Here is a 72,089-nt window from a genome sequence, read left to right as displayed (position 1 = left end):
CCCAGTGTGATGGTGGTTAGAGATAGAGCCTTCGGAAGTGATTTAGTCAAGATGGCAGTGCCTGTATATAGGAACACGCAGGCAAGATCTTGCTGCTTCTCTTTCTGTTGTCTGCCCACATCAGGACACAACCAGAAGACAGCCATCTGAAAACCAGGAAGAGAGCCCTCACCAGAACCTGACTATGCTGGAATCCTGATCTCAGACTTTCCAAGTCCCAGAACTGTGAGAAGTAATCTCTGTGGTAAAGTGTTATAGCAGCCCGAGTCAACTAAGACAAGTAGCCTCAGTATCTTCTTAAATGGTCCCATTTTATACCTCTCTTTTCTGATCCATTATGTGTAGAATTTAAAAAGTAAACTTTAGTTTCTCTGTGTTGAGGGCAACAAATGCTAGCTAATTTTTTAGGTGTCTTACCTATCCTCACCCCTACCTTAAAAGCAACGGAGGCCAATAGGAAAAGGGGAACAGGTAGTAGAGAAAAGGTTAGATCAAAAAGAATTAACCTAGAAGGTAACACCCACGCACAGGAAATCATTGTGAGTCAATGCCCCGTATAGCTATCCTTATCTCAACCAGCAAAAACCCTTGTTCCTTCCTATTATTGCTTATACTCTCTCTACAACAAAATTAGAGATAAGGGCAAAATAGTTTCTGCTGGGTATTGAGGGGGGGGAGAGGGAGGGGGTGGAGTGGGTGGTAAGGGAGGGGGTGGGGGCAGGGGGGAGAAATGAACCAAGCCTTGTATGCACATATGAATAATAAAAGAAAAATAAATAAAAAGTAAACTTATTTCCAAGGTATTTGGGAACTCTATGTCCCCCAAGTCCTCAAAACATCACTAATTCAATCTTGTGCTTGTTTATTTGCATCTTGTTTGGGTCAAGCCCAAGGGAATCTGATGTGGCCACACCCTGTTTTGTGCGAGATGAGACCTGTACAACACTGATAAGACATCACGTACCAACGCCTTCCAGAGAGACTCAGGGCACAGAATGGAGCAATCCCAGGGCAAGCAGGAAGAGCAGGAAAGAAGAGCTGATGCTTTGATACTCATTGAGTCATTTCACTGCGCAAGACTTTGTGCTATGGCCCACTTCTATCACGCCCAGACTTTGGTTGTGGGCAATTTTCCCTTGATTTTGAATACTAAGAAAAGGGAAAAGAACAAGTGGTTTGTTCATAAGATCACACAATAGATATGAAACCATATGCTATGTTTGTTGAATGCCAAGATTCTTAATTATGTTCTTTATGTTCTGCATAATGATGAGGATCCATTGTGTTTTTTTAGGATCACTGGGTAGGTGTTATCTTTTATCAGGTACCAACAGCAGCTGACATTTACTGTTGCTTACTTTTTGCCAGGCACTGTGCCCAACATTTTACATACCTTCCATCACTCAGTCCTCACAACAACGCTATGAGGTGGGTACCATCATGATTTTGCATATGAGGCAACTCAGGTTCACAGAGAATAAGGCTCTTTCCCAAGATCACATAGCTGCTCAATGGCAGAGTTAGATTTGAACCCAGGTAGCCTAACATCAGAACTCACAAGCCTAAGGACTCTTTACCCCTAAATAAATGGTTTTTCTAACAAAGAAAAGCTAGAATATTTTTTAAAGAGCCACTAAATAAGGATAGCTACTTAGAGGACATGGCTTAAAGAATAGTTGGGTTTTGATAGAAGTACGCACTACTAACAGAAGAGACAGTGATCATAAGTTTTAAGTTGTGGTTAAAATCTATATAACATAAAATTATCATCTTAAGCATTCTTAAGTGCACAATTCAATCATGTTGGTAAATTCACAATGTTGTGCAACCATCACCACCATCTATCTCCAGATCTCTTTTCATATTGCAAAACTAAAACGCTATATCCATTAAAGAATGCCTCCCCATTTCCCCTCCCTTCGGCCCCTGGAAACCACCATTCTACTTTCTATTTCTATAAATTTGACTACTCTAGATAGCTTATATACATAGAAGGATAGTATGTGTTTTTGAGGGACTGGCAACGTTCATTCATGTTGTGACATGTCAGAATTTGCTTTCTTCTTAAGGATGAGTATGAACATATCACATTTTTTAAAAACCCAATTATTGTTTTATGGACACCATTCTAGCTCTATTCTCAGCCAGAATATTTTCTATTTCCTTCCTCTTTCAATTCCCTTCACTGAATTTGTTGTTGTTGTTGTTGTTTACCTTTTTGTGGGTATTTACTAAAGATACAGAACAGTGTATTTCATTATGACATTTCCATGCATGTATATAATGTACTTTGATCATATTTACCCACCATTATTCTCTTTTGTCCTCCCTCCCTTCCCACCAGTCCCTTTCCTTCTCCCAAATAGTCTTCATTTTACTTTGATGTCTTTTTATAAATTTAGATTCTGCATATGAGAGTAAACATGTGATATTTGTCTTTCTGGATCTGACTTATTTCACTTAATACAATGATATCTACTTCCATCCATTTTCCTGCAAATGACACAATTTCACTCTTCTTTATGACTGAATAATACCTCATCATGTATAGACCACATTTTCTTTATCCATTCATCTGTTGATAGGCCTCTAGGCTGATTGAGAATAGTGCCATAATAAACAAGGGTATGCCAGTGTCTCTATTGTATGCTTACTTGGATCCCCAGGAATGGTATAATTGCAATTTTAGTCTTTTGGAGAAACCTCCACACTGATCTCCACAGTGACTGCACTAATTTACATTCCCACCAAGAGTATATAAGGGTTATCTTTTCTACACATCCTCATCAGCCTTTGTTGCTGTTTTGTTTTCTTGATGATAGCCATTCTGACTAGGGTGAGATGAAATCCCAATGTTGTTTTGATTTCCATTTCCCTGATGGCTAAGGTTGTTGAACACTTTTCATGTACTTACTTGCAATTTGGACTTCTTCTTTTGAGAACTTTTGTTCAATTCTCCCTTCCTCATGTTTTAGGCTCTATTAAGATAATGTTATCCATCTTTGTACCTGTGCCATACACAAAAATTAAATACAAATTGGTTCAAGGAAACACAAGAAGTATTGGTACATAATTCACTATAAAGACAATGCTTCACAATGCTAGGAATCTCTCTGTATAGCTATCCTTATCTCAAACTAGCAAAAATGCTATGTTTTTCTTATTATTGCTTATGTCTTCTCTTCAACAAAATTGGACAAGAGGGCAGAACAGGTTCTGCCTAGAAGCAAGGGAAGGAGGAGGTGGGGGGCAGGGGGGAGAAATGGCACAAACAATATATGCACATATGAATTTAAAAAAAGACAAAGCTTCAAACTGCTAAAGCTTTTAACAGAAGGTCACTGTGAGAGGTAGCAAAGACCACTACATGGGAGGTATAAAAGCAGAAGTTACAACCAACTCTCAGGCAGTTCTGCAGTAAAAGTCAGAGGTCATACTGAGGGGTTAGCTCAGTGGTAAAGTGCTTTCTTAGCATGCATGAGGCCCTGGCTTCCATCCACAGCACCACAAAAATTAACAATAAGAATCAGATGCAAAGTTAGACTGAGCACTTGATGGCTTCTCTGGATGCTTCCCAGCACAATATTCTAGCTGATTAAGTCCCTCTCTGAATTTTGAGTCCCCTGTGTCCACCAAGAAAGGAATATAGAAGTCTACAAAGCAGAAATCCCAAAGTGGAGGGTCTCTAGCCTTGACAGCTCCATCATCATGAACATTACCTGCCATGAGCTCCTGATCCACACTCAGGACACACTCCCAGAGCCAGCTCCAGAGAAATGCCAGGTATGTAATCTCTTAATTGGATACCCAGAAGAGAATGAGGTAAGTTCATTGTCTCTAAATTCCCCCACCTACATGAAGGCAGGCAAGGGAGAAAAGAATCCCTGGCTAGAAATAAAGGATACCAATTGCCATTTGGCAAACTGTGGACATTTCAGAAAGGACTACAGAGCAACTCTAACCAACTGTCACAAAGAACAGGTGTTGTTCTAAACCTTTGTCCCTGTGTGAAGCCTCCTTTCCAGCCAGGCCAGCTAGCCCTATCCCCTGAACACACAGTCTTTACTTCTTCCTCTGCCATGTACATGTTGCTCTCTCACTTGCTCACCTATGTCCTCCATATCCTTCCAGGCCCAGCAAAAGCTTATGTGCTTTCTGAAACCACCCAGATCCACCAAACCATAGGGATCACAGCAACTGCAGGACCATCTACTGGCTGCTGTAATAATAGCAACCACAACAGCTGTTTACAAAGCTCATCCTGCGTGCCAGCAATATTATGAGCACTTTACACACATTGCGCTAATTTTCAAAAGCAACATGCAAGGCAGGGATGATCAGTGTCCCACTATTAATACAAGGAAACTGAGATTTTACACTTTTTGCTAAGATAATACATTGACAAAGCCAGGACTTCTTAGCTCTAAATCCTATGTTCTTTCAATGCAAAAAAAAAAAAAAAAAAACCCACACGTAATTTTTTTTTCTTCTGGGCTCCCCTTGCCTTTGGGGAAAATCATAAGCTCACTGAGCTCTAGGATTGTATCAGATGATTCTCATGTCCCCCAACATGCTTAACAAAAGATATGAGTCACAGAACCTCACCCTATAAATTTCCCCTTCTACCTAATTTATTAGGTAAGTGCACATTGGGTTTTTGCAACTTGCCACCAAAAGGCCCCTAGAAAATACAATATGTGGACTTCCTTGTCATTGTAAATCATGGATCCTTGAGTAAGAGTGGGCCTGAAAATGTCACCTGGAGGAGAGATCAAGGCTTTACCCTGGGCTTCCTCATATGAGGGAATAGCCGTGTCTGTGTGTGCAAATGCCCAGCTCAGGCATTGGAATGATTTGAGGAAAAAAAATAAAACTTTCCCCAGTTCTCTTGGGTAAGGCATCCAGATGTATATTTAGAATGCATGTTATGTAAGAAGTCCCAGGGCAGCTGGACCACAAGAGAGCATTATTTTAATGCTATTCCAACTGCAAGCATATCCAGTTAGCCAAAGGATGTCGTTTCTCTCTTGGCTCTCTCCTATTCTGGACCAGCCCCACTCCCGTTCTTGCTCCATACTGAGCTTTTCACTAAGAAACTTGAAATGTTGCCTCTGAGATTAATGTAATCCACAATATACCATGGTGGGGTGCACATAGAGGGACATAGTGAGATTAGTACAAAGGACTTTGGAAGGCATCCAGAGCAAAGTCCATAAACTCTAAGGCCTCCAGAGGTCAAGCTATGTAGGAGAGTAAAAAAACCACCACAGGCTCCAGGATGAAGGATAGCTGACTCTAGCCTCATGTCAGGGAGACCATGTAGAGTAACAGGATCGTCATGACAGACAGCTCAAGAGCTTTGCCCAACCAAGGATGCAACAGCTGCCCCATCTATTATGTTGTTACAGATGAAGTCAGGTCCTGAGCTGTTAGCTCTTCCTAAGCATTCAAGAGACCATAAATTTTTCACTGTATGTATGTGTGTGTGTGTGCTTGTGTGTGAAACCTACCCATGTTTAAAAATTGGCAATTTATTTAAGCTGTTTTTAAAATGTTGCCTGCATTATGGACTGGATCGTGCCTGCATGTAGCCAGTTTATGAAAATTCCATAGAAACAGAACCTGAGTCCAGAGAGGTGAGAAAACCAGCCAAGGGCACACAGCTCATGAGCAGCAGAGATAGCTCAGGGGCCGGACCTCCAGGCAGCCTAACCAGGGTATTTTCCTCTCTAGCCTTCACTCTGCAATATGCAGCTCGTACAGAGCCCTACCAGGTTGGTGAGACATGTCTGCATGGTCACTCAGGGTCCACACCTCTGCCAACATTCCTTCCCATCACTGCTATATTCATCTCTCTAACCCATGAGCCTTTGATAAGTCCCAGTTACTTCTTGGGCCCACATCTGATTTTCTAGCTGAGCATGATATTCTTTCCCTTTCATCATGCTTTTCCCAATGTCATTCTAGGAGTTTTAGAATTTGACTCACTCACTTTCTAACCTGCTGGGAGCAGCCATGCTCTGCCAGGCACTGCAGTAAGCCCTGCAGACACAGAGTAAATCAGACCCAGACTCGGCTCTGAGGAGCAGTAATGCTTAATTTTATGTGTCAACTTGGCCATACTATGGTGCCCAGATGTTTGGTCAAACACTAGCCTAAATGTCATTGTCAAGGTATTCTTTAGGTAAAATTAACATTTAAATCAGTAGACTCTGAGTAAAGCAGGTGATCTTCCATAATGTGAGTGGGCCTCATCCACTCAGTTGAACGCCTTAAGAAAAAAAGACTGAGGTCCCAGAAGAAGAGAAAAAATCCTACCTCATTCTGTCTTCATATTCAAATTGCAACATCAACTGTTCTCTGAGTCTCCAACCTGCAGGTGTATACCTGCCAGACCCCATAATCTCATAGACAAATTATTAAAATCTCTCTCTCTCTCTCTCTCTCTCTCTCACACACACACACACACACACACACACACACACGGCTCAGTTTTTCTGTAGAACTGTAATACAGGAGTTTGTAGTCCACTGGGCAAAATCTATGACTTTTCCTCATTCTAAACGTGTATGTGATAGGAAAATAACGGGAAGGGTAGTTTCCCACCCACTCACAAATTTATATGTAAGATTTTGTGTATCTGTGCTGTGTATATTTTCTGAGAAAAGCATGAAGAAATTCTGGAACTCCCAAAATACTCAAGAACCTTTAAATTTCTCAGTCTTGAGCAGCCCTTCCAGTTCTGGAATTCTATAATCGAGTGTTGAAGTGTTTCTGTGGTTTGTTTTGCTCTCATCAAGAAGGGTCCTAGAATGTCTTTGGCACTCATTCCAAATGAAACCACAGAGGAAGGGAGAAAAGTCTGAATCCAGAATCCAACATCTGTGGATCCAAACTCTGTCTGCCATTTGCCATCAGTGAGCCAGAGCATATAGCTTAACCTCCCTGGGCTTTGATTTCCTCTTCTGTAAAATACAAATCAAAACACCACCCCACAGAGTCACTGAGAACCTTCTCTGAGGAGGCAAATGTTAATCCAACCAGTAGAACGAGTGCCCAGTAAACATCCACTTGTTCATGTGTTCCTAGAGGTAGGTACATACACACAAAACCTGGGAAGCCACCATACTCAGCATGCAGGGCTTCATACAAGCCAAGCAGCTCTGTCTGTTTAGTCATGAACATCCTGGTCCCTATGTGGGTTTGGTCCCAAAACCACACAGAAGAAGGAATATCCATCTGCCCCTTTAAATCCAGAACTAATGCTTTTCTCTTGCAGAGCAACTTCGGTGTTCTTGACTGTCAACTGGAAACAATTATGCCTCCCTTGCAGAGTTGTCATAGTGCCAGAATTCAAGGTTCTCACCAATGCCTGTGTCAAGCAGAAGGCAGAGGAGAGCTGGCAGCCTCAAGTGTGGTTCATGGAGAGGCTGGCCTTGCAGATGAGTCTGACAGCACCCTGGTCCTTGGGCCGTTTTCCCTCAGCTAAAACAAGGTTGATAAACACAGACAGTTCATCATTTGCAAGGGTTTAATGAGACAAATCACCACTCAAGACCTGAGTCCTCTGTCTAATAGGAGTTGTAAGCCTGTATTACTACTATTATTATTATATTACCAGTGTTACTCTGCTTTTTCAGGGAAACGGGGTTACTAGGCTGTTGATAATAAGTTAATAAGTTCTCATTGAAATTTTCTCATTTTTTTCTGATTTCTTAAGAATCGACATTCTGGCAGGGGGGAGGTGGAAGTGGCACAAACAATGTATACACATGTAAATAAATGTAAAAATTATAAAATAAAAGGAGAAAAGGAAAAAAAAAGAATTGACATTCAACATTCTGTCACCTGCCACCAAAACAGCCCTAGGAAATGCCTTCTGGAAATATACTTTTCACTTTACATTATGGAGCTGGCAGGTAATTAAGTCTCACTTGCCACTCTAGATGGGACACTTGAAATCCTGAGGGTTAGCCACTTGCCCAGTGAGATGCAGCTAGGAAGCAGTGGGAAAGTCAACTAGTCCCAATGGTTTCTGCTTCATCTTATTGACCTCAGGAGGTCAGAAGGTTTAGACAGCATGCAAGAAACTTGGCAAGAGCTTCCTGGTTGGGGGGTCATGGGGCAGGAGAAAGCATGGGAATTGTATCCCTCTGTCCTATTTAACTTGGCCCTCCCTGTAGCTGGCAAAGCCAAGCACCCCAGAGTTCTTGCCCTTGGGTGGCCATTAGCAAGGCTGACTTCTAATTCTGGCTGATTATTTTGGACAAGTTGCCCAGTCTCTCTATTCCTAACTTCCACTTATAAGTCTGGGATAATAATAGTTTCCTGTCATTGGAGGAAATTTCAATGACTTTTTTTTTAAATAGAATTGCATCATTTGTTCCCCTTAATTTGCTTTGTTTGGGTAGGCAGGAAATAATTTGCAGCCAGCAGCCAGTAATCACTAATCACACTGACAATTTGTAAAAAAAAAAAAAAAAATGAACTGCCAAAGGCATTTCAAGACTAGCTCTGCTTCCGAAGGAAACTTTTGGCTGGGTGTGAGTTTTAGTCTATGTCCAGTCATTACATTGCTGGGTGTTGGTAGAGGATCTTCAATAGTACAAGCCCATGGACTGAGAGGTAGGGATCCCCAGGTGAATTTGGAGACCTTACTGAGAGCATTGGACCCATCTGAGTTTCTGTTTCTTCTACCAAAAGAGAAGCAAGTTGGACTAATAGACATTTGGGTAACTCTTCAGTGATATTGCTTAGTCTCATTTATGGATAATAAGGAAAGGAGTGCTAGAATTGGGACATGGCCAAAATAACCTACTAAAGAACTTATTGCTAATATGTATCTATGTATTTCACTGTGGATTATAATCAAATAAAGATAGTTAATACATTTTTCCAGATTATTTATTGTATCCTCCTCCTTCAACAGTATTTCTGCAGGCATTAAGAAGGCACTTTTTATTCATTCCTCAAACTCATCCTCCAAATATCTGTGGAAGCTAGGCAATAAGTCTTTAGTACCCAAAACAATGAGTTTTTTTTTTATTCCATTAGAGCACCATTTGAGGTCCTCGATTAAATAGCTAAATTACTTGACAATTCAAACAAAAATCATGTCCATGATTTTAGTCTACACTACTGCCTTTGAAATTATACTCTCAAAAAAGACAGATCATTTATGCAGGTTTTAGCATTTCAGAAATCCAAGATGCTACAGGGAAACAAATCCAACAATGCCACTCCTGCAAATCCCTGGGGTTTCCTGAACACAACCATAATTGCCAGACTCAGATTTCAGAAAAGTCTTCCCAGGCCAAGGTTCATATCCTAGGTAAGAGGGAGTAATATGTATAAGTATAGACTCAAGAGGAAGGCAAAAAAAATCACTGGAGGTATGATTTTCTTAAAACAAAAGGATCAACTTTAAACAGACAAAAGCTACATGGTTTCATCAGATGATGTGGCACAAGGTCACTGTCATTAGAAAAGCAATTGCACCTAAATGATCAAGGAGGAGCCATGCATTCCATTAAAGAGTACTCCACGGGCAAATATCTCAAAACAGGAAAAATACACAGCAGGACATCAAGTGGTATGTTCACGGAAACAGCATTGTGCATGAAATTGAAAGGCCTGTGCTTGAATCTCAGCTCTTATGCTTCCTTTGTGGGTGTTTTGCAAATGTCCAACTCTCGCTAAGCCTCATTATTGCCATCAAAACAAATGGGGATAACAGATCTAGCACACAAATGCTGCTCCAGAAGCTGGTGGAATAGAAAACTAAACATAGTAGGAAAAATCCTTATCCCTTCTTCCATACAAATTATAAAGCATTACAAAGATAGATAGATAGATACAAAGATAGAGATAAAGCTAAAGCTATAGATATAGATAATAGGATTCATAAGAACTTCATGCTTATCTATCATGGTAAATTTTAATGTTGAGAAAGACTTCAAGAGCTGATATGTCTGAAATTTTTCACCCTAGGGGATCATGTCCATGTTCTCTGGTCTACACTAGCAGCCATATGCCCAAAAGATGCCCAACTTCAAGGTGAGATAGATGTGTTAGTCAGCTTTCTGTAACTATAGCAAGCATCTGAGAAAATCAACTTAGAAAAGGTTTATTTGGGCTCACAATTTTCGAGGTTCCATTACACAGGAAGATTTATTGCTGTCAGGTCTCTGATGGGGATGCTGAAAGGCAATGTCAGGGAACATATGGGGGAACTGCTTACCTCATGACCAAGGAGCAAAAATGAGGAAGACAGTGGACCAGGGTCCCACTCTCCCATTCAAGGGCATGACTGCAATGACCTAAAGACCTCTCGCTAGGTCCCATCTCTTAAAGGTCCTATCATCTCTCAATAGCACCAAGCTGGGGATCATGCCTTTAAGACTTTTGGGGACATTTAATATCCAAACTATATGTATCTATAGTCTTTGCCTTCCCAGAATCCATTGGTCTATGGTAGGTAGCAATACCCTAATTTTCTTTGGGGAAACCACCCCGTTGTGCTCTCCATGTGGTTTAAGTGGGGCCTGCCTATCCATTGTTACAGTGCCAGCTGAGCACTCACTCCATTACTAATAGTGATCATGTTAAGAATGGGCCAGACTTTTACCAGAACCATGAAAAAAAGCTGTATCTTTTTACTGGGATTGCTCAGCTTGTAGAATGTCAACTTGTGCTGCTATGGGACACCTTTGCATCACTTGAGAAGACATTTCCTAAAATGAAATCAGCAGCAAAGAGATAGGGACAAGTTTCTCTAGCATTCTCTGAGCCACTGGAACCAGCAAAGCTAAAGCCACATCTATTCCAGGACTCATGAGGACCATGAACCATTCCACTGCCTTTTGGTATTTGCCAATTTGAACTGGATCTCTCACTTGTGACCCAAAGAACACCAACCAATACAAGATATTTCATGAATTCCTTGAAATGCTATGCAAGTTTTGTGTAAATATGTATATTTTCCTGGAAAAGGGATCAGTCTTTTTAATGGGTTCCTTAATTCAAAGATTAAAATGACCTGCTCAAACCAAATCTCATTATGTTATAGAAGAGAAATCCAAGACCAGGGAGAGAAAGTAACTTACCCCAGGTCACTCAGCAAGTGGAGAGCAGAGCCTGGACCAGAATCCAGATCTACAGACTCTCCCCCTCACCAACAGACCAACTGATGACCTTCCAGGGATGTGACCATGGCACACTGCTAACCATGGCAAGCTGCTGACTCTAACAAATTCAAGCTCCTCCTAGACTAGGTAAGTCAAAATGTCTATAGAGCTATGGTATTTTCAAATGTATAATTAGGGTGAGAACACCTTGCTTACAACATGAAAACAAGGATGAAGTAACCCACATAATCCTATATGATATTCATTAATAACTGCTAAATGATACATTACTAATATAACATTACATAGCTTACTCCACCCAGGCACTGCTAAAGGTGTGGGGTGCAGATTTGAAAAGGACACAGTACCTGCCCTGAGAAAAACATCACATCTCTTGTGTAGGAGGAAGAGAGAACCACCTGTCAAAGAGAGAACTGCCTTTCGGGGTAGCAGAATGGACTCCTTGGCAGCCCTCCTTCCACTCACCCCTCACTCTCTCCTTTCTGTCTCTCAAATCAAATAAACAGTTCCTTTAGAAGACGCAATTAAGTATTGCCATGTGCTTGAAAGAGTCCCTTTAGAGAACGTAAGGCATTTAAGTATATTTACAAAAAAATCTCTTTAAGGATTGTCATATATTGATAAGCTCCACCCCCCCCCTTTTATTTTTTGCTTCTTCATTTAATGGTTTATTGCATCTCCATTTCCAGATTTTTTTCAGTGCTAGAGAGAGAACCCAGGGCCTCAAGCATGCTAGGCAAGTGTTCACAACTAAACCACACCTCAACCCTCCCCCTGCAGATTGATACCTCTGTGAGGATGGGGACCTGCCAGGCCTTGTTCCAGACATTGGTTGGCCCATTCACCACCCTCCCCCCAGCAGCCAGTAGGACTCCTTGCACACAGTAAAGGGTTACTAAACACACATTCAGCAGGTTAACTGAGTGCCTACAGTTTGCTCAGCAAGGTGTTGCCTGCTTTATAAACCATGTGCAGCAAAGAGACCTGGCAGTATTGCCGTATTTTCTAACACCTGCCATTTAGTGTGTGGTAAAATATATGTAACGAACAGGCAAAGTGGTGCACACTTGTGATCCCAGTGCTCAGAGGCTGAGGCAGGAGGACTAAGAGTTCAAGGCCGGCCTGGGTTACATAATGAAACCCATTCTGCTTTCTGTATCTGTGTATCTGGTGGCTCTAGGGACCTCCTATAAGTGGAGGCACACAATATTTGTCCTTTTGTGACTGACTTATTTCATTAAGCACCATGTCCTCAAGGTCACTCCATTTTGTAGCAGGTGTGAGAATTTCCTTCCTTTTCATGGTTGAAATGAATTCCATTGTAATGCCCCTCTCCATATTCTTCTAAAGAGACACACTACCTGTCACTAGATTGTTTCCCCTTCTCCTCTGTGAATTGTCCCAGCCTACTTCCACTCCATTCTCCAATCCATGCAGGAGGTGTGACATGTATCACTTCAGCCCAATAAATATTTACTAATCACCTCCATATCCCAATCTCTATACTGAATGTTTAGAGATAGCAAGGAAAATTGAAACCAAAAGAATAAAAAACCAATGTTATGCCCTCGAAGAGCTAACAGATGAATGAGAGGTGACACATAGATTAATATCTACCTCTAATGGAAGCAAGCTCTGATAGACGTTACAATTATAGTTACATCCCCATTTATTGTCTGCCATATGCTAGGCACCCTGTGAGGCATGGCATGTGCCTGATGGCATCCGATTTTCACAGCACTTTTGTTGGGTAGATGTTACTTGTCCACATTCACAGGTAAAGAGACAGAGGCTTGGAGGCATCCAGCAAAATGCAGATCTCAGATGGTTAGCAGCAGAGCCGATCTTGGGTCTGCCTCATTCCAAACAGGTGGAGAGTAGCCTTTGGCTAAGCACAGAATGAAGCAGGGCCAGGAGCACCAGGTTTGCTCTTGGGTCCCCAAGACACCTGCCTCCACACTGGCACAGAGGTGAAAATGGGGAATGAGACTCCTGCTCTGGAAGAGCTCATGTTAGAAGGTGACTCAAATAGTAATTTTAGAGAGTGTTACTCACTTTAAATTAAAGAAACGATTTCATAGAAAGTAGAAAGTAACTAGTGCTAGGGAGAGCATAAGAAGCAGTATCTAGGACTGGGGGTATAGCTCAGTGGTAGAAAGCTTGCCTAGCACATTTGAAGCTCTGGGTTGAATCCCAAGCAACATACACACTCTCACACACACACACACACACACACACACACACACACACACACACACACAGAGCCAGGAAATTTTTATGACATAATTGGATGAAAACAACAAGGCAAGTATTCTAGAAACTAGGAGGCAGGTGTTGCAGAAAATGCTGACATCACACACCTGGAACCTTCTACAGAAGACTGTGACCTCGCTGGAGGTACACCTTAGTGCAGAGACAAAAGACCCCACACCTTCAGTCCAAATGCAGGTGTGAATCCCATCAAGGTAAGCTAACTTGTTCAAGCTCACACAAACAGTAAGTGGAGGACCCAGAATTCCAGCTCCACACTGGGCCAGCGCTCCTAGGACACCTTTGTCCCTTAGCCTGCCTTGTCACATTTGCAGTTAATAAAGCCACAATTGAAGCCACACTTACAATAGAAGGACATCCTCTAAGCCACAGTCTAATCTGTACAGTTAATCAAGATGAAATTACAAATGCAGCATTTCTTCTCCTCTTTTCTTCTTCTTACAGTACTGTGGTTTGAACTCAGGTCCTTGTGCTTGCTAGGCAAGCACTCTACCTCTTAGGCCATCCCCAACCCACAAATGTAGTATTTCTGAGCCCCACAGGAATGCCTGAATTCTGTTCCACCAATCACCCCTCTTCACTGTGCAGGTCCTGAAAGGCAGACCTGCCAGAAACAGTGACCACCAAGGAAATAAAATCCCTTTTTATTATTATCTGCCCAGCAGCTAGCACCTGAACTCAGTGTTCCCTGTTAAAGATGAATTAAAGCACACAGGTTAGACTAGAGGCTAACTGCAGCCTCTATTGCCAAAAAACAAAAAAAATAGCATCACACCCTCTCTTCCATATTTAAGAAGCAAAAATATGGGGCTGGTGCTATGTTAACACAGTTATTTAATACTGATTCTGTAAATAGAAACAATAAGAAATATATATATAATGAAGTCTTCTATCCCTTTCCATTGAGCACAGTTGTACTGTCCAATACAGTACTATTAACTGCATGAGCTTATTTATATTTGACTTTAAGTTAATTAAAATTAGATAAAATTAAAAATTCAATCCTCACGCTCACCAGCCACATGTCAGGTGCTCAGAAGCCATATAACTAGAGGCTGCTATAGTGGACAGTGAGATACAGATGGGTTCCATCATTTCAGGAAGTTTCATCACACCACACTGACCACAGAGGAAGTAAGAGGACACATGTGAGAAGAGTGTTAGGTCTCAGAGGGTCAGGAGAGCTCAATTTACCCAACCAGTTCCTGTCATAAAAGGGAAGTAGAAAGAGACACTTGAAAATTGGTCTATACCCTTCAAGGCACAATAAACATACCAGTGGCAATAATAACCCAGTCTAATCTTTACTTCATGTTTGACAATGAATACACATTCCCCTCCCCCCGCCAAGGAGGAACATAGTTGGGGCATAGGGCAAAGCATCCTCTCTGCCTTCAAGGTATGCATATGAAACACCTGTTAACTAAAACCTCAATTTTTTTTAAAAAAGGAACTAGGCAGCTTGAGTAAGTCCATTTGTCATCCAGACTATGTATGGAATCCCAGAGAAGGACTAACTGACCCAGTTAGGGTCAGGTTCTACCCTTAGATCAGCCACTCCAGGGGAGATTGAAAGAACATGGCAGCCAAGTGTGCGTCCATGTGGTTGAAGCATTGCTACATAAAATGTCCCAAAGGCAGGGGCCACTACCCTGAGGCACACTTCTCACTGTGTTGAGCCAATCTGGGCCATTTGTTCCTGGGCTTTGAGATTTTTAAGGGCAAGTATCTTTTTTCCTTCACTGTGCCCAGCACCACGCCTGCCCCACGGCTATCTATTCTTTCTCAACAAATGTTAAACTGAATGTTAGTAGAAGACATTTATTAATTCCTACCTCGGGACAGGGTAGGAATTACTCTTTATGTATTAGCTAATTTAATCATTACAGTAAATTTATGTGATAAATTTTATTCACTCTTTCAGATAAAGAAATTGAGTCTCCTTCAAGTAAAGTAACTTCCTCAAGGTTACACAATCACTAAATAGCACACCAAGAATTCAAACTCCCACCTATATGACTTCTTATCATGCTCAATATTTGAAGATGAATAAGTAAATGTTAGCATAATTGATTAGGTGAATTGTCAAAACTACTCACAAAATAATTGTGTATTTGACTAAAAATTAAATATGAGGGTACATTTGGAATAGCTTTTAAGTACTGTAATTAACGCCTATTTTCTATGAAGACAATATATTTAAGGAGCAAACACATGGCTTGGCACTATATTAAGCTCAGTTTAACTAATAATGATATTCTAGATTGAAATGATGGAGTCAAGAATGAAGTAGCCTGCACACCTTTTCTATTTGATACAGGAAGCCTCTGTTAGCCCCTTAGCTGTCTTCCTTGCGTACTTGACCTCAGATGCCAATCGCTTATAGTCTATAATTAGCACATACAATTGGCATCCGTGGTGCCTTTAGCTTACATTTAAATAGCTAGGAACCTAAAGAATAAAATCTAATTCTAGCTTGCTCAATTTCTGTTTCCTGACTCAAATCTAACTTCTTCCTGACACTCCCCACCTTGCAGTCACACCCTATAGTCTGCTCATTAGCCCTACAACAGGCCTGGCCCAGTCCTACTTCTACACCTTTGCTCTTGCTCTTCTAGCACTAGGATTGCTCTTCCACCTCATCTAGGACTTATTTGGCCTTATACATTCTTCAGAGCTCAATGAAATCCACATGAAAGTAAATGTTAATAGGTTCAAATATTCCTCTGCTACCACTGCCCTAGGGGATACTTGATATTTGACACTGGAAGTGCCAGATGCTGCTGTAAAATGGGTACACCATTCCATCTTGGACTTTGTATCAGTCAGCTTTCGCTTTGTAACAAATGTGAACAAAAATTTCAGTGTCATACACATCCAAATGACAGCTGCTCTAGGCTGAATTCCTCTAGGTTTAGCTCCAAATGCAAGCTGAGTTCATATATGTGTCATATGTTCTTTATCCTCCTGGGTCTAATAGATATATAAGGCAGTTATTCTCAGGACAAAAGACAAGGGCATAAAAGGAAGCCCTGCCATGATAGCTTACAGTAAACCTCTGCTCATATCACATCTGCTTATATCATTGGCCAAATCTCATCACATGACCAAGGCCAAAGTCAGAGACTAGAGAAAGTATAGTCCTCTCCTAGTGATGGGAGAAGACAGTGAATACTTACTGAAGAATAATCTAAACTCCACAGACACTACCGTGTGTTTTAAATGTCCCTTCTTTTGCCTCGCCAGATTAGAGAATGCAACCTAGATAAAGGGAAAAGTAATTCAGAACACCTAAATCTCAGAGAAATAGAACAGTACCAAGGAGAGAGAGATGAACACTTGGAGAGCAGGTTGGAAGGCAGCAACAGCTTCTCAGCAATAGCACATTGGGCAAAAACTCAAGGGAAGCCCATGCTGGTGGTGGTACAAACTGATGGAAATGTTTTATAGGAAAATCTGAGAACACGTATTATAATTTACAAATACATGTGCCATTTCATCCAGCAATCCCACTGTTAAGAATTTGCTCCATGGATAGGACCAAGTAAACACACGCAAATTAGACTCATCTATCTGCTATGGTGAAAAATTAAAAAGTAAAAGCAGAAAGGAAAGAAAACAAATGAGTATCCATATCTAAAAATCTGATTCAATGAACAACATCTATAGTGCACATTATAAAGCCATTAAAAATAATAAATCTGTCCATAATATCTCATTCATTCAAAAAATACTTTCTGTGTGCTCACTATATACCAAATCCTGTTCTTGGCATAGGCATTATAGTAGAAAATGAGATGTAATTTCTTCTTAAACAAATAAATATGATTAATTTTAAGAAGTTATAAATGCTTTGCAAAAATATGACAGAATGATGTGCCACCGGCCGCCCTGGGAGAGGGACCATCTTTAATGGGTGTCTGTGGAAGTTCTCTAAACAAGTAGTGTTTGCATGAGACCTGCTTAGCCAGAAAAGTCAAACCCTTCCTGTGAAGAGCACGAAGATGTGGTCGCGGTTCCAGGGAGAGGAAACAGAGAAGACAAAGGCCCTGAGGAGGGAATGAGCCTGAGTTGTTCACGTAAAGGATTGAAAGCCAGTGAGGTGGGAGAAGAGTGGTGTGGGAAAGTGGTGGTACAAGGTGGAGTTGGAGAAGAACTGAGAGAATGTTGTTTTGGGAATTTCTCCTGCATTTTTGTCTTCAGTTTCTCCATCTGCAAAATGGAGTTACTAATAACTGATAGCCTTTACATCCTGGGATCTGTATAAAAGGCTAGAGTCACAGGCAAGGCAGGCATTATTGTTCCCACTTTGTAGATGAAGAAACTGAGACTACAAATGTTTAACAACTTTGCTCCAATCATTCCTGTGTGTTGTCATCAGAATCAGGATTCAGATTCTGATCTCCTAATGGTTGTCATGATGCTCTTTCCATGACAGCACAGCCATCTCTACCTCACTTGGGGACTTCATCACACAGTTACTCTAAATTCTGTGCTGAACCTCTGATCTCCAGTTCTTTTTCAGCAGTATTTAACCTAGTGTTGTGGATAAACTGATTGCTCAGTTTACAACTTAGAGCTGCCCATGGGTTTCATTTTCAATATAATTTGCTGCTTATGTATTTATCTCTCTTACCAAAACCATCCATTCTGGGATGGTGTGTGCTGTTGAACTTGGACGGAGAGAGAAGATGTGGGGTAGAGTAGAGAGAGAAGGACATGAACAGTGTCCATCCAACACATCCAATGTCACACAGCTTCTCAACTGTGAGACCAGAATTTGAACCAATATCGACCCAGGTGGAAAGTGTGTGCTCTTCCCAGTTATAGGAGGAGACAATGGAGCATCTGAGACGTGGCACAGCTTAATTGATGCCAGCTGCTTTAATCTACTACATACTTTGTTGGTAGAAAGGTTTCTCCCTGATCAGCATTCATCTGATCTAATGGCACAGAATCCACCAAAGGATCTACAAGATTAAAAAGATCAGTTTGTGAGGATTCCAGATGACTTCCATGCCCTGAATTCTCCCTCTCTAATTCACACAAAAGCCTGGCTGTCTCACTCCATTTCTCAGAACAGAATCTGCTGGGGACTGGAGATTAATCAGACTTCATTAATTCTGCAAAATAAACCATGGCATGTTTACCCGCACACTCAGAGGCATTATCATAAATCACCAAAATTAGAGCTCACCTGTTTAAGCAGAGGAGCAGCTGGCATTCAGCCCCTGTGAGCAGAAGGTCATAGCACCAGTGGATTCTCAGTGGCTCCATTTCTTTCCAGGACCTTCCTGTGACCAACTGGACCAGCTGCACTATGCTCTAGTTTGATCATCAACAGAACCGTGAACATTAGGCTAATGGTTTTCAAGGGGGTGTAGTGTACATGTGTGTGTTCAGAATGCATAAAGACCATGCTGTAGTCAGAGAAGATCAGAAGTTTGAGAGGCACTGGCTTGTTTTTTAAGCCACAGCTTTTTGAGGTAAAGCATGCTCAAACCTTAGAGATCACTAGAACAGACGTGAGGGCTAGAAAGAACTAGTAATTTTTGCAGAGTCTCACAAGTCATTGATGGCAGAACTGAGACCAGAACTCAACATCCTAATTCTTGGCTACATAGGTGCTCTTTCTGCTCCAAAGCAACTGCCTGAGGACTTGAATTAGACTACAATACATTCAAGGTATTTGCACCCTCCTCTGACAAGTGCACTGCCTAACTTTGGTCTTGGCCTTCTTTCAGCCTGGGAATGGATCCATGGCAAACAGAGGTGAAATGTGGGGCTCCTAACTTGGGCTCAAGAAGGCTGCAGTCTGATGAGCCCGAAGGTCCAGATCTGGGCCAGCAGTCTCCTGCAGCTCATAGACAGGGAGTAAAATAAATGCCTCAGTCTCTAAGTAAGACTTTCACAATCACATATTGCACAACAGCAGTTGATGAACTCGAGGCTCATCCTGCAGACACACATGGAGAATGCAGTATGAGGAGGCTGAGCTTTGCTAGAATGAAGTCTGAATCTTGGTTGGAGCATCTCAACAAAGATGTCTCAAGATATTATAGGAACTCAGGAAAGTAAATCGCTGAGGCTACATCTCTGAAAATGTGAAATAAGAGAAATGGTACTTACCATACAGGGAAAATAGGCATTTTAAATTCAAAGTTTTATATATTAATTTCTTAGCACATAGTAGGGTTTAGATTGCAACTCCCAGCTGGAGAGTTGGGGGATATGTCGGTGTTAATAACACTGAAAATCAGTAAGCATTTGAAATAAACTACTAATTTGCTTGAGCCACTACTCCTTAGAGCGGATGTCCACAGCAGCTCTTAGTGCTTGTTAGAAATACAAATGCATGCCACCCTCAGGCTGCAGACCTCCTGAATGGGAATGTCAGGTGAGTAGCCCAAGATTCTGTGTTTTAGCAAGCTCTCCAGGTGATACTCATGCTCACTGAAGTGTGAGAGGCACGGATTTAGAGCTTTCCAGCGCTTACACTAACCTGATAACTGATAAAGTAGTCCTAAATTACAGGCTTTGTCAAAGACTTGGTGAAGGCTTAAAAGACAGATGAAATAAATCCAGGAAGAAAGGCACAGCCAATAACTGACAGTGTCAAGATTTAAAATGATTGTGACAGGGTGGGACACTGGACAAAAGCCAAGCAGATGAATTTAATGGGAACATATAAAAAGCAAATCAAAAAGTTCTTTCTTTATTAAAGGAAATATAAAATGTTCTACCCTTTGGCTTCTTAAATTAAAAAAGAGGAAATCTAAAATTATGTATTTTAAATTATAGCAAATAAAGCTATAATTCAACCTCATTATGGCTAGTTAAAGGGTTGAAAAAACAAAGTGGCTCTGGAAAGAGTGAAAAACTTAAAAGTAATAAAGCAACATAGAATCAAGGACAGAAAGGAAGAATTGGTAATCCAATTCAGTATCAGTCTGTGGATTCTGAGGTAATTTTTCACATCCATAAGCAGTTGTAATTATGAATCAGATATTATGAATCAGACTTACTATGTACCAGGCACTACATTGTATCCATTATGCAAATGTGTCTTCTCAGGAGCTACATCATTGCCATTGTTTTTCAGATGCACAAACAGAAGTAGTGTCAAGTTGAGTAAGTTTCCCAAAGCTACACAGCTAGCATGAGGTAGGATCAGGATTTGAACCCAGATGGCTAGATTCAGGGATGTGAATCAGTTGCCCTGGTATACTCTACCCTCTGGTTCTGTCCCACTCTTGTTACAGAATCGTTTCCAGGAAATCCATCACTTCACATAACTAAGTCCAGAGGCAGAGAGAGACCCAAGTGCAAGGTGATGATCAATTCAAAGTGTTACCACATATCTATACACAATGGAATTTTATGCAGCCATGAAGAAGAACAAAATGTTACCATTCGCTGGTAAATGGATGGAACTGGAGAACATCATTCTGAGTGAGGTTAGCCTGACCCAAAAAACCAAAAATCATATGTTCTCTCTCATATGTGGACATTAGATCAAGGGCAAACACAACAAGGGGATTGGACTTTGAGCACATGATAAAAGCAAGAGCACAAAAGGGAGGGGTGAGGATAGGTAAGACACCTAAAAAATTAGCTAGCATTTGTTGCCCTCAACGCAGAGAAACTAAATCAGATACCTTAAAAGCAACTGAGGCCAATAGGAAAAGGGGACCAGGAACTAGAGAAAAGGTTAGATCAAAAAGAATTAATCTAGAAGGTAACACCCACGCACAGGAAATTAATGTGAGTCAATGCCCTGTATAGCTATCCTTACCTCAACTAGTAAAAACCCTTGTTCCTTCCTATTATTGCTTATACTCACTCTTCAACAAAATTAGAGATAAGGACAAAATAGTTTCTGCCGGGTATTGAGAGGGTGGGAGGAAGAGGGAGGGGGCGGAGTGGGTGATAAGGGAGGGGGTGGGGGCACAGGGGAGAAATGACCCAAGCCTTGTATGCACATATGAATAATAAAACAATAAAAAAAAAGTGTTACCACAGACACAAGCACTGTCCTTGTCTTATTGTCTTGAGCACCTGGCTTCTTCCTAAGGTGGGTCCCTCTGAGTTCCAAGATGCAGTCAATGATTTGAAGCCAGTAATTTCTTGTTCACACACTACACTGGAATATGCAACTTTCATTCAGTCTTACTGTATCAATTCAAGCAAATGACCACACTTTGGCAGTAGGGTTATCCATGGGAATGCTACAAGTTAATAGGGGACACATGACTCAGGATCTAGTACTGGAATCAGGAGTGGAATCACCAACCAGGAGTCTCTCATACCTAGAACTGAGGGGCTCCACTCTCTGTGGTTGTAATTCTCTCTTTTTTTTTTCTTCCAAAGCAAATCAAGTTTCTGCAATTGTTTGAATTCTGTAGAAATGGTAAACAGTGAGAAAATCACACAATATTCATTAGAAAGCACCATGGGTTTGAAACAATGAATACCCCCTTACAATTCTTCGATGGCATCACTACACCTTGAGGGGCGTCCTAGGGATACTCTGGGACACTGCCCTCCATGCTTTTCTTTACAGATAAAAGCATATCCTGTAAAGAGACGTCAGCACATAATGGTGGTGGTGGTGGTTATAGCAATTATTTAGGAGGAGAGAGGTAGCTGTCATTTACAGAATGTCTAGGTACCAAGAAGGAAGCTACATGCCTAATTACTCATTTATTCTAATCACTAGGAGATATTATTCCCTATTTTATAAACAAGTGAATGGACAACCAGAATTGTTGGGCAATTAGCCCAATGTCATTCAAGAGCTGGATTTTCAAATTCTCAACTATCTGATTCCACAACCTAAGCTCTCCCAACCACACTGCCTTGGCTCAATCCAGGATCATTTCTATTTGCTGAAATCATGAGCATTGAACATTTGGGATGAGATTTCTGGCTGCTTCCCATCTGCTCCCTGGCCTGAGTTAGTTATGAGAACTATTGTCAAATTATAACAGATTTTATAGAAATTTATATAACAAGTTTCTATTAAATTTATATAAAATTTTCTTTTCATTGAACACCTACTATGTACTAATAAATGTTTTATTATACAATATCAATTTATCTGCCAATAGCCCTAAAAGGCAATCTAGGACAGAGAATGTTTTTACTTATAGGTGACTTTAATCCTAAATCAAACAAGCTAAATCAAAACAAGAAAGGAAGAGGAAATGTATTTTATAGACAACTGGGGAAATGGAGAAACCAAGGTGCAATAGCTTCCAGCGTGGCTGGTTACAGGAGTAGCCATGGAATCATCAGGGCTGTCTCCTTCCAGTCTCTCAGCTCCACTTGTCTTAACTTGGCTCCATTTACATTGGATCTGGGAACTCCCAGACATCCAGCAGGACTATGTCTTTCCTGGTTTCCTTTGGCTTCATTCTCAATGTGGTAGACAAGATAGTTGCCAGAAATCTCAGCCCAGCAACCCCCAATGAGAGCCAACACCACTTTGCAATATTCTGTGTAGTTTGAAAATACTGAAATCCTTGGAGATTTTTTGTTTATTGTTACTGTTGGAATAAGGTAATATGTCTGTTTTCAAGATAATTTATAATTGAAACCAACTGCTAAATTTATAGAAAAATGTGCAGGCTACAAATTTGGACAGCTCAGCATGTCATCAGATACAAATCCATCCTGTATTGGCAAACTTCCATTGCAAGAATAAGACTCTAGCTCAAGGACTTTCCAAACCAGGAGCCCATAGTGGTGACAGCTTTGAGATCAAGACAGGTCTCTGTACAACCAATAGTTATTTTGGATGAAAAACAATTGAGACATGCTCTTTACCAACCAAATCTAGAGCTGGAAATTAACTTTTAAGAATTGATCTACTTTCCCTTTAAAAAAAACCCAAGTTGTTCTGAAAGACATTCCCTAATGTTTTCAAACTAGGAATAGAATTTGAAGTTGGAGGAGTCAGAATAAATTATTCCTTGTTAGCTAATGCCTCTCATTGAGAGGTGGAAACAGCTGTCTCCACCTTATCAATCTTTTGCCCCAAAAGTAGCCTCATGATTCAGTTATTTGAAACCCACACTGGCTTGTACAATTCACCTGAAATGTTTTAACTAATGCATCTCCTATCTTCATTTGCATAGGTTTCACTCTTCAACATCTCTTAAGAGTCTAGAGAGCATTTGCTGAGTACCTACACTTTGTGCTATGCCAGGTGCTGGAAATACAGATGAAAAACAATCCTGTCCTTCAGAGTGTTCACCACCCCATGAGGGAGACAGCTGCAGATACAGCTGCAACCAGCTGCAACAGAAGAACAATAAGATATCCGGGGTGGGGGCGGTGGCAAAGAGGGTAGCTCCCAGAGTCTTTTCCCAATGTCACCACTCCCTCCAGTCAGTGAGTGCACTGCCCCTGAAGTGCTGTCACTCATGGGACACCATCTCCAATTGTAGATGGTTGTACCTGCTCGCCACAGGATGCCAGGTCCCAAGTGGATCCTGTCATCTCTCCCATGAAGAACTTGCTCATATTCACCTCCCCTTCCCCCTCTCCTTTCACCCTCCCCACTCCTACTTGTTCCCATCCCCAATTAGTTCCCCCACCCCAATTTAATACTCTTGCCATTCATTTTTTATGTCTACAGTCACACATGAGAGAGAACGTGCACTATGTATCTTTATCAGTTTGGCTTATTTCACTTAACATGATGATTTCTACTTCCATTCACTTTCTTACAAGTGACATGATTTCATTCTTCATTATGGCTGAATAATACTCCATGTGTATATGTGCCATATTTTCTTAATCTATCCATCAGCTGATGGGAATGTAGACTGATTCCATAGCTTGGCAATTTGTGAATAGTTCTGTTATAAATATAGATATGCAGATATCTCTATTTCATGAAGACTTATATTCCTTCAGGTATATGGCCAGGAATAGTATGGATGGTCTGTTTTTAGTTTTTGAGGACCCTCCATACTGATTTCCATAGTGGCTGCACTAATTTACATTCCCCTCAACAGTATGAAGGTTCCTTTTTCCCTGCATCCTCACCAACATTTATTGTTGTTTATTTTCTTGATAATAGCCATTCTGAGTTGGATGAGATGAAATCTCAGCATCATTTTAATTTACATTTCCTTTATGGTTAAGGATTTTGAATGTTTCTTCATGTATTTATTTGCTATTTGTACTTCTTTTGAGAATTATCTGTTCAATTCATTTACCCATTTATTTATTGACTTATTTGTTCCTTTGGTATTTAATTTTTGGAGTTCTACATATATTCTGGATATTTGTCCTTTATTCAATGAATAGCTGGCACAGATTTTTCTCCCACTCTGTAGGTTGTCTCTTGATTCTAGTAATTGTTTCCTTGCTGCTCAGAAACTTTTTAATTTGATCTATTCTCATTTTTCAATTCTTGCTCTTATTTCCTGAGCAATTGGAATCTTATTCAGAAAGGTTTTACCTGTACCTATGTCTTAAACGGTCTTCTCTAATTTTTTTATAGTGGTTTCTGAGTTTCAGGTTTTGCATTAAGATTTTTGATCCATTTTTAATGAAATTTTGCAAAGGGTCAGAGATAGGGGTCTAGCTTCAGTCTTCTCCATGTGGATATCAGTTTTCACAACACCATCTTTTAAAGAGGCTGTTCTTCTCCAATATACAACAGGTTTTTTGGCACCTTTGTTGAAAATCATATGGCTATGGCTGTGTGGGGTTGTTTTTGGATATTCTATTTTAATCTGTTGGTCTGCTTACCTGGTTTGTGGCAGTACCATGCTGTTTTTGTTACTGTGCTTCTATAGTATAATTTGAAGTCCATTAATGGGATTCCCCCAGCATTGCTGTTGTTGCTTAGGATTGCTTTTGCCTATTGGGGGATTTTTATGCCTCCAGATGGATTTTAGGATTGATTTTTTAGGATTGATTTCTGTGAAAAAATGACATTGGAATTTTTCTAGAGATTGCATTGGATCTGTACATTGCTTTTGGTAGTATAGCCATTTTCACAATATTAATTCTGCCAATCCATGACACTGGAGGCCATTCCATCTTCTAGTATCTTCTTTAATTCCTTCCTTTAAGGTTTTATAGTTTGCATTGTATAGGTCTTTCACTACCTTTCTTAGGTTTATTATTGGTTATTTACTTTTTTGACGCTATTGTGAATAGGTTTGTTTTCATGATTTCTTTCTCAGCCTGTTCATTTTGGTATGAAGAAAACTACTTATTTTTGTATGTTGATTTTGTATTCTGGTACTTTGTTGAAAGTGTTTGTCAAATTTAAGAGTTTTTTGGTGAACTCTTTAGGGACTTTTAAGTATGGGATAATTTTATCTTCCTTTACTATTTGTATCCCTTTTATTTCTTTCTTCTGAATGTATCAAGAGCAGGGGGATCAAACAGAGCACTGAGTTCTCAGTTCCTGAGAGGAACTGAGAAACCTGGTCACTCTGCCTCATGGCCTTCAATGGTTATAGACCCTGTTCAACAGTACTCCTCGCTGTGGGGAGAAGGAAGCTGTGGAAGTTTTGTGATTTATAGGGTCTGGACTTGGGGCCCTCAGTTCCGCCTGGCAACAAACACATCCAAAATGCAGTTCCCAAGTCTTAGTGCTTTCAGGCCTTACCCTGCAGTTCATCTCCCTGTGTGGGAGAGGAGGGTATGGAAAACATGTGTATCAAAAGGTCTGGGTTTGGGGACCTCAGGCTGAACTGGGAGCTAATACACACTGTGATACAGTTTCTGATGTGGGCCTCAGTTCATTCAGACCCTTCCCAAAAGTTCACCTCCATGCTGGGAAGAGAAGGCTACGGAAATCACGTGATTTGGAAGGCCTGAGAACAAACACATGTTAGGATGCAGTTCTTGGGGTTGGGTGTCAGTACTTTCATGCCCTGCCTGACAGTTTACCTCTCTGTAGGGGCAGGGAGGAGGCTGTGGATGGTTCTAGGCTCAGGGCTCTGACCCACCTGTAGCCAACACATGCAACCAGGAGGCAGAATACTATGCCAGCCACAGGCACAGTACTTTGGTTCCGTCACAATCCTCAGGTTATGGGATTGGGTCCTCATCAAGGAGGAGGGGCCTCTGACCACCATGCTTTTACAGCTGGGACTCCCCATTGCTTGGCTTTCCCTGGGGGCCATTTTCTGACCCTCTCCCTCTCAAAATCACCGTTCATGGCTGCCTCCTACTCAGACACTGTGGTTTGGTGTCCAAAGACTGCCTAAACTGTAACTGTCTTTGTTTCAAGCCCCAGAGTATCTCATTCTCAAACAATTTGCAGGAGAGTGACAGAAGGTCTTCCTTCACCAAGGCTGGCCTTTCACATCAAAGCAGTCACTTTGTCACTAAGTCTCTGTACTGAGTTTAAGACTTATGGGAGGTATGGGCTTATCTTGCAGCTAGAATTGCCAGTCTGTCACCAGGGAAGTCTTGTTTAGTTTATGATTGTGTCTTCAGCTTTCTCTCCCATTCCCATGGGCCAGGAATGGGGCTTGGTACTGTTTGTTACTTTTCTCTGTTGCCCCAGTTTCCCTTCGCTTTTCTGCTGCCCTGCCACCTCTTTCATGATTCCCGATGCTCTTCCTCTCTGTCTTCAGAGTAGAGTCTCTCTTGTGTTACCTGATTCTTCTCATTTAGAGTCAAAACAATGAATACTTCTAATTCACCATCTTACTCCTAATCTCTCTGGTACTCCACATTTGAAGCTCAAAGAACTGACAGCAGAGATGGCCACCACTTCTCTGCCTTTGTCCCCCATGCTCCCACTTCTACCAGCTGAACAGAATAATTTCAGCAAGACCAGCATCTCACCCTTGCAGACAAAGTAAGAAGATGCCTGGGAGGGAGTAAATGGCTACTTCTAGTGGGAGCTCTGTGAAGAATGGTATGTAGTTCTCAATGAACCTATTCTCCAAACTCAAGGAAATGACTTGTTAAAGTTGGGGGATGCTAGATAGGAAAATGTCATGGAGAAGTGGGGAGGAGAACAATGTCCCTCAAGGTGCAATTCCCAAATCTTCCAGAAGGGGAGTGCCACAGGTTACTTTCAGCCTTGGAGTTGAAGAATTGAGGGAGTATTTGGGAAACAATGGAATCACTAGGCACCACTGCAGGCAGAGGACACATCAGGGGATATGCACTGTGCCTGCGGGGGGAGGGCCTGCTGGGGTGCCATTGCCCTCATCAAGCCCAGTGAACAGAGTAGGAGTTATGGTCCTAAAGCACAGACTGGCAACTATGCCTTGGACTGCCTTCTTTCCACAGAAAGTCGGGAATCCCAAGGTCACTTCATGTCTCAAATAGTTATAATCTGTTTTGGTATGGGTTGATGGCTCGTTTAGCAATATAACTTTTTCGCATTCTTATCTATTTGATTTGAAACAGCCTCATGGGCCAATGGCAACATCCACAATTCTTTTCTAGTTGTGACTTTTTCTATATAATTATTTCAGAACTTTTTGGCTTCAATGGCAGAAACACATTTCTAATCTGTTTTCCCTGAGCCATTTTGTCCAACTGAAAAGATTTCATGGTGTCACCTTAATTCAGAGAGACCATATCTTCTGTTGGTACTTGACACAAGGTCAAATTTTAATCAGACTTGGTCACTTAAAGATGTTCCTGGTTTTCTCTCTTATTGTTTGCAAATGAGAATCAACTATATTCTATGATCCTCAAATTCCTGGATCCTTTCTACCCCATTTCATCTCTCCAAAATGGACAATTCTGTCCTTGCTCACCTCTCTCTTATAGTACTCATTACATGCAGCCAACAGCAACGTAGGCATCCTATTCATCTTTAACATCCTATTTCATGACCTCTTTACCGAGAGCTACAAGTTCATTTAGAACATTACCTGTCTTCCCAGTGACCAGAGGTGACAGTTTAAAGCAATGTATTGCCTCTAAATAACATGAGCTGCCATTTCTTCATCTTTCAATAGCATTTTTTTTTTGCTTCCCAACTAAAGCTCCAGAATGCCACATAATTTAGATTTTGTTCATCTCAATCATAAGTATCACTCAACTCAGCTTAACCTTTATGTCCTCTACAGGTTAGCTGTTCTTTTTCAACATGTCTCCTTTATTCTAGGACTCCAATAGAAACAGAAGACACTATCTAGGACACTCTCTGCCACTAACTGTGACAGAAGAAAAAGAAAAAATGGGCACTGTTCCTTTGTGCTATAAATTGTATGCTGAATGTATCCTAAAGGTGCATGCATTAAGATGTCGTCCCCATGATGGTGCTATTGGGAGGTGCTGTGGACCTGTAGAATGTGGGGTCTAATGGGATGTCTTTAGGTTATAGGAGGCATGCTCTTATTGGACCTTGGTCTCCTCTTCCTCTTTTACTATTGGCTCATGAAGTGAGTGGGTTTGTTCCATGAAATGCTCTGACCACAATGAGTTGCCCTTGCCAGAGACCCAAAGCAATGGAATTTCCAGAAATTTGAACTAAAATAAATCTATTATTTTTATAAGTTAGTTATCTCTGATATTTTGCTATGGTAATGTGAAGTTGACTAATACACTCCACTTGGAAATGACACAGGTACAAAAGTTATTCATATCACTAGGACTCACTTAAATAGATACTATAGTTCTCTCAAAGTGGGGAACAGTGGGAAATACACCCACTATGAAGGAGAGCAAATGTTCTTCAGCAAATAATGCAATCTACCCAGCAATGTACTGGTAAGGACTTAACATCTGCCTCTCTGGGGAAAAGTTCTGATTTGTAGCATTCACCAAAGTCTATGGTGTAAATACTTCCACCATGGCAAATTTCAAGCTGTCCATGTGATATCATCAAATGAAAAATTAGGAAGAAAGCTGTGCAATAAGCTCTTGTGACCTCATGTGAGCAGGCTACAGCACACTACTGACTCAGGCTCATTCTAAGTCAATCATTTACCAAACCAAATTGACCTGTACCTGTCCCACACTGTAAAGCACACCTGCAATCTTGTTGCAGATAATAGCAAGGGAGGAGAGTGTTCTGTGATTCAGTATAAACTCACCCCAAGCCTAAACTGAGCATCTGCAACAGGAATAAGGAAGACTAGACAACTCCAAATTAAGTCTCTCATTCTTTGCTATTCCTGCATTAATTGGCAAATTCAAATAGAGAGTAAGAATGTGAGACTGAAACAAAAATAATCTTTGCCTCTATAAATAAAATTCAGCCTCAGGTTCCTCTTTTGCAGAGCATCTTATTAAGGACTTGATTCTCCTTCCCCCAAAATAAGGTAGGAATCTTCTGAACCCTTAATTCTAAATTATTACTGATAGGATCTGCTTTATAACTATATTTCTTTAGTTTTGAATGTTTACAATTTTCCAATTAACAGCTTTGTTTAAAATGTCCCTGAGTTTGGGATTACCTCTTCCATTCACAAGGTTTTTATTTAAAGATTACTTTTTAAAGCATATTGACATCATGCCTGTGGTGACACTGGGCAAATTGCTTACCTGCTCTGAATTTCTCTATCCCCATCTATAGGATGGGATAACAATACTACCTTGCAAAATCATTATGAAGCTTAAATATCTGCCATACATAAAGGACCCAGAAAACTACCTTACCCATGGTGGTCACCCAATAAATAACCATTACCATCTACTATTAAGGACACTGGTTACAATTATGACCATTACTAGGGCATAGACCAAAGGTTCTGGGGGAACTACTTAAAATTGTGCAAGGCCTTCTTCAATAGCCTCAGAGCATTTGGCAGGAGTAATTTGGCTGTTGATTTTGAGTACATCTGACAGGAATGACTTTTGTAGCTCGCCTGGAAGAATGGGTGTTACTGTAATTTAACAAAACTCACCCTCTAGTCATTAGCGCATTACGTCTATTGGTCTCTAGCTTGGCTTAAATAGCCAGGCCAGTAGAAAGGTTGAATGTTTTGCCTCCGGGGAAAATTGTGGCCTGCAGAACCCTATATCCCATCCCAAGGGAGAAAGGAGAGCTCACTCTCTGACATAAAACATCAGAAATAAAACATTCTGACATAAAACACCAGGAAATGCCACCTATGACTCTGTGCTACTCATAGAAGGCTCAGAGAGCCATTTGAGCAGAAATGTTTGCTATAACACTGACCATTTCCTGCCATCCTAGGACAGACATCAGACAGAGATGTGATGATCACATAGAGGATAGTCCGCTATCTCATCTCCCTGGGGAAAATGTATTCATTCTTTCTGAGTTGCTACACATAGTCAAGACTACAATTTCAGCATCTTTTTGTGTGTGTGTGCATGTGGTACTGGGGTTTGAACTCAGGGCCTTGTGCTTGCTAGGCATTCTACCACTTGTGCCACAGTCCAAGTCCTTTTTTTTTTTTTACCACCTATGCCTCCCGAGCCTGAGTAGCTGGGATTAATAAAGGTGAAGAAGATGGTGGTGATAATGAGAACAGTTCTGGGACTCTGCATCCCACTCTTTGGTTGAGTGTGACTCTATGTATGCATGGTGTATTGGTTCTTTTAAACTAAGTATCAAACAACAACAAAAAAAACAAAACTTAAAAAAAAATAAAATAAACTAAGTATCAGCTTCTGAAACTGCACATAAAGTTTTCCAACAGGGACACTCACACACGGCAAAGCCATTAAATACTTGGAAGCATTATAATAAAGAGGCAAGGGGTCACTTAATTTGGTGTTCCAAAATTAAGAATTTATCATTACTTTATTAAAATGTTGTAATAGGAAAAGAGATCCACTAATATAGTTTATGGTTATTAGATTTGAGCTACTTTTAATCATGGAATAATCATGTATTAGAGTAAGATGTGATGATGACTTTCAGCTGTATGAAGATGTAATAGTCATACTGAAAACATTTTGCATCCTTTTTGTGACCTAATTTACAGACATTTAAAATTGCATCACAATTCTGCATTGCTATCTCATAAAAAGTTGTTTTAGGAAAAAAATCGTTACTATTAATATAAGAAGCTCCTCAGATTTGGGGTGAAAGTATGGTTTCTTATTTACTTGCTCCATTAACTCACTAATGAAAGCTTGCTGCTATAATAAGAAGCACAACAAAAAACTTCACAAATTTTCAGTTATTGCTTGTGTGTTTAACAATCCAAATCCAATGCTTCTGGTAGGAGAGCAATTGTCCTGCAGAGGTCCACATCTAATGGTGCTGTCTATCCTAGATGATGGGTTGCTGGACTTACTCTTAGAGTAGTTTGTCCATTGTGCTCCCAGTGACCCTGAGCCAACAAAACTTCCTGCAGCTGTTCCTCGGTATAGGTAGGAAGAAAAGAAGAATAACATTAATTAAAACTTTATATTCACTGGGGCACCCTATTATATTGGATTATTTGGAATGGGTGAACCATGTCATCTCCAGTTTTTAGTAGAAGTCCATGAAATAAAGAGAATCAGGAGAACATCTTGATAGTATAAAGTGTCATAAATAAACTGCAAAAAGCATAAACTTTTACTTTTGAAGGAAAGAGGTGATAGTTTTTTCTAAGAGCAGTAGTTGATGGCTAATGCATTTGTTTTTCCAGACTTTTGAATCATATCTAAAATTTAGCAGATGCTCAATTGTATTTTAGAATTAAAAAATGACTGATAGTGATATTAGTCTAATAAGCACTTAAAATATCCACAAACCTTTATACATAACTTTATACAATGAAATAAATTTGCATTTTTAAGGTTACAATTGGTAGGTATTCCATGAACACTTATTTATTTGTATCATCAGAGGTATAATTAGGATCATTTAAATTGCCAAAGTAGACAGACACATGCCTTATACATCTTGCTCCAGACTACTACATATGTTTATGACTACTACATATGTTTATGGTGGGTGAGCACTGTACAGCCCAGAAAATGCTATTTACATAGACTCATAACCCCTAGGGTTGTGCAGGGCACAGTGTACACCACTGCCTTATTTTAGCCCATCAGTGTTAAGAGGCTGTGAGAGCAGAAGTGCTCATTCACCTTGATTGCCACCAGGACTGACTGAGCTGGTCTGGCCAACTGGACAGATGTGGGTCCTCACTTCTCCATTTCTTCCTTACTCACCATCTCCTCCTACAAGTTCCTGTTTTAATAAAGATATTGACCTTCCCATTGGAGAGAGTGCCTGCCAATCAAGAGTGCTTATAACTGTGCTTAAACAACACAAATTCTGGAGCCTTCTCAGTAATCTGGAGCAGGAGAGTACCTTAAGACAGGAACCCAGTGTTCTTTCCTCCAGTGGGGTCCCTAAATACACTTAAACACACACACACACACACATTGGCTGTAAGACCCAATTTTTTGAGGATTGCCACTTAAGTACCATAAGATACTGTAGCTCTCCATTAAGTAACAGTGTTGCTAATTCAAAAATGTTTTCCTATTTCTTTTCAAAAAAAAAAAAAGAAAAGAAAAAGACTTTAGCTGGGTCCTTGAGATCCCAACGGCCAGTTTTAAGCATCTTATTCTTATGTACGTAACATCTATATTCTAAAACTTTGTGATTTTCTTTCAATCATGAGTAAATGATTGTGCAAAAAGAGAGAAGAATATGACCGGTATTTATTCTGACTCGTGCATATTCATTGCATGCAATGCAATCATTTCTTCATGATGGCACAAGTGGAGCACTGATTTCTCTGATAAAATGGAGAGGCCTTTGGTTACGATAAAACAGGCAAGGAGAAGAGGAAATATAAAAGTGGTCATCATCCTCTCCACCACCACATCACTTCAGCAGCAGCAAAGTATCTTACATAACATTCAGTTTCCAAATCAGTTGAACTCAGAATCAAATCTTGTCTTTGCCAGCAACTAACAGTGTGACCACAGTCATTTATCCTCCTTAAGTCTTGTTTTTCTTATCTGCAGAATGTGGATAGCAACTCTTATGGTAGAATGTTGTTGGGGATTGTGTTCATCCAAGGAAAGTATTAAGCTTAGTCCTTGATACATGGCAGATTTGCAATACCTCATTACTACCTTTTTGTTCATTTAAGTGCCTACATACATAATACTATTATGTATTATATAATACATATACAATGTATATATGTACATTACTTGTATATATGTATATTACAATGTATATATGTATATTACTTACATAATACTAGTCATGACTTTGTAAAAAACCAAAGAAATATAATATCTTTTTTTCCTTTGTGGAGCTTTCAATACAAGAATTCATTCAATAAACAGTTATGGAGTGGCAGTTACATACCAAGTAGTCTGGTAGCGTCAGAGTTATGTACGTGAATGAGATAAGACAAGCCCCTGATCTCCAGCTTACATTCTAGTGGAGAAGAAAAGACATGTAAATTTATCATAAGATATTTACAAGTAAGAACAGCTACACCAGAGGGACACCATGAGGGCTGATCTTACAGACACAGAAGGCAGAAATGAAACTATCCCAGTAGAGGGGCCAGAGCACAAAATTTTAGGTCTGTAGGTTCATATGCACAAAAAAACATGATATATATGAGAAGCTGCACACTTTCAGCATCCACAGAACAAAGCAGCCCTCACAGAAGTAGTGGGAGACATGACTGAGGAGGGTGATTGAGGAGGAAGCATAAAAAGCAACTGAAGCAGTTTGATCTCTTTCAAGGGAGTGAGGAGGATTTTTTAAGCCTGTTAAGGACATGCTTCGTTTTCTGCCTTCCAGAATGGTCCCCTGGAGTCTGGGGTATGGAGAATTTTGGCTAGAAAGGCCCAAGATGAGGCAGAAAGACCAGTTAGGAGGTTTGGGAAAACTCTAGAGAAGAGTGGAGGGCTCACACCAAGGAAGTGACCAAGGAGAGTGGTAGTGGCTGACTGCCACTGTAGAAGAGGAAAACTCTACCAGACTCAGAGAGAAAGGAAATACAAAAAAACAGAATGACTCCAGCATCATGCTACCGGGTGTTTGGCAGTGCTGTTAGCATGGTAAGGACGTAAGGGGGCTCAGTTTGGGAAGTAAATCCTTTACTCACACATAGTTAAACAATATGTCAAGATGAAAGCAATACAAGACACCATACCACTAGGCTTTCAATGTGCTAAGTTAGACAAGAGACCCATGATACCAGTTCAGTAGAAGTAAACACCATTTGATGTCAGTATTCCTTTGCATAATTTCTTGCTTTACTGGGAGCAATAGCATTGACACACCTTGGGCAATTTTGCCATCTCACCCTTAATAACATCTGAAATTTCTGATCTCAGGTCCATAGTGGTAGCTGTTCCTCACTGCCCTTCCTACTTCTTGCTTTGCTCCACATCTTGTACTGTCAAAGCCTTCTTTCAATGTTACCAGTGTGACCATGTCATTTCTAGTCCATTTCAGAGTAGTCCAGAATTTATTAAGAACTCCTAACCTCTGATACCTCTTTAATTCTGAAATATAAATGAGGTGAAGTCTGCCCCTAAAAACCTTATAAACTAGGCAGGGAGCCCATGCAGCCACTCATTAGTTAGTGGTGGCTTCTATGGGACTGAGGAAGAGGCCAGATATGCCAAGTGAAGCAAGTTTTACAGTCTGATGAGGAAGGCAAATAAATCAAGATTTAAAGGAATGAGTAAAAAGTGATACACTGGACCACACAAATAGCATCCCATATATGGATGTGCAGAGCAGCCTTCTGTCAGCGGTATGTGCACATACAGCAGAACACAACGTTTGAGAGCAACCATGTCTGTTTACAGGTATATAGCAACTGCTTTGGAAAAGGGACTAACTCATTCCAACTGAATAGCTCCATCAAGACTTTTGGGGACAGACTACATTTAAACTTGAACTTGGAAGGGTTGTAAGAGACACTCAAATTGCTTTTGCTGAAAAGCACTGACTCCTTACTTGGGCACATAAATTAAGTAAAAACAGGAGAAATTTGGCATCTCTTCCTCCATTTTCTATCTGTCTCTGCTCTAAGCTAGTCTCTTTGCAGTCACTTTGCAAAAACCTTGGATTCTAGAAAGGACAGAACTGATAACATCTTTATAACAAGGGACTGAAACTTCCCATAAGGAACAGTGGAGACTTGCAGGACAGACCACCCCTCCAAATAAGGACAATTACCTACAATAATGAGACTGTACCCTGGAGCAGGAACAATCATGTCATGGGAACCAGATCACTCCCCTCAAGTGACAACAGTGATAACATCTTCTCCTGAACCTCTCTAGGAACCCTTGGACTGAGATAATAGTCACACTTGTGTCTGGGACTGTTTAACTATGCATACCTTTGTCCCCTCCCCGCAGTTCTTTTGTCTACTGTTGACAGTTCATGGCTGTACTCTGAAAGATGACTGAAGATGAGCTGAGTGCATTCTGCGCCTCTTCCCACAGCATGTCCCGAGCCATGTAATAAACCTTTCTCTATCTGCACCATGTCTTTATTTGGTATTTAGGGATGGGTGGCTAGACCTGGCATGTGGAATCTCAGGAGTTCAGGCCTTGGGTTCCAAACTCTGGTTTCAGGATCACATTAATACTACATGGGAAGAAAGTGGGAAACTCCAGGGCATAATTAAGGATCTGGGTGATATTCTTTACCAAGATCAGGGGTTATAAGACAGAGAGACAGGCACACGCTTTTTTTTTTAAAGTTTTTTTTTTAAAGTTTACATACCTTTTTTTAAAGTTACAGCAGGGGCTGGTGGAGTGGCTAAAATGGCAGAGTACCTGTAGGCAAGCGTGAGGCCCTGCGTTCGAGCCCCAGTACCAGGGGGGAAAAAATATTTATAGCGTATCTATAGTACTACAACATTCAAGAAATACCACAAGGCAGTAGATGATTAAGAGTTTAATTAGGGGAAAGGGTTGGGACCCCAGGTCTGATGACTCCCAAGGTGCCACTTGCCAAATCCTGAGGTCACATGTTCCTTGCTGGCTGGGAAGGTCTCTTGCCACTCAGTGGATACTAGGAAAATGTTTGGTTAATTGAATTTTTTTTCCTCATTGAGGAGACAGTTACAGGACCTGGAGTTTCTTGCTAATATTAAGTGTACACTTTCACCAAAACCTTAGAAGAAATTTAGGTGCCTCAAGGAAATTGAGGAAAAGTGCCACTCTGTTGTAGGTGCAAATTCTAAAGCTATATAACTACTACTCAAAGCCATACCATGTTCAGTCCTATGAACACAGTTCTAAATCCAATCTTTGCCTGGATTGAGGGGCTGGGGACTAGAATTGACTCCAGAAATCACGGAGCTCTTTAAGGGGAATTCTCCTGGAATGTTTTAATTTTTCCCTGCCTAAAGAAAGGTTACAAGACACAAAAGAGCACTGAACTTGAATCCTGGGTCTCTGCCACTTCCTGACCTTGAGTCATTTAATGTTTTAATCTGAGCCCTGTGTCCTCATTTGCAAAATTCTGAGATTGTGTGGTCCATAATAACAGGTATTTACGTTCTACCAGGTGAGACGTTTTCCAGGTTATCTTTTGTAATCCTCACAACCCACCATGGTAGACTTTTACTAACGCATTTCACCAGAGACATTCACTTCGGACTGTTTCAGTAACATGTCCAAGGTCACAAAGAGAGGGGGACGGGGGGGGGGGGGACACGGTCCATTCCAAGCTGCTTGACTAACACTATGCGGTCCCAATTTGAAAATGGACAACCTCCGGTAACATGGGACGCCAGCTCCCTTTCCGCAACGACAAGCACCTCCCTCTCCTCCTCCCTGGAATCCAGTCCACCACGCCCCTTAAGCCACGAGGCATGCTCATTCCCTCAGGAAGACTTTTTGCTCTGCCTCGGGAAATTTTTCACGCTGTCCTGGCCGGCGCACCCCGCCCCCGACTCCTCCTTACTGGATTGGTCGTGTTCAGGGAGGCGGCGAAGGGGAGGAGCCGGGAGGAGGGAGGAGGAGGTCCAGATTACCTTCCAACCCCCGCGCTCCAAGCGCGCGCGCTGCGAGCGTGCGTGAGTGCGTGCGCGCGTGTGAGGGAGCACGTGAGACCCCGGAACGTGCAGAGTGGGCGGAGACAGGAAATGAGAAGCTAGGGGCGGAGGCTGCCGTTGCCATGACAGTGACGTCAGGCGTCGGGGAACGAACCCGGCCCTTTCCCCACGCGCGCGCGCGCGCATACACACACAGAGACATGCACACGCGCGCGCACGGCCGCTCTCCCTCAGACACACTGGAGGGAAAGGTCAAACTAAAGGCGAGGGAGCGGAGAGACCAGAGGGAGCCGCCGCTACGCCGCGCGCCATGACGGACGCGGCCGAGGCTGCTTCCTCTTCTCCGCCGCTGCAGTGGTCGCCGCCGAGCTCCCGCTCTCGCCGCGCCCCCTGCCCCCGCCCCCCCGCGCGCCCCTCGCCCTGGCTCTTGCGCGTCCCCGCGACCCCCTTCCCTGGCCGCTCCGAGCGCGCGACGGGCCCAGCCAGGACGCGCGCCGACGGGCGCGGGGTGCGGGAGGTGGGCGCTGCGGTGGGGCGGGTGGGCGGCGGCCTCTTAGCGCGACCTCGACCCCCCGCCCGGCTCCTCGGCGAGTCCGGCCAGGTGAGTGCGGCGAGAGCGGAGCGCTCGCCCCCCCCCTTCAACCCCACCCCCCCTCCCGCGACCCTTCCGGGCCGCTGACAGGCGCTCGGGACGCGGCCGCTGGGGGCGTCGCGGGACAGCTGTGTGGGGCGCTGGTGGGCCCGCGCCCTCGGGTGCCGCCCGTGTCGGGGGCTCCGGCCAGGGTGGGCTCTGCCCCCGCCGCGCCGCCGGAGTTGGTGGGGCGGCCCGCGGGGACGGAGGCAGGTGGGGCCCCTGCGCCGGCCAAGTACGGGGACCGGCCAGGGCCCCGGGAAGGGCTCTGGGCGCGCTGCTGGTCAGTTGAGAAACTCTGCCCCCGGGACGAGGCAGAGTGGATTTTACTGCAAAACTCGGGTGAAGCCTGGCTGGACTGGACGGAAGGCACCGGGGCCGGAGGACGGGTCAGGACGGAGACCGGAGATGAACCAACCCGCCCGTGGGTAGCACAGGGGCATGGTGTGTGCGCGTTGCCATGCCAGTGTTTAATGTTTGTTGCTTATGGTTATTTTAGGACTAAGTGATTTAAGAAACAAAGTTAGTTGGGGGAGAGGGAACTGCTTGAATTGTCGTGAGTTCTGTCCCTGTGCATGCAGGAAAATAAGGTTAATCTTTCACACAGACTGCTGAATTGGTGCCCGGTGCACTTTTAAAATAAATGGAAAACTGAATCCCCGAAACAAGGTAACGTTTGTGTGAAGAGTTTCAGGTGTCAGGCTCCGTGTTCACGGAGAGAAATAGGAAGAGGGACCCCGAAGTACTTGATGAGCTCAAGCCACCATCGTTCTGTTAGCTTTGGAGCCCCTCAAGCTGGAGATTAGTTATTACTGCCAGGGCTAAATAATCACACCGACCCAGTGCCATCTACCAGTTTAGAGCTGCCCTGAAAGTAACTCTGAAGACTCCTACCACCCCAGTGTTCTGCTGTCAATAACCCGTGCTTTTGCTCATTTTTTTCCCATTTTAACTTCCCACAATCATAATGTGTGCATGTATTGCTACCTATTTGCCAAACGTTAGAATGGTATGTCCATGGTTAAACTGCTCTCCACCAAACTACTTTGAGATTTTTCACACACTCACTCCTACCTTTATATGCCTTTATATTTGGAAGTTGTTTGGAAATTTCCAAAGTACTAGTTTCAGATTGATAGTGATAGCATTAGTCTAGCAAAGCAGGTGCCAAGTGGGCAATGTGTTTTAAAATGTAGGTCTCATCCAAGAAAACTTCCTGATTTGTGAAACGTGCAGATTGTGGTAGTGGAGGAAATGCCTGCAGGACACCTGTGAGTTGGTGTCACCTGGTAAGCTCATCACACAATCTTGCTCCTCATCCCTAAGCATTTCTGATATGTGAGTGCTTTTTCTGTTGATGGTGAATCTTTGGTTATCTGTCTCTTTGAAAAAAGTCTCTGAGCAGAGAACCATTACTTCAAAATCGAGTCCCTGTGATGGGGAGTCAGGGTACTGAAGGTTTTCAGTACAAAATGTAAGGAGATAAGCTGGGGATCTTGTCAGTTCTTTCTGTGCAGCCACTTTCTACCTGTTCTGTTAGGTCTGTTTCATCTTGCTTCCATTGCTCATTACTGACACGTGTCTATACCATCTCATAGTGGGGTTCTTAGTTGCTGCAACCTAAAAACCTTATTTCCAGTAATACAAAAATGTGTTTGTTTTTCTTCCCTTCTGCCTTTTCTTAAAAGGGAGCTGTAGAAATGGGCAAATTGAACTTACTCAGCATATCCCCCTCCTGTAGGTCTTGTTGACCTTGGTGGCATCACAGAGGTCATGTGCTCATTAGTGATACTCAGTTCTTCAACAGTTTTCTCCAAGTGATAAAGACACATGGGATTGTGACCTGAATTATGCATGCCTCAAGTTCTTAAAATCATTTTTACTAAGCATTTATTGTGAACTTTTCCAAAAATAGTTCATTGACCTTTTCATGAAAAACATACATTTCTATTTAATATTTTAAAACTACTTAGTTAATTTTCCAACTTTTCTAGTATTCCTTGAATATTTTATCACAGATGACCAGTTGGGTTTTTTTTTTTTTTGGATGACATTTTTAGAGCTTGCTTGAGGGGAAATATATGGAGGACAATAACGCTGGGTGAATTGTTTGGCTTAGGGAAGCAGCTGTACTCCACTTTAAGAAATTTGATATTTAAAAGTTGAGGGTTACAAAACAAATTAACTATTGGTTAGTTATATGATAGTTTTATAAAGGATTCAGAAAGGTACCTTCAGATAATCTTTCATGTGGTACTTATTAAATATGGCTTGATTTATGAAAATCATTTGGCGTACAACTTAGGGGTTGTCATTGTCTTGAACTTTCCTTTTTCCCAAATCATCTAGGAACAAAGTTAAATTCCCCATCATCCCACATTTATATGCTGCTTTATTAACGTTTTAACTAAATGGAAAATTTCTCTGGTTTATGCTGTACCGTTTAAGGAGTATATCCATCGAGTAAAATTTTATAGTCAGGTTTGTCGGGAATTCCATCCAAGGTAGTTTAGTTACTGAGGCATCAAAAGCACCTTGTTGTCAGACACCCTCACTAAGACGGTGGTCCTGCAGCAGAGGCCAACAAGTGGTTATACGCAGACTTCAGCAAAGTTAAAGTAAACAGATTTGGTCTAAAGTCCACAAGCGGTAAAAAAAGTTACCTTGACATTTTCTCTAGGTGCAAATTCTTCAGAATTAAAGGCTTGGTTTTCCTAAGCGGTAATTCTATTTGGGTCACTTAAGAAAAGTACTATTTTGCTAAAAGAACAATGACTGCATGCTTTTTAAACTTCCATAGGGGCTCTTTAAAAATTTTTTTTTCCTTTGTGTTAGTGCCTTGCATTTATTTGGAATAGGAGAAAACACTGACCTAGTTGGGGAGTTTAATTCTAATACATTGTTTTGATTATGTATAAATGAGAAATGTGAACTGATAGGAGAGCTTATTGGTTAGCTTAAATTTTATGGCAGGATAAGGAGAAAAGAGAAACGGGAGACAAACTCTACTAAAAATAACTAACCATGTTTAATTTACTTTGTACTGTTCATGGCTGGCTTGGGTAAGAGTGACATCCTTACCACCCCTCAGTATTGGAGAAAGGATTTGAAGAGTAAGAGCTAAGCATGCAGGCATATAAATGTTAAAAATATCCTTAGAGCATTCAATAGTATTTTGAGAAATTATTTTAATGCTGAATATGTATTAAGAGGCAGTGTGTTGCCCCTCTTAGCATAATTGAAGATTACAAAGACTGAACCATGCCATTAATTTTTTTTTGGTACAGGCTCTTAGTTCCTCAATTGAAAAAATGAGTTAAAAAAAAAGATTGAATAAGATATATTAAAAAAAGTGTTTTTTTTTTTTATCTTGGGACTGTCTCAAAGGATTGCTAGTTTCAGAGCAAAACGAGGTTAAAAGCTACGTTATGTTGGATTTATAATTTATGAGAACATGAATTTTTTTAAATTTTAAACACTTGCAAATAAAATAAGCACATTGACTACATTTTAAAACTATTTGTGCCATGCTATGTGAGAATAGAGGTAGTGGTTAGAAATATTTATTGAAAAGTAATGCTGATTTATGTTCTCAATTTCATTATTTAATCCAGTGTCACTTTTAAAATGTCAAGTAATTTTTCTGTTCCCAGTGTTCTTTTCTGTAAAATACAATCAGAGGTTCAGCATACCTTATGTAAACTCAGGTATTGAATTAATATTTGCCAGACTTCTTATGCACGAAATATTATCAAGTACTAGTATGTGTTTATAGGTGTTTAGAATTTTCTAAAAGTGTAGACCTTATAATCTACAGAAGCATAAGAGCTTTTAAAAATCAGAAAAGCCAAGTTCAGAAATTTAGTCATGGGTGATCCTGTAAATTACATTTTCCTCTTTCTCTCTACAGAGTTTTCTTTCACTATTATGTGTTTATATTTGCCAGACTCCATACATCTGCATTTGAAAAAACTGCCCTCCTTACTTTCTTGTAACTGTTCTCTCTGGGAGATTGCTTAGATTTTAGTTATTGAATATAGTTTAATCAGTAGTTACTCTAAATAGAAAAGTTATTACTATTTGCACAAATTAGGAAAAATATAAACTTGTCCAGGTAATTTGTGAACTTTTTTGTGTTGCTATGGGGATAACTAAGCACAGTGTGTAATTTAGTATTTGTAATTATCATTAGCATTTGTTCTGTGTTTATTAGATGGGTTGTTAAAATCAACATAGTAGATATACAGTCTCTTCACAAAAAAATCTGTTTTGTCCATGGAATAATTTTCAAAAGGACTGAAGAAACTTGGTTTAAATGAACAAGACATGAAAATTTTACTCCAAAGTCTTCTAATTGAATAGATAAGTATATGATACTGGTATTAATTGTTTTTACTTTACATGTGAGAATTTTTTTGTACTCTTGTTTTCCTGTGAAACTATTTTCAAGTGTTTTTTTTTTATCTGTTTATAAACAGAAACTTCTCTAAAAGACAAAATCACTTTTGTTTGTAATGAGTATATGGTGGTTTTCAGACTTTTATATTTGAAAGAAGGGAAAATGAGTTATTTATTAAGCCGTTTGCATAAAATTATTAATGTAGTTGAAACATGATGTAATTTATTTTCACTATAATATAGTTATGTTTATCCCAAATTTACAATGAAGTCATTGCTATTTTTGCAAATTTTGGGAGTCTGGAGTGTGCCCAAAAAACTATTACTGTTAAGTTTTAGATTGAGTAAATATCATATACAAAGAGTATTTTCTGACCATAACATTTAATGATGTTTCTGACTAAAAGTCATTTCGTAAGTGTGTCTGTAAATAAGTACATGTATTATACATGTTGGTCAGATGATATATTGAAATTTAATTTATATCCTTTTTCTTTTTCCCCTTTTTCTTCTTTTAATAATAGTCCATAGTAGCCATTAACAACACATTACAAGAGCACTTTTAATATGTAGTCCAGGGTGGTCATTGTTTTCTAATCTTTTATGCTGGCAGAAAAAAGAAATAGTAACTATGTCAGCAATAACAACCATTGTTCTGTAATTCTCAATGTGTATTACATGTTATTTTGAATATTTGTTTCCAATCTACTACTTATAAAGTAGATGACACTTTAAAAATTCTTGAGACTGAGTATATTACCTACAAATGTTAGTAGTAGGAGGGGGGGAGGGTAAAAGTGGAGAGAAAGTTTATAAGGATTAGATTAGATTGAATCAGTGTGTATTTGGTTTGATATAAAACAAATTAAGTCAGTGTATACTTTTTTTTGCTGGGATTATAACCTATAGCCCTTGTTACTGTAAAGAGTCATTAGTGAATTGTAAGAGAGGCATATATGTTTTTTAAATTAGTTTTACATGTTACTGCTGGGAATGTATTAGGTGGCAATAAGGAAGATAAGCAGTTTTCACACCAATTGTTCTTTTTAATGATTACACTTAAGAGTTACAAATTTTATAAGGTGGGCAACAGATACTCAAGCTGTAGATGGGGAAAGATTTCTAAACACAAAGATACTGTTAAAAACTTCAAGTTTACTAATCTTGAAAAAAGCTTATGCTAGTTACAATCATATTCTTCTTTATCTTTCAGCACTGGACCAGTATGAATGTTTTGTGGCCATAAATACACTAGTATTTGTCCAACCATAAATCCTCATTTGGGGGTTAGAAAAGGTAGACACTTACAATTTTAACTCAAGTAGGAAAAAACCTAATAAAACATAAAACTAATTTTTCTCTCCTTCTTTCTATATTATAAGTTCTTATCATAAATTTTAAAGATGTAGTATCCCGTGTATTCTATATATGCACCTCTGTAATGGATGAAAAATTACTAGAATGAATGTTTGCACTTGAGAAGTTAGACTCACATCATGAGAGGCATGAAGTAAGCAAAACATTTATGTTGCTGTGTTAGTTTTTCTTTCTAAAACAGTAATTTTGAAACTGCTGCAGGTCAAGCAGGTCATCTGAATCTCAGCCATTGCTGTTTTACTTCATTTAAAGTATGTATGGGATTTCATTAGAGAGCAGGATTCTGTTGTTTAAAAAATGTGGTTACTCCTTTTGTTACCATGTTTGATCTTACAACTCTTCTGCTTAAATCCTTACCATGGCTATTTTTATTATTATTATTAATGATAAGACTTTTCTTTATCTAGCTCCAGCTTCATTCTTCATCTCCTAATCATTTTTCCTTCCTTTCCTTGTAAACCCTGCAACTAATCCTACTTAAATACTTTTATGTTCCCTGAGAGGAAAAAAGGCATCTCTGCCTTTGCACATCAAACTGCCATCATTCTCAGTTGAGGTAGGTGGGTCTCTCTGTTCCCTTGGAACCTTAGTATCTCTATAAAAGCATTTACTACATTGTTTTATAACTATGGCCTCCCCTGAGAACAGAGGCCATCCAAATTTTCCTGTCTCCAAACTATTTGGTATCCATTCAGTATTCAAATGTCTATTGAATGATTGAATTTAGAGTTTGAGAAGTAGTAGAATGACTTTAATGCACACTCATGTGAATAAAATATCCTACATCTAGTCTGTGCAAAGGAATTTTAACGACAGTCAGGCATTATGCTAAACATAAAAGGTACCCAGTTGCACTTATGAAGTATAATAAAGCCAAGAGATGTATTATTTGGAAAAATTAGATTCGATTAGATACAAGTAGCTTAAGAGAGTCATCTAAAAGTTGATTGTGGAACTATTTTAATAATAATTCTATAAAGCCTTGGCTGCCTGTGAACATATTTCTTCATATGTGATTAAAGCAACAGACTCAAAAGAGCATTCAAGTGTCGATGTATATAATATAGCTACCCATAAAGGTTAAAGCACCCTGGAGCTATGCTGCTGAATTCATATCACCATCCTGCCTATCATTAGCTGTGTGATAGTGGGGAAGTTACTTAATCATCCTGTACTTTTTTCTCATGTGTAAAATTAAAAGATAATGGTAATACTACTTTATACAGTTGTGATGAAGAATATGCATGAGTTGATGCATGTTACGTACTTAGAAGAGCGCCTGACAACCAGGCATGGTTGCACACGTCTGTAATCCCAGCGACTTGGGAAGCAGAGGCAGGAGGATTCAGTTGAGGCCAGCCTAGGAAAAATTAAGGGAGACCCTGTCTCAAAAACAAACAAAGGACTGGTGTAGCTGAAGTAGTCGAGTGCTTGCCTTAAGCACAAGGCCCTGGATTCAATCCTCAGTACTGCAAAAAAAAAAAAAAAAAGTGATAATGTGAAATAGTTTCTTATTTAAATAAGTATTTACTGTGCATGATTTTCATCTTTTAAAGAAAATTGCTTGATTGCCTGGCTATCTCAATTTTAATTTAGAAATTTAAATTAATAATTTTAACTTTAAAAGAGAGTTAACATTTTTAGCTATTGTAGTTCCCCTTAACCAAGGTTTCACTTTCCTTGGTTTCAGTTACCCATAGCGAACTGCAGTCTGAAAATGATAAATGGAAAGTACCAGCAATAAACAATACATAAAATTTAAGTTAGGTGCCATTCTGAGTACCCTGATGAAATGTGCCGTCCTATTCAGGGCATGAATCATCGTTTTGTCCAGCACATTGATGCTGTACATGCTACCTGCCTGTTAGTCACATAGTACAGTCAGGGTTACCAGATCACCTGTTGCAGTATTGCAGTACTTAAGTTCAACTACCCTTACATAGTAGCCAGGCACTGTGTCAATCACTTCATCTTACTGTAGTCATTGCATCGTCTTACCACAAGACCAAGAAGGATGAGTACAATACAAAAAGATACTTTTAAGAGACCACATTCATATAATTTCTACTACAGTATATTGCTATAATTGTTCTATTTTCTTATTGTAGTTCTTGTTGTTAATCTTTTACTGTGCCTAATCTAGAAATTAGTATCATAGGTGTGTGTGTGTATATATGTAGGGAAAAATACAGTGTATGTAAGATTCAATATGATCTACAGTTTTAGGCATCCATTCGGGGTCTTGGACCACGTCCTCGGACAACAAGGGGTGGGAGTACTGCTATTATTACTGTGTCTTTAAACTGGAAGCTATTTAAACATATCCAGAGTATACCTCTTTATTGAGCCATTATTCCTTCTCAGTAGAATATAGACTCTCCTGTTGGGTGGATTGGGATGGGAGAGCTGAAGCTATGTTCGCCTGATTTCCACAGCCTAACCTGTGTAGTTCTTGGTAGTGCCTACAAAAGGATGCAGAGAAATAACAAGTGTAGGAATCCAGTGACAAGTTCTTAAACAAGCCTTAATCTATACCAAGTAAGTCCTAAAATTTCATATTATTTAATATAGAATAGATAGTTAAGTGTTTAGCCTTTTCTGTAATCCTCCCTCCTTTATTTTGACTTACAAATTTAATCCCAGAAAGACATGGGCAAATTCATTTTTATAAGTGAACAAGCCTGGTTTTTGGTCTTTTAAAATGTGTATGCAGTGTGATTTGTTTCAGGAAATTGTGTCGGGGTCCACATGCTTGGAAATCCTGTTAAATATGCTCATTTCGGATGCAAAGAATTAAAGGGAAGAAGAAATTTGTCTTCTAAAGTGTTTTATAAAAAGTGATTATTAGCCAGGCATGGCAGTACCTGCCTGTAATCCCAGCACTCAGAGATCACAAATTTGAGGCCATCATCAGCCATCTAGCCAAGACCCTGTCCCTAAAAAATAATTTGTAAACTGATTATTCATTTTTTGTAACAAGTAAGAGCCCTATAGCTACCTTTACTTTCTCACTCTTATGTAACAATTAAAATACATGAAAAGTTAATTGGATAACTTTAGCATGTTTTGTGTTTGACATACTGTACTTATTTATGCAGTGCTGTGTAATAATTCAGTACATATATACAGGGTGTGATGATCAAATTAGGTAACTTAAAAACATTCAGTAAAAGAATTTAACAAATAATGTTTAACACTTAACTATGCTGAGAGCGAGTTGATAATGAGGGGCTAGGATATAAGGCTACATTTAGTATTTATCTTTTGTACTGCTTCTAACCTGCTGGAGAATCCAGAGTATGTAGAAAATATGTGGGAACTTAGAAGCTAGGAGAGAGTAGAATGGTGCTGGAATTTGAATAGTGTAAGAAGACAAAGTCATTACTGAGTGATCATTTTGTAATGCCAGTGGCACACTGCTTGGTGTTCTACTGCAGGGAACTCTGATGCTTATACAAGTTGATCACTATGCTAGTATTGTCTTGTGATTAGAATAGTAGTAGTTTCTAATGTTAGCACATTTCTTCAACTGCCATTTTGTATGTCTTCTGACAATGATAATAGTTAGGTCACAGTATCAAAACAACTTCTAGAATAAATACAGTTTCAAACAAACCTATTTCCTCTGTAAAATCCAAGATACTCTGTTTGTGTCTAATGTTATCTACCCTTAAATTTTCATTTCCTTTCAATAGCCTACCTTTCCGTGTTTGTAAGACCAAAGAAGTTCTTGGTTTACTTCTTGCTGCAGTTCTCATTTGTTGATCTTTATTTAATCAGAAAAGAACAATGCATTTCGAAATGCCTCAGAATTGTTTGGTTTCAGAGAGGAGTGATGTGGATTTATAGCACTCAACTACAGTTTAGTCTTAGTAACATTTCAAATCATGCTTTCACCCATCCTTCCTTGCTTTACAAGGTTTCTGATTGTTAGAAATAACTTCTCGTTGAGCTAAATCTGCTTCCCGTCTGACTTGTACTTACTGGTCCTTAGCAGTCTGGAGCTATATGTTTGAAACTTATTCTTCACACAATAAATCTTAAGAGTAGTTGAAAATGATTATTATATTTTACTTGAGTCTTTTTTTTTTTTGCCAAGCTAAGGGGGAAAAACTGGAATTTTCAGACCACAAACCATGGCGGGGTTTACAGATCTTCCCCCATCCATGCCTCTGAACTTCTGACAACGTCTGTTTGTCAGTACCTCTTAAAATACAGTGGCCAGAACTGAACAGACGACTTTAGATGTGGTCTGACCATTGTCTAATACAATGAAGCTATTATCTGGATCCTGTACTTCTATTAATGCAGCCCAAAATTTTGCATTACAATTTTTTTGGCAGCAGCATTATGGTCAGCTAAAACCTTGTCTCTTTTTTTATGTGAGCTGCTTTAATCAAATCTTTCACATTCTTTTCTTGCTTGTTGATGCTTTGAAAGTAAGTGTAGAATACTACATATTGCATTACTACAAAAGCTTAAATGAATTTATCTTTAAATTTCATCCCATTTGACTGTCTGGAGATACCAACTAACATTTGTATAAAACAACATAGTTCAAAAGTATTGGCTGCCTCTCTCTACTAGGATCTTCTCCATAGTAAGATTGTATGCCCTACAACGTTGGCAAAAAGTGTGGTCGCTTGGCTTTCCTTGACCGATAAAATATTAGAGGAAGTGACATGTCCCATGTTTTCTCTCTGTGGTTAAGGTTCTGCCATTTATACATGCTCTTATATACTCTGTCATGGAACCAGCATGTCTTAGCTAAGGCTGGGTTGCAGAGCTGAAGCTGATCAATGGCAATGTCAGAAATAAACACTTTTGTTGTAAGGCATCAGATTTTTGAGTCATTTGTTACCATAGCATAATACAGTCCAAACAGTATTATACTGACATCATTCAAGGTGTTATCCTCAAGGTGCTCACAATCTTGGCGGATGCCTTAAATTTTCATGGGTTAATGAGACTTGAGAAAGAGGAGCACATACTACGAAAGGGACTTTGAAGTGGAGCACCTTTGTTGACCTTCATTTCACCCCAAGGTTGAATCAGTCAGTATGTTTTAAAGCCTGGGTCTGGCCGAACATGGTGACATATGCTTGTAATCCTAGCATTTGGGCGATTGAGGCAGGAAGATACTGAATTTGAGGTCAGCCTGAGCTACATAGTGAGTTCCAGACCAGCCTGGGGTACATAGTGAGATAAACAAATGTTTAAAGGGATGAACTAAATACAGTTCTTCCCTTTCTTCTAATAAGAAGCTTAGAAGGTTCCTTCATAAACCTAATTACCAGCATTTATGAGGTAAGCTCGGAATGTGTCCGGTTGAATTATTTCTCCAGCATGTCAAAAAAATACAAAAAAGGTTCAAATTTATGTGAATTAAAAGTTCTAATTTTCTATTGCCACTTTGCCTGGGATTTTTGAGAGACAATACCTAGGCTGGGATTCTGTAAGGAGTCTTTATTTCTTTATCCTGAGATGGTAAAGCACACATTAAGGAATATGTGCTTGAAGTTAAGAAGTTTTAAAGCCCTTGAAATAATTGCATGTATTTTTTGTATAAGTATCCATTGTTCAGGCCTCTAACTTTTATCAGATTATCAAAGGGAATTACAACACCCCAATTCCCCTACTTCCACCCCCGAGAGCACCAGTGTTTAAAAGACAGGTGGATCAGGAGTCTGGAAGGAATCAGATTTGAAGACCAGGGGGTAGTGTAATGGCAGAGAAGGTAATTCCTTATTCCTCAGGTTTGATTTGGTTTGTTTCATTTGTAAATCTGGAAAATCTCAGCATTTCTTTTATGAAATAACACAGTTGAAGATATATTTAGTATCTTGGAATATTTTTCTTGATCTATAAGTATGAATTTAAAATAATTCTTTTTATCATCTTCCTATTTGGACCTAAATTTTTTCTTTTTTCTTTTTTCTTTTTCCTTCTTATTTATCCTTCCCAGATAAAAGATTATTTCTCTAGTTTAAAAAGACTGGGTTGGAGGTGAGGCAGAAGTCGTAGAGCTCTTGCCTAGCATCTCTGAGGCCCTAGGTTCAATCCCTAATACACTGGAGAGATGATAAATAGATAGATAGACAGACAGACAGACAGTCTAGACAGAAAGAAAATGTGACTCAAGCTAAAGTGAAATAGGTTTTCTTTTAGTAATCCTGTCAATGGAAAGTAACGTGGCCATTGTTTTCCTTCTTGTTGAGAATATACTTTAAGTTATTTTTATTTTCCTTCACACTTCTGACAGGTCTATACAGTACACTACACACATTGGAAAGTGTACAATTTGATAAGTTTTGACATACATGTTTACCCATGAAACTATCTCCATAGTCCAGATACTAAACAAATTTTCTAGATGCTGTTGTAATCATCCTGTTATTTCCAGGCAACCAATGTTGTTTTCTTTTACTGTACAATTGTTTACATGTCATAGAATACAGTATACACTCTTGTTCTGTTCTGATTGCTTTTACCCATCGTGCTTACTTTGAGATTCATTTATGTTGTACTGTATAGTTACTTTTTTGAATTGCTAAGTAGTATTCTGTTATATGGATATACCAAAATTTGTATATCCATTCACCTGTTGACAGACATTTGAGTTGCTTCAGTTGTTGACTTCTAAAGTAAAGCTGTGAACATCTGTGTACATGTCTTTGTGTAAATGCATACTTTTTATTTGAGTGGAATGGCTTGCTCGTGTGGTAGGTGTGTTTATACCTGTGATAGTTAGCATCTTTTCTTGTTTATTTGCCATCCCTTTGTCTTGTGTGAAGTAGCTATTCAAATCTTTGATCCATTTTTTAAAAATTTGGCTGATTCCTTATTGAATTTTGAGGGTTTGATAGATATTCTAGATAAAAATCTTTAATCAAATTTATGATTTGCAAGTATTTTCAGATCACAAATAGTTTGTCTTTTCATTCTTTCAGCAGAAGCTATCTTTTGAAGAACAGAGGTTTTTATCTGGATGATAGCTAATTTATCAATTTGTTTTTTATGGATTATGCTTTTGGTATTGTGTATAAACTTTGTTTCCCCCGAATCCAGAGTCACAAATGTTCCCTCCCATAACTTTTAGGTTTTATATGCAGGTCAGTAATACATTTTTGAGTTAAATTTTGAATATTGTTAAATTTTGTATATGGAAATTTTTGTTATAAGGTTATGTTACAGTGTTATTTGTTGAAACATTATCAGTTTTCCATTGAATTGCCTGTGCACCTTTGTCAAAAGTAAGTTGTCTGTATAGAGTTCTGCTTTGTCCCATTCATCTCGATCTTAGTACTGCACCATGTTGATGACGGAAGCTTTATAATTAGTGTTGAGATCACATAGTGTTAGTGTTCCAGTTTTGTTTGTTCTCAAAATGATTTTGGCTAGTCTAGATCCTTGGCATTTCCTTGTGAATTTTAGAATGGGTTTGTCAATTTTTTTTTAAAGTCTACTAAGATTTTGATTGGAATTGCATTGTATATATAGGTCAATTCACAAAGAATTGACATCTAAAAATACTGAATATTCTATCTCATGAACATGGTGTAGCACCTAATTTAGGGCTTTTTTCATTGCTTTTAGCAGTGTTTGATAGGTTTTAGAATACAAGCTTTTTAATTTGGTCACATATATCCCTGTGTCAAATCAGGTTCTCTAGAGAGAGAGGCAGAGGGGTGTGTATGTGTGTGTGGTTTGAGGGAGATTTGCTTTTAAGAAACTGGCTTATGTAATTGTTGTGGCTAACAAGTCTACAACTCATAGAATAGGCAAGCAAGCTGGAACCCCAGACAGGGTTTTTGGTTATTTTGTTTGGGTTTTTGTTTTTTTGTTTGTAGTACTAGGGCTTGAACTCAGGGCCTCACACTTGCAAGACAGGCACTCTATCACTTGAACCACTCCTCTAGCCCCAGACAAAATTTCTGTTATAGTCTTGAAGTAGAATCCATTCTTTCTTGAGAAATCTCATGGGGTTTTTTTGCCCTTATAAGTTCTTCAGGTTATTGGATGAAGCCTGTCCTGGTTATAGAGGGTTATTTCATGAAACTGAGTAGAAACGTTCACATCTACGTAATACTTTTAACGTCTAGACTGATGTTTAAACAACCTAGTGTTTGAACTAGCCTAGTTGATTTGATACATTAAATGAGCCATCACAATCCTATTTCATTTTTTTTTTGCCTTTATAAATGATATGTACTTTAAACTTCAGTTTCTGTTTGTTGTCAGTTCATTGTATTTTTTTCACTATAACACTATTATTCTTCTTATCCTAGATTAGGATTACCCTCTTTTTACACATACCATTTGTGGAAGGATCCTAATGTTATTTAATGTCACTTTTCTATGCATTTGAATCATCTAACAGAAGAGGCATTTTAAGAATATATTCTTTTCTTGCGTGGGCCATCTTTTCTGTTATTTTTTCATCGTGAGATTATAATAATCCTTAAATATTTTAGAGATTTAAAATATAGGTGATTTGGTTAATTGGCAGAATTAACCATGGTTATGTTGTTACCCAGAAAGGAAATATACAAAGTTTGGAAGAAAATATGTAATTTTACATTTTAGGTATCATTGTTATGTTTTTCTCTTTCTTTGGTCCAATCATAACTTTTTTGAGCCTTGGTTCCTTATCTATAAACTAAAGTAATATCTCATAGAGCCATAATGAAGTCAATTGAGGTATCTTTTGTAAAGAGCCTGGAATAACATTGTTAAATAGATGTACCTCCCATTATAATTACTGTTTTATTCAACAATGACTGAACACTGTGCCAGACACTTCCAAATTCTGAAATTACAGGAGTAAAGTCAGGCAGGGTTCCTGCTCCCATAGAATATTTATCCTACACCTATGACAAGAGAGCCAGACAGTAAACAAGGAAAGGAATAAACAAGCTAGGTAGCTTTGGTGGTAATAAGAAGGATGCAGAATATGAGAAGGAGCTGTGGTAAAGAATTACTGAGGTAGAAGCCCACTGAGAATGGATAATCAGGGCAGAGAGCAAGTAGCATGTAAGTAAAGAAATCTCAGAAGATTTGAAGGAACCAGTTATGTGAAGATCTATTGAAAAAATAATGTGGCAGAGAAAAGAGATAGTACAGAGCCTCTAGATGGGAAAAATGAGGCAAAGAATCGAGATGCTGGCTCATCAGAGAGGTCAGCTGGTGGTTGGGTCTTAGAAGTCACAATAAGGAGAGCGGATGTCATTCTTTGTGCAAAGGGAAATCATCAGAGGGCTTGAAGAAAGGAAGTGATGTGATCATTCCATGGAAGTGTTGCCAGGGGCTTTTGGAAAGATGAACCTAGCATTGAGACATCAGCAAGCTTATGTAATTTAGCCACTTGGATTTCTAGTTGCCCAGTAACATTAGAGCAAAAGACTTATTTTTTCCTGATATAAAAGTCCCAACCAGACTCTAGAAAAGCCAAGTCTGGGGTATCTAGGAAAAGGAAGTTTGTATCTTTTAAATTTTACTAAGACTTGTTATGCATTTATACAGGTTTTCCTTTTATAAGTTCCCATGGCATAGTCTGGCATAGTAATAAGCAATACAGCTTTGGTTTCAAATACGGCATAATTATTGACCATGCACAGGCATTCAGTAAGTATTAACAAATGTTTATTATTAGTATATGATGCCATTATAGAGTCATGGATTAATGAGCTGAATGGACCTTAAGAATTAGTCTTCCTTCCTTTTATAAAAGAGAAAATTTAGATCTAAAGAAAATAAGGGGTTCATATTATATAAATATTAGTACAATAGAATAAACTCGGTTTTTATTATCCTCATTGTAAGAGCAGAGATTCTTGAGGCAAAATTGGAACCAGTAGCATCAGTTTGTTTTGCATTTGCTGCATTCTTCTCTGTTGCTCTTTTATTTTATACCTATGCTGTTTTGTACTTATCCTTGGACTAAGGATATTAAGTTGAATCACAGTCCCTCTCTTACTGAAGAAGCAGACGATAAACAAACAGTTGCCATATAAGCTAAATGTCATAATAAACGCAAGTTTAGTGTGTTGTGGGAGTACATGATGAGCATGTCTGCTCAGTAGCTCTAAGTTTAGAGTGTTTACCTATAGAGTTGGATGTGATGGGCCCCTCGTTTCACTGTAGTACCTATTTATATTGCCTTGGCTGTTTGGACTTTCCTGTTACTACTTGCCCCTTTCCTACCCCTTTCAAACCATAAGCAGGTTTGAAACCTATATGTCAGGCCCAGTGGATTAACCTGAATCTGACAAATAATACCTGTCTGGAAGCCACCATTAATGGTAGCATGTCTTATTTTAAGTAGAAACCCAGTCAGAGGTTGGAAAATGTAGCTCATGGATCACTAGGCTAGCATGCATAAGACCCTGGGTGTGATCCCCAACACCACACACACAAAAAAAGGCGGGGGGAAGGAACTAATTTAAGATAGTTGACCTTAAATAGAACTGTTCTTAAGTAATACAGATTTTATTATGTCTTAGGTTTTTTTTTTTTAATTTTGAAAGGTAACTTGAGAAATGGTGATATTTTTGTTTATTAACTTTTGCTTGGCTTCTTCTGTTTTTTCTTTTGTGGTGTGCCCATTCCTGAAAGAACTAGACATGAAGTTCATTGCTAATATTACAACATATTTATCATCCTAAGGAACCAAAAATTCACTTAGAGAACAGGTAGATAAAGTAGAACTGTAGTAATTAGGGAGAAACAATAGTTTGCTTTTAAGTCTTTCTCTTTAAAGAGCTTAAAATTTTCTATAAAATCAAAACATTTCTTGGGCAGGTGTGTTTTATTTTTGACTTTGCTTCTGTGCTATAAAGTTTGATTAAAAACTTTTTGTCTCCCACACAAAGAATGTTCATATTTGTGTTTTTGTAGGACTCATTTCCATACTCCTGAGCCTGCCTTTGTTTAAAGAATATCTTTTATTTACAAAAAACTATGTTTGAATGTGTATATCTATAAGATCAAAATTTGTAAGTATGTCATACATTGTTGAGAATATTAGTTGATTTGGGGCAATTGTATTGTATCTGTACAAAATATTAGATGACAGCCAGTTTTGCCTGTCTGATATGGTAGGTGATCTGGCTTTGTCCTTCTCTTAGGATAAAATTGTTCATTTCCTTATCCATCTTCTGGGCCTTGCAAAGAAGGGAGCTATAATCTTAGAAGTTTGAACTGAGAAAATTGGACTCAAGTAACTAGTGTAAAATACGACAAAACCAAATTCTGAATAACTGCCCCCCCCATTTTATGCAGATTGTGGAATTGAACAATGGAAGTATCCTCTGAGAGGGTGATTTTAGTTTACATAGAAGACATCTCCAGCTGTACTAAACTTGAAACTGTCAGCCCTCTAAACATCTTTTTGCAATAATTAATCATCCTCAGTTAACATCACAGATAGCAGAGCACAGGTCTGAGAGCAGGCTCTGGGGCCAAGCGGTTGGGTTCACAGTCCAGTGTACCAGGAGCTGAGTACAGGCTCCAGACAGTTCATTTTCACCTACAAAAAGAGCATAATACTAATACCTACCTCCTGGTGCTGTTCAGGAAGATAAGTGGGCTGATGTATGCAAAGCACTTAGAGCGCTGCCTCACACATAGTGAGTGTTAGCTCTTGTTACATACGTAGATCTACATATAGTACCTTTTAAGCTGCTGGTTTTAGTAGTGATGTTTTCGGAGAATTTGACATTTGAACTGAGCCTTGAAGAATAAACACAATTTATAAAAGCGAGATGTAAAGAACTGACAGTGGAATAGCCATGTGAACAAAGTCAGGAAGAACTAAAGGATCTTTCCTTTTGTCTTTCTATTTGTGGCTGTAAACCTGCCATTGAGCTTGGTATTTGATGAAAAGTACACAATCTGATTCAATCTTGGCAATAACAATACAAGATAAGTGTTTTAAATAGGCATTTTATAGAAAAGTAGCCACAGAAAAATAGTCATTTTTCAAAAGCCACACAGTTCATTGTTTGACCTAATTCTGTCTTACTGTAAAGGCGAGCTTCTTAATTATTATCTAATACAGCCTCGCTAGGAGTAGACTATCAGATCATTCCAAAATACGTTAAAATGGCTGGGCACACTGGCTCAAACCTGTAATCCTAGTTAGTCAGGAGTTGGAAATGGGGAGGATCACAGTTCAAGGCCAGCTCAGGCAAAAAGTTTAGAGAACTATCTCAACCCATAAAAGCTGAACATGGTGGTGTGTGCCTGTCTTCCCAGTTATGCAGGAAGCATAAGTAGGCTCACAGTCCAGGCCAGCTTGGACATAAAAATGAGACCCCTATCTCAAAAATAACCCAAAGCAAAAGGGCTGAAGTGTGAAGCCCTGAGTTCAAACTCTAGCAATGCCACAAAAAAAAAAAAAAAAGGCCTGAAGGCATAGCTCAAGTAGTAGAGCTCCTACCTACCAAGTACAGTGCCCTGAGTTCAAACCCCAGTACTGCCAAAAACCCAAAAAGTATATATGGTATCTAAATGTATAAATATGTATAAATACGCAATTATATAAATAAATTATATATTTTTAAAGGACAAATGCTTCGGGGTTAAAGTTCAAACCATTAAATTTTATAATTACAATATTAAGGATGCATGTCTTCACTTTGTCACTTTGAGAGACTTGGGGTACTGGGTTGACTGGTCCTTTCGAAAGACTGAAGAGAAGTGCGCAGGCCTGTCCCTAATGAACATGTCATTTCCCTGTGATTCTATCAGAACAAAAGTACTCTTCTGAACTAGGACTGATGATACTTTGATTGTTAAAGTTTTCATTTCCCCAGTGGTATTCTGACTGACACCTTGGGTTTCAAAGTTCCCACATCCTTCTGCTACTTAGAATTGACTGCTGCTGAGTCCCCTTTGCAGTTCCCTGCATCAGAGAATTGTCTACACTTCTGTTTCCCAGTCTTCTGCATTTTCATGTTTGTGAGACTTGTTTGGAATATAATTAGGGTAATCTTTATTACAGTACTGTTTATCTTTTCTAACTTCTAGCTGTTTGTCATACTGTCTCTCTTTTGAAACTTTTACAGAGTCCTAAATTCAGACTTTTCTTCCTTTCAAGTATCTCACTGGCCTTATTCAGGCTAATTTAAATTTTTTCCTGTACCCTTATTCTACTTCCCTCCATTAATTAGCTGATAGTGATTTTCCCCTGTGTTTTATCACCTTTTCTTTACTATTTAAAGCTCACATTTTCAGCCAATAATTCAATTGCTAGCCTTGCTTCAGACTTTATAATGAGAATTGGATTTTAATGAACCACAGTCTTAGTAACAAGGATCTTTCTCCAAAATTTATACAATTCCTTTTGTTTTTAAGAAGCAAGAACATTATATGGAAACAAATGGCAGATTTAGCTAAAAGAAAAAAAGCAAGGCGGCCTGTAATCTCAGCTACTGGGGGAGTGGTGAAGATAGGAGGTCTATAGTTTGAGACCAGCCCAAGCAAAATTAGCTTGAGACTGTCTGGAAAACAAACTAAAAGCAAAAGGACTGGGGACATGGCTTGAGTGGTAGGGAGGCACTGAGTTCAATCCATAAGTAGCACAAAAATAAAAAAGTAAAACCAATCAGGATTTATCAACAAATACTTGGCACTGTCAACATTTTTACCTTGGAGTAAATTTCATCTGTGTAATTTTTCTTAATCATCCACTGTGTCTGGCAGAGTACCTCAAGAGATAAGTGTGCTTGCCTAGCAAGTGGAGGCCCTGAGTTCAAACCCCAGTGCCACGAAGAAAATAAAGAAATTTAAATCATCTACTGTGTTAGCCAGTTTTCTGCCACTGTGTCAGATACCTGAGATAATGAACTTACAAGGAGAAAAGGTTTATTTTGGCTCATAGTGGTAGGGGTTTAGTCCATGGTCAGTGGGTGCTGTTGAGGGGCTGTGATGAAACGGCATCATGGTAGAAGCATGTGGTGGGGCAAAACTGTTCATCTCATGGGCAGAAAGTGAAAAAGAGGAAAAGGCTGGTCTCCCACTGTCCCTTCAGGCACATCCCCAGTGACCTGAGATCTCATACTGCACAGCCTCCCAGTAGCACACACTGGGGATCAAGCCTTAATATGTGACCTTTGGGATATTCCAGACCCAAATTACAGCGTCTGCCATCTTCATGAACAGGTCTTCGTGATCTGGACTATGCAACAGCCAGTTACCTGCCCTCCACACTTAACAGCCTTTTGGGCCATCATCTGTGTTACCAACAGTCATCTTTCCTAAACATGGCTGAAATCTTGTTCTTTGTCTTTAACATCTTCATTGGTAGGGCTGGGGATGTAGCTCAGTAGTTGAACTCTTGACCATCATGCACAAGGTCCCAGAGTCAATCCCTAGCATCCCTTGATTCTTCATAGTGTTCATAATACTCTAAATCTCTGACATTCTTCACCTAACATTGCATGCCTCCTTTAATTTGTGAGTTTCATGTACCTACTTTATTCAGCACTCTTATCACTGTACCTAGATCAGTGCCTGGCTTAACTACTTATTCCATTGATAGTGCAAGCCAAGGCTTCCCAAAAGGTGTGCCTCTAGTGGGTTACAGGTGTGTTGAGAGGTTTTGTTTGGTGCTTTCTATTTTTGGAATGGCCAGATGGGGCTTCTGGTCCAGGGCTCCACTAAGTGTCATTGGAATCAAGGTCTGTGCATGATGATGGTGCTATTCGGGGAACAGGCAAGATGCTTTACAACCTGGACCCCTAGTTTGGCAGCCCATTCAGAGTGTATATCTGTTTACTGTGATGAGGGGCCATGCTGCTGCTGGACCATCTGAGGAACCAGCACAGCTGAAGGTGCTTCTAGCCTGAAGTTAGGGGAGGAAACAGCAGAGGCCAGGCAGGGGTTCTCCACTATAGGCAGAAGTCTCAACTGTTTTCAGAGTTTAATACATCTGGTACATTTGTGGTTAATATCCCCACTTAGTGACATACAAGTTATTTATAGGCTTACAATCTAACCTTGTATTTTCATCTGCAAATTATTTTTAAATAACTTGATACTGGTATGAACTTGATGTGAAAATGTTCAAATGGTTTTGAAATCTATTTGTGTTATCCCAAGAATTTTTTTTACATATTTGCCAATTGAAAAAGGAGTTTGGGGATATTTAGTTACAGCATATGATTTTAACTAATGTAACTATTTGAATATCCAAAAGGAACAAATTTTTTCACTTGGGTAAAGTGTACATTTGCTTATAAGTTCATTTATATAGTAAGTTTATTTCTAAAATACTATTTAAATTAATTTTTAAATACCATAATATTTAAAAATTTGTTGGAGGAACTTTATAGGATGTCTGTATTATGTTATAAAATTGAAGCCGTGATTGAAACCAACTTCATTTTTTAAAACTTTAGATTTTTAAGACTTTCTTAACTAAAAAATAAAGGGGAAAAAAAGGTGGTGTTTCTAATATGATTGTCATAACATCATCAGTTATGCTGATGGGTCCATTTAGCCTGTTTGATTTGAATAAGGCCAGGGTTACTGATTTTTTTGAAATTTTTTTATTCCTAAATATTTTTTTGCTCAGTTTAGTTAATGCCATGCCAAATACAGCTCTGTAGAGCTTTGTCTTTTCCACACAGACCATGTTCCTCATGGCTGTCAGGTCATGAACAGGAAGAATCTTGGTTTCAGGGGAAGAAAGTTTGGGTACAAACCTATAAATGCTATAAACATCTATGTAGTGCTTTACTGTTTCAAATGTTTTCATAGTCACATAATCTTATTTGATCTTTGGAACCATCCTTTGAGAGCTTTTTTCTTCCATGTTATAGAGTTCCTTATTTTACAGCTAGGGAACTGGTTTAGAATAGTAAAGTGATTTACTCAAGGTCACACAGCTGGAATATAAATCGAAGTGGAAGGATTAAAACTCTTCAAGAGACTATAAACAGTCTGACTTTAAGAAAAAAACAAATTAATAGAAGAGTTATATGTCTCTCTTGTCTGTAGAAGAGGATTCTTTTTCTTAAGAATAACCCTACTAGAAAAGCTTGAAAACAGAATATCAAAAACTTAATGGATGTAAGTGGACTATTTCTGAAAAGTAAAAACTGCTTTGAAGCTAGGTAAATAAAATGAATGATTCAGAGTATGGCAGCCATGTTCTTTGAATTACCAAGGTGTACAGTTACGGTTTTCTGAATCCTTATTTGCTGAAATCTTTTTTGCCTATATATTGAGGCTGAAGTTGGCAATTTTCCCCCAGATGTAGATTTTAAAAGTTAGGTGTACTTGTTGAAATGTGGCATTGTAGTGATGGATTATCTAGTGCTGCCTTCCAGGATTCTGGGAAACTACAGAGAGCACTCTAGAACCTACACTCATTAGCGGTTTTGTCTTGGGTGCAGCTCATAAGGTTTAAAACTTTTATGTCTCTAAAGCAGAGTCCAGAACCTCTGCAGAGAGAGATTCTGTCTTAGTTAACCCAGTACTGTGGGGCCACATTCCCTCTCAGCATTTCCTTACTTAGGTGGTCTTAACACTTCAGCTGTGTTGCTGGCAACTAGTTTCACTGTATTCATCATCCAGCACTTGTGGTGGTCTGTATTTCAAGAGTCTGAAAAGATGCTAGCTTCCATTCAACTCATCAGCTTTGCTCAGAAATTGCTTTGGGAGGGGGATTCTGATTGTTCTGTAATTTACCACTAAAAAGTGTGATGGTTTTGCCCAAAGCACTGTTACCTGCCTTCCCCCTAGGTTTTTAGTTTCTGTTATTTAGGGATTTTTTTTTTTGGTGGGGATGGGGGTTGTGGTTTGGTTGGTTTGGTGCTGGGAATTAAATCCATGGCTAGGCATGTGCTTTAACATCGAGTTCGTTGTAGCGACCTGGCCAGGTTTGACACATTCCTGTGCAGATGCTTCTAGTAAGTCCATAACAAATCAGTGCTTGTGTAAATATGTGGTAACCATAATTTTAGGAAGCTAAGCTGTACTTTTTGTTCAGAATAGTAATAGAGAAAAATATATAGCTTCACTGAAATGATAAAGCAAATTATTCATTACTATTTTCTCAGATTCTAATGTTACCTTTACCATCTTACCCAAAATGCAACACACTTTCAGCCTGTAAGATAATTGCTCCATTTTAGGAGGATAGTGGTTTCTTTTTTCATCTTTGATCTATAACTTTTAAGGAAAGTAAGTTTATTTCTCACAGTTCTGGGACTTGGGAAGTTCAAAGTCAAAGGGCCAGCATCTAGTGAGGGGGTTTGTGGGGCATGATCTCATGGTGGAAAGTGGAAGAGCGAGAGAGCATGCCCAAATGGGGTGGAGGACGAGGAAGAAAGCGCTGAATTTGTTGTTCATCATAGTCCGTTTCCAGGGCTGGGGCATGGCTCAAGCAGCGGGGCATGGCTCAAGCAGCAAAGCACCTGTCTAGCAAATGCAAAACCCTGAGTTCAAACCCTGGTACCACCAAAATAATAATAAAAATGAATCTATTTCCATAGTAAATAACCTACTCCCTCTATATTGACCATCCAAATTTCACCTCTCAACACTTGCATTGGGAATTTTAAGTTTCTAACGTGAACTTTGGGGAGGGGGAGCATATTGAAACCACAGCAGTCCTTACAATAATACTGTCAGGTGATGTCTTCATTGTGGAATGTTGTATTTTAGAAAGAGATGTATCGAGGTATCTAACTTGTTTTCAGTGTCATATAGGGGGATCTGTGGTAGGACAGGACCAGTGACACAGTGGCGTGGTCACATTATATTTGGGTAGTCACGAACTGGCTCGCTTTGATAGGCTACTCTGAGCAACACTTGTAGTCATGGCACAGTAAGAAGTACTCGTCCTTTGGGTAGTTCAATGATAGTTCTTGTGCAGACACAGATTCTGTGCATGCCTATATGTTTTGCCTGCTTTTATAAAAACTGCATAAATAGAAAAATAAAGTGCTAATGCTAACAGTGAGAAGTGTAACTCTAAGGTATACACTATCTTTGTGACAAAGATGGAAATCATAAAGCATGCCAAAATGGGACTTTTTCACCTCTGCTACCCCTCATTTGGCCTTCCTACCATACATTTGATTGTGAACAAAATTAAAGAACACTATGAGGTATAGATTATATCGCATAATGAAAGATTATGTCTAGAAGATACTATGTAATTGTAAAAGATACTTTATAATAGGCTTTCGTGCAATATGTACCTAATTATTCAACTTCATTTAATTTTCATGTCTGCAAGAATACGTTATACAAAGATAGAGCATTTGACAGAATTCTCTCATAACCCTAAAGAAAAGCTCCTCTGATAAAAATTTCTTCTGATCAATCTTTTAAAAAATTGAACCAAAAACAAAGAGGGAAATTGTAAGGAGAGAGTTACAATAACTGGTTCATTGCAGCTTAAAATGCAGCATCCTCATTAGTCAAGTATCATGTGCCTATCTAGCCATGAAATAACTTTTTTTTCCTGATTTAAATGTGGAAAGTTTCAATTGTAGAACAACTTGAATAGTCTGTTGTAAATAGCCACTGAATTTTTTTTCAAGTATTTGTCTTCAAAAACAATGATGGTCATCTTGTATCCATAGAGACCACATGTACTTTCCTCATTATTTCCATAATGGATGGAGTTACTTACACCTCTTAAATGAATAAGAATTTCAGAGAGCAACCTTTAAATATTATCTTAGGGCACATTTCAGTGACTAGAAATCCTTTAGTCTATAGTTGCCCCCCAGCCTTCAAATTTGTGTATATTAGGTTTTTTTCATTAGTTATTCTGTAGAGTGTGGAGATATATATATATATATATATATGTATATCTTCATATATATATGCTTATATATGTGCATATGTTCATTTCTTGGAAATTACTGTGACTTGATTGTAGACTTAATTATTTTAATGGGTTTTAATTTAAAGAAAGCATTACCTTACATGTTTCAGATTAAAGTGAATCGATGAAGTACAGATTTCCTGTATTTTAGTTAATCTTCTTTCATTCAGGAAAGTAATATGGGAAACAGAATGTTTCAGTGAATTGCTTTATAAACAAAGCCAAGGTCTTTGTTTGCATTTGTTCCTCTTATTATCAAACTCATTTCCATGGACTGTATATCCCTTAACATGCATCAGCTGGGATAAGGAGGAAAATGTTAAGACTTTCACTCTGTATGGATCCACTGCCAGTAAAACTGCTGTATTCATTATCTAAATTGGGGCACTTTGTTAATAAAAGAAGTTGTAATAATAATAATGGGGCAGTAGGCATTAATTAGGACTATTTAGGGGCAAACTGAGATGTACAGTCACTCTAATCATTAGGGTTATTATTAATTTTGAAACTCTAGGTTCAAGGAGAAAAAAACCCATTTTTACATGCTATAAAAGTGTATTCTCACATAGGATTTAGAATATTATCTTTGATATTGCTTCCTAATTAGATAAGTTAGGAGAAATTACAAGTAGTGAGCCACTTTCTTGTTAATTAGTATTGTCAATTAGTATTGTCAACTTTATCTGGGTTTTTGTTCCAAGATATCACAGCTATCAGTAAGCGCTAGAATTCTGTAAATCATTAGCTGAAGGTGGTGGCAGCATTGTGTCTGTTCCTTGTGTTAGCTGGCTGTTCAGAGAGTCTGTTGCTGTAAACATCCCCGACTGGAAGCTGTGCGACAGAGCTGAGCTTTCAGTCAGATGTTTGCTGCTACCGGCTCCTCATAGACATCCTTGTGTTTGGAACTCTGTGACTTCTCTCTCTGATAGGAGCTTGTGGTAGGGTTTACTCCAGGTGTTAACTTAGCATGCTGCTGCTCGGCCTTAAAAAACATAGGTTAAAACTTTTTTTTTTTTCCACTATAGGTTCTTATTTCTGTTTCTGCCCTGTCACTGAAAATGTATTCTTTAAAACCTTTCGAGATGGGCTGGAGTTTTAACTTTCCAGCAGTTCAGGAGACTGGTTTTCTTTATAAATTCTTTAGATGTAATTTGCTGCTATCACCCAGTTTAAACCTAGAAATTTCAGTTTTCTCTGTAGTAGATGTGTCTATAGATACTTGCTTCCTCTTCTCACTACCTCCTTCCTGTTCTCCTCCCCCCAATGATGTAGCTCTTAATCAGAACTCTCCTCTCAAAAACTGCAAGACTTCAAACCACCAAACCTACTCCCAGCATTTACTAATGGTTATATATGGATTCAGTATATTTTCCTAAGTATTTTCAGTATTGCTTGGCTCTTAGCTGCCTTATGCACATGTACACTATTTGTGCAACTCAATTGGAAAGGTTTTTCAAAATAATGAGCCAAATCTAAGCTCAAAGAGGATGGGTATTCTGCATAAAGCTATTATACTCTGCCTGTGTTGTCCAGTTTTCTGTGGATGCTTCAGGGGTAATAGCATAGTTGATATTGTATAACATTTGTTCTGGTTTTTGCTGTTCTTTTTGTCCACAAAGCTAAAGAATCTGGGACTTGTATAAATGACATTCAGTATGGACTAATTAATGTGTAATTTTAAGTAGGTATTTTTTAAAATATGTGTTCTCATTTCTATTTTTTTAATTGCTGGAAATGTTCTATTTTATTGACAAATACTCTCTTCAACATAAAGTATTGATATTTTTTATCATTTATTAAACCACCAAACATCATACTGTATTAGGTTCAGTACATGATTAAACCAGAAGATAAAATTCTTGCTAATTAATTTTTTACATGCTTATCTTACTGGATTTAATTCCAAGCTTTTTGAGGATAGAGACATGGCTTCATAATTCTGTTTCCTGCCTTGATATATAGCACTCTAATAATTAGGTTATTTCATTGCAGCCTCCCATAGCTTATGCAGCTGAGCAAATGGCAGTCCAAGTCATGTCACTTCAGACACATCTGTGCTGTAGCATTTATTTGTAAATACTCATTTGTTAGAAAGGTAGTATACAACATTTATTTGCAAGGAAGAGATTCATTGCTTCTTTTCAATTTGTATTTTAGGCTTGATAATTAGCATGCATCAACCATCCCTTCTTATGAACTCTTACTAAATCAGACTTCCTTTTGTATGCTCTGTGATCCTCTGCTTTAGCACATTGGAGGCCTTAGATTCCAAACTGTAAATGGATAGAGCCATTGCTAGGAACCCAAGAAATGATCCTGCCAAAGGTAGAATGTAATGTGTCCTTTGTAATAGAATTATTTTCTTTGCCCAGGTAACCTGTTTATTTCCTATAAAACTTTGATATACAGCTTCAAAATTCAGTGGGATAGAAGCTGTGTGATTTATTTATTTGTGCAACTCAATTGGAAAGGTTTTTCAAAATAATGAGCCAAATCTAAGCTCAAAGAGGATGGGTATTCTGCATAAAGCTATCATACTCTGCTTGTGTTGTCCAGTTTTCTGTGGATGCTTCAGGGGTAATAGCATAGTTGGTATTGTATAACATTTGTTCTGTATTGTTCTGCCTTAATGGAAGGACTGAAAGACCATGTCAGCTTTAATTCTTAATGTCCTTGCTTCAATGTAGTTTAAGTACATGTTACTCATTTTCAGATGACTTCTTTATGTTTTAATTTTGAACAACCACAGCCTTCCCACTGACCTGCAAGGTTAGCAATTGATTATTTAGAGAAAATGCCTTAAAATGTTAGACCATTAATATTTTCCACAAAACTTTTAACAGTTGTTTCCCTAGCTTTTAATTTAGGTATTCAGGGGAAAGTAGTGGTATTAATTGACAGGGTTTAGAAAACTCAGAAATTCTTTACTAAGTTTTTTTTGGTTCAGTTAATATTAAAAGTGAAAATAATTCTCACCCATATTCTACAAATGATATTTTTTCCTTAGTATATACATGACTTAGGAGTTGCTTTTTTGAGCCACTTGCAAAATTGTGTCTTCAAGTTCATTTCAAATTAGATGTTTTACACAAATATTCTTGGTTAGAAAACGGTAATAGAAATGCCTTGTTGGTCAAGTCCTCAACACCTTAGTCCTTTCTGTATAGAATCAAAGGCTTGGGTAGCAAAGAGGTGGACTGTGAACTTTTAAACACCAGCCTGCCTTCCCTTTGCTGTTGCATATAGCAGTGACTGATCCTTTTCACCCCTCTTGTTACAGCTTCATTCACTAGATGAATGTGCTGTTATTTGCTGGGTGTGCTCAGGAATTTTTTTTTCTTTTTTTAGTTTGACTATTACTCTTTAATATTTTGGTGTTTTAGTTAGTCTCTGCTAGTTTCCCCTGGTTGATTATGGGTTGGACACATACATATTTTGACCTTGCCTTTTTCTTACCTGTAGCATATTGCACACTTCCTAATAATTTCACATTCACCACTGTGTTTGCTTTGATTTTCGAGCGTAAAAACAGTCCACTGGTTTTCAAATACTAACATGCATCAGAATTACTTAGAGGACTTCTTAACCGATTGCTGGGCCCTGCAAGAAGAGCTGTTCATTTAGTAGGTCTGGGATGGAGGTTGAAAATATGTTTGTTTTCCTGCTCCTCTGGGCCCGGGCTTTCATATCATGGAGCTCGTTCTGTGCTCCTTTCCTTGTTAGGCACTATGCTCAATTAGAGACTGAAGTAAAACCCAGAAAATGTCCCTAGCTTAAAAACATAGAGTTATCCAAAAGTTTTTTGTTTTGTTTTAAATTTTGTTTTTTTTTTAAGACAGAGTCTATGTAGTACAGGCTGGCCTCAAACTCATGATCCTCCTGCCTCAGCCTCCAGAGTGCTGGGATTATAGGCATGGACTACCATGGCCAGTCCAAAAGTTTAGTTATAAAAAGGATTATAAAAAGGGTTATTGGAAACTTGAGATGATTTTTTCTCAGAAAAAAAGTATATTATAGCCCACAAAGACCTAATTAAATATCGTGCAAAGGAAAGCAAAAGAAAAAATAATTACTGCAATATTAGTAACTAAGACCGAAAAACAACAGGCTTGTAGAGAAAAGAAAGGGGTGTGTGTGCATTTAGTCTTGAGAACCCATGCTTCAGGAAAACAGCCCAAAAAGGACAAGAGGCCAGGTAGATACATAAGAGGTTCCTGAAGGTCCTGGGGTGCCTATGAAATTCCAGAAATTTATTTCCAAATTTGAAATTTTTTTCTTCCTTGATGTGAGTGTATTGGTAGGACCACTTTTAATGATTGGTAGAGGTTTTCATGGTGATATTTTCGTGATCAAAGGAATGCAGAAAGAGAGAAAGAGATGTCTTAGAAGCACGTTAACCATTAGAACAGTAGACAGTAGGAAGAGGTCTGAGTATGGAACAGATGTACTTGCAATGGAAAACACTGAGTTATGAGGGAAGGAGTTGAGAGGTAGGAGCAGAGTTGGAGAGAAGATAAGTGACTGAGCTACTCAAAGGTGTTTCACTGACTTTTTCTTTTACCCTAAGCAGGATCTTTTTAATGAAGAATGGGTAGTTGTTTCATCATATTTCCTATAATTGGAAATTCAGTTTGGAAAGGACATGTATTGGAAGATGAAAGGCGGTCAGAATAGTTGCCTTTAGATATGGAGCACTATAAGGTGTCTGCATTCATTGCCATGAATTTCTTCAGTGAAAACAATGTACTTCTTGGATTGTGCACTCAGTCTCAAGAGACTGTTCCAGTTGATTTTTCCCTCTTTATTTGTATTATGGTGCTTATTCAACAGATTCTACAAAGTTGTCTTATTAGGAAAAAAATCCGTCATATGTGTACCTTAATATAAATTGTAGTTTTGAGTAAAGAAGCAATGTAAACATAGTAAAGAGTTTCTTAAATCCTGCTTTAAACCAAGTTTCAGTTCATGTAAACATCCTACACTCAGCTGTAATATATGATTGGCTGGGAGGTGGATGTTTACTTCAGCTGTCTTGGAATATCCACCAATGAACATATCGATAAAGAATTTGACAAGAACAGTATACAGAATTTGATTTTTTTAAATATAATTACCCTAAAGTTAAATTACCACTGTATCTTTTCTGTTTTTTGATTAAATCTCTAACATGACATAAGCCTCTGGTATTGGGACAAAAGAGTGTACCAAATGTATTTGGTAACTGAGGACACATTAGCAAGAATGGCAGTGTGCTTTAACTTTGACAGAGACTGGTGTTGCCATTTGGATTTTACCAGTGAATTTGCTGCAGAATTTGGAGTAGGGAAAGCCACTGTTTCACATGTCAGTGGTTTTCTCATCTGCAAAACAGGTATGGTGCTATGTAGATTGATGAATAAAGTGGTTTGTTAGAGCAGTACCTGTCACATAGGTACTCAATAAATCCTAGTTTTTACTAATGCTGGTCACATTTAGATATTCAGTAATCATAATGATTAAAGTATATATAACTTGTTTTTATCTTTAAAAAATAATACCATTTTGTTTTAGTTGAATAGAAATAGTTTGAATCTTTGCATCACTATGATTTAGTGATGAAGAGTCTTGAAGCCCAGTTTGTGGAACACTGATTCTGGATGTCCTGATTCTGCCTCTTCCTAGCTGTGATACTTTAGAGAAGTTAGTAATTTCCCTATGCCTCAGTTTCTTCAGTCTGCTAAAGGTAATAGTACCTGATAGAATTGTTGAGACTAAATGAGTTAATATATTATAAATGATTTTATACCAATAAAGGGTTCAGAATGATTTCTGGTACACACTAAGCTCTTGACAAATCACAGCTATCATTTTCATCATTACTATTGTTCCTTTAAAAACACTAGTCATCGTTAACTTTTTCCAAAGTATAATTGTGCCATATATTGCTTATCAATTTAAAGGTGTAAGAGAACTAGTATCTGATAGTACTAGATTAATATTTTGTGATCTAAATAATACTTCTACATTTGTATCTTCATTAAAAATATTTCAGCTTAATTTCATTTAGTTTTATTTTTAGCTTCATGAAGTCAGCCTTTTCAGTTTTTGGTGACACATCCACTTTCTGTCAAGGTAAAAAGCAAAACAAGTACAAAATGAAAGTTTCACAGAAGTATTCCAGCAGCATGGCAATGCATGTGTCTGCCCCCAGCCTGAAGTTTTTAGGGCCTCCAGCTACCAGTCATCTCATTGACAAAGGACACTCATCACTACACAGATTCCAAAGGATTTGAAGCTCACTGTCAGGGAACAGGGATGAACAAATATTTCAGTGTCACAAACACATACCTGGAAATTAGACATCTGATCTAATCTGGCTTCCATCACTTTGACATCTGTGTGACTTTGAACAAGTTGCTCAACTTCTCTGGGTAGTTCTCAGTAAAAACAAACAAGAAACCAAACAAAAATGAAGAAACTACATCAGATTGTTAGGGGACTGAAGATTTAATTACGTGAAGAGAACCCAGCACAGTACTGGCAATATAGGTGTTTTCTAAATATTATTTCTGTTTCTTCTGCTCTCAAGCTCATTTGAGGCCCTCACTGTCTATCCCCAAATCTTATATTATGTATCCTAGTCAGTCTCAGAAGCAACCTTGAATCTTTAAAGTTAAGTGTGTTTTAAGAACTGCATTCTAAAAATAATGGTTTGTACCACAGCCCTAAGGAAGTCAGATTTTTTTCATACAAATAAAATTTCAAGTTGAACAAATAAGGTCAATAGTATGTACTGTTACATAATGTATTTTTTAAAATGGTTAAGTATGTCACTGCCAGCTCAGACAAGCCAGGTAAGACTCCCAAGGACTGACATCTGAAAACACTTACCAAAAGTACCTATAAACCTCAGTGTGGGCCAGCTGTACTGAGATGTCTTTAGAAAGTATGAAGGGCTAGAGAGGGTGTTCAGGATAAACCAGAGCAGATTATGTCAGAGAAGTCTTTTTCTAAATTGTATTGGGTATCCTAGGATTTGAAATCCATGCCTTGTGTTTATTTCCAAATCAAATAGATTAGATTATGTAAGAAACATAAAAGTTGGCAAACTTGTTTTACTTGTTTCTCAATCTTTCCAGATCACCGCCTATAAACCACGGATATTTATAGTACATATCTTGTTTTAAGAATTAGCTAACCCTTTTAAGTTGCATGTTCCTGTGCTGCAGTCACTTAATGACTTCATCCTCATTGGTGTGTGATTTGAAATAGCCTTTAGTGCTAATGGATTGTTTGAAAGAGTTAAAGGCAAAAGGAGAAAGAGAATAACATTTTCAAGATGAAGCGATCATACAACAGACAGGCCCTTGATAGAATAAATGAGATGTCTGTCTTTACTGTGTGACCTTTGACTAGTTTTTAAAGCATTTTGTCACTGGATCTGTATCACCAAGTCCATAAGCCAGAAAGTTCTCAGTCTCATCAGACCAAAAATTCAAGGACAGAGGAGACGTAAACAGGAGTAGGTTTATTAATGCAAAGCAAAACAAAAGCAAGGCAAAAGGTCACCCTCCAGACAGGATGGGGGCAGGCTCAAGAGGACACACTGAATTGGAGGTCCCAAGACCTCAAGCTTTTATTAGGGTGGTCAGTCCTGGAAAACAGGGTTAATGTGTCATTAACTTCCAGAGACTGGGCTTTGTGTCATCAGCTGCTCTCACATGTTAATGCAGACTAAAGCTGTCGTTTTCCACAGGGTGTAGGGGCTGCAGGTCAGCAAGACCCTGCTGTATGTCACAAGTTGTTCTGTTAGCATTAGAGTGTAACTCCTCACCAACATCCAAGGCATTGTTCTCAGCCATCATCAAGAGTTAGGCTTTCTAACTCTCTTAACACCTATATCAGTCTGACCTCATGTTCTTTATATTTAATGAGAAGTATTACAATCATACAAATTTATTTTCCCATGTGACTCCATCCATTTACTTATGTGCATTTGTGTGTGCTGATAAAGGGCAATATTTAGCAGAGTGATTTCTAGGTTAAACTGCCTGACTTATCTGTAAAATGGGGTTAACTGTCTCATAATTATGATTTGATTAGATAATCCAGAAAATTTCTTAGCATGCTATCCAGCACATACTACATATCCAGGAAATAACCCATCCTTGAAAACCCAGTTTAAATCTTAAGTCTCAAAAGTATCATCATTTTGGACCTCCTAGATCAAGTTGATCTTTATGCAAGATATGTACACCATGTGTTCACTAATGCTAAGTTGCTGTTTCCAGTGCTAAAATTTATGTGTATGTTCACTTCCCTTCTTAGATTGTGAGCCCCTGGAAGACAAAGATGGGTTTATTCATCTGCATAAGTGATACTTTTATTTGTTTATTTTTACAGTGCTGGAGACCAAACCCAGGGCCGTGTGTATGCCAGGCAAGTGCTCTACCACTGAAGTACATCCCACCCCTATTATTTTTGGATGAGAGCCTTTCCCCCTTCTCAGTGGAAGATAATCCTGGAGCAGAGGTTCCAACAAGAAGAAATGTTCTAAAAAATTCGTCTACATTCTCAAATAACTTTTTTTTTTAAACTTTCCTTCCTCACGCTTTTTTTCCACAGAATAAAAATAAAGTAGCAGGGTGCCAGTGGCTTATGCCTATAATCTTAGCTACTTGGGAGGTTAAGATCAGGAAGATCTCAGGTCTAGGCCAGCCTGAGCAAATAGCAGGATGCCATCCCCAAAATAACCAGAGCAAAATGAGCATGTGGTTTGAGCAGTGAAAGTGCCTGATTTGCATGTATGAAGCCCTGAGTTCAAACCCTGTCCCACCAAAAAATTTAAGAAAAAAGGTTAATAAAGCGAATACCAAATGAAGAAAACTATCCACTAAATACAAAATGCTATGATCACAAATTTTATAAAAGTAACAATGGCACTATAAAAAGTGTTGATCTTGGAATTAAAATGCTTTGGTTTATGTAATAGCCCTGCCACTTAGTAGCTATATGGTAGTGATCAGCTGCATTATCTCTGACTCTACAGAGTGGGGTTTATCACTTTGATGGGTAATGATTTACATGAGATAATATTCATACAAAAATATAGCACTGCACCTAGAAAACACTCAAATATATCTTGAACAGAGTTTCAATTAATACTATACTGTTTAAAATCAACAAAAAGCCCGTTGATTTTTACCACATAAGCAATTGTTTACTGCTAAAAGTATTGTTAGTTGATGTCTTTGGTTATATATTGAGTAATAAAACTAAGTGTTCAATGGTGACCAAGTCATTTTTCTTCCACTGTGCTAATGTTATAGGGAAGAGTAACAAAAATCAAGTGGCAAAGGCATACCTGAAAATTAAGTTGGGTAATTAAAGAACACAAAAAGACCGCTACCTACTTAAAACTACCCTGCAGATAAAATTGCTGAGAAGCCGAGATGTGCATTGAGACCTTAGGACCATGTTAATCCAGTGGTCTCGTTTTCATTATGAAAGGTGGAAGAAGA

The 72,089-nt window shown here is 39.0% G+C and overlaps 2 long non-coding RNA genes across 3 annotated transcripts in view; one reads left to right on the top strand and one right to left on the bottom strand.

Annotated features, from left to right (window-relative positions):
• LOC141421384 (uncharacterized) overlaps positions 1-3,752 on the bottom strand; it is a 17,507-nt gene extending 13,755 nt beyond the window's left edge. The window contains exons 1-2 of the long non-coding RNA XR_012445973.1: positions 3,720-3,752; positions 2,915-3,008 (exon numbers count right to left, since the gene is read on the bottom strand). This is a non-coding gene — a long non-coding RNA (uncharacterized lncRNA). The remainder of the gene's footprint in view (positions 1-2,914; positions 3,009-3,719) is intronic.
• Positions 3,753-37,806: 34,054 nt separating this feature from the next.
• On the top strand, positions 37,807-71,861 carry LOC141421750 (uncharacterized). 2 transcript variants are annotated; one of them, XR_012446451.1, is made up of 2 exons: positions 37,807-37,937; positions 70,972-71,861. It is a non-coding gene; the product is annotated as an uncharacterized lncRNA (long non-coding RNA). The 2 variants fall into 2 exon arrangements; XR_012446452.1 differs by lacking the exon at positions 37,807-37,937 and adding an exon at positions 38,128-38,391.
• Positions 71,862-72,089: the final 228 nt, after the last annotated feature.

The sequence above is a fragment of the Castor canadensis genome, chromosome 3 (assembly GCF_047511655.1).
Source record: "Castor canadensis chromosome 3, mCasCan1.hap1v2, whole genome shotgun sequence".
Taxonomy (NCBI): Eukaryota; Metazoa; Chordata; class Mammalia; order Rodentia; family Castoridae; genus Castor; species Castor canadensis.
This window is presented reverse-complemented; position numbering and strand designations above follow the sequence as displayed.